Source organism: Scleropages formosus, chromosome 13, assembly GCF_900964775.1.
Source record: "Scleropages formosus chromosome 13, fSclFor1.1, whole genome shotgun sequence".
In the NCBI taxonomy this organism is placed as follows: Eukaryota; Metazoa; Chordata; class Actinopteri; order Osteoglossiformes; family Osteoglossidae; genus Scleropages; species Scleropages formosus.
Genome location: NC_041818.1, coordinates 5,387,316 through 5,459,404, shown reverse-complemented (window position 1 = coordinate 5,459,404; position 72,089 = coordinate 5,387,316). Strand labels below are relative to the sequence as shown.

The window sequence follows — 72,089 nt, the reverse complement described above, 5'->3', positions numbered from 1 at the left end:
GTGCAATCTAGAGTCAAGTTACTCATGTTTTCTTTCCTCCTCCTGTAGAGCTATATCCATGGCAGCAGTCAGGCCCAGTTTGTCGCAGAGACCCACATTGTCCTCTTGTTCAGTATCCTTTTCCTCGACGAAGGGCTATTGGGAATGTGGTACAACAGTCTGGGTTGATGGGAGATTAGAGACAGACAGTCCTCATGAATTAGCCCATTCTACCTGGTGATCCCTTAATGCTTCCTCTAAGATGCGGCTGTCACCCTGGGGATGGTGCTGCTGCACGAAGCAGCCACGTCTAGTATGGATGTAGGCAAGAGGAAGAGTAAGTGAGCCATTTGGGGAAACCCGTTTTCTTAGCAAGCTTGATCTTTGAATCCACACAACACCTACTTCAAGCTGCTTTTTTCGTCGCAGTTGCTGCCTGCTCTTTAATGTATGTCATTGAAAATGTCAGGAATGAGGTCTATAGAATATTCCCCAGGTGTTTCAACTTGTCAGCTGCATCAGGACAAAGTCACTCTCCGTGGTTGCCTAGAAAAAGCCATGTTCTGATTTAGGAATAAAATCTGAACTTGGTCTTTTATTTTAAAAACTTGTGCCAGATTTCATAAATAATATATGGAATCTGTGTAGAAGTGCTCAGTTATATTGGTGTTTTCATAGCAATGCTGGAGAAAAAATATTCATTATAGATGTATGTGAAGCTGTTTGACCATGTCAGCAATACCTTATGTAGGGAAAAAAATGGAAACTGACAATATTGGGCAGTGTATGAGATGTCATGGGTTAAAATAAATCATGTATTCTTTCAAAGTTTTTTTTTTTTTTTTTTTTTTTAGCCAAGGGTTTAAGGGTGTAGACTGTGTGCAGAGACTACCTTCAGTCAAGTGCTTTTCCACTCAGACTTCTAGACTTCTGTTTTTACATTACATGTATTAATTTAGCAGACGCTTTTCTCCGAAGCGACGTACATTTCATAGAAAATATGTGTTCATTACATTAGCAGAAAGACAGACTGAGATGCAGATGCGTGATTCTTAAGTCCAGTTAGTTTCTTTCCACCATATGAACCAGTTTTCATCACACGAGTAGTTGCATAAAGGTTTTTTTTTTTTTTTACAATACATGAGTTGCTGTGTGAAGGTTATCCATTTTTCAACAGTTATGATCTCAGAGTTATAGAGCATGAAAATTTACACATTGGTACATGAATTTAAGAGATCATGGGGGAAGTGTCACTTTAGACATTTTACTGTCACTGAGTAGCGGTGAACTCTCCAGAGCCATCATGGTGTTATAACAATTTCTGAATCACTGAATTTCTGCTGAGGGGGATGTAGTGGTGCAGTGGGTTTGGTCCAGGTCCTGCTCTCTGGTGGGTCTGGGGTTCGAGTCCTGCTTGAGGTGTCTTGTGATGGACTGGTGTCCCGCCCTCGGTGTGTCCCCTCTCCCCGCAGCCTTGCGCCCTCTGTTGCAGGGTTAGGCTCCGGCTCACTGCGACCCCACTTGGGACAAGCAGTTTCAGTCTGTGTGTGTGTGTGTGTGTGTGTGTGTGTGTGTGTGTGTGTGTGTGTGTGTGTGTGTGTGTGTGTGTGTGTGTGTGTGTGTGAGAATTTCTGCTTATCTGTGTTCTTTTAATGTTAGTTACTACAGTGATGTTGGTTCAGCATCAGTCCATCAACAGCTTTAAAGGTCCAGGTGTATAGTAACACACAGGAATGCTCGGGGAGGGTGGGCTGCCACCAATACCTGGACCACCCCAAACATTTACTTTTCTTGTGTTTTCTTGGCTCAGCAGTATTTTTTGTGTTCCCTTTCCTCAGTTCTCAGATGGTATATGTCAGTGTAATTCATTAGCAACCGTTGTCATTTGTTGTTTTCTTTTCCTCCCATCACATTCCTATAATGTTATGTTCCATGAAACTTTGTAAAAAGCACTATAAGAAGAATCTGTTGAATTGTTAAATGGTTATTTCTTTGCTAAATCAATTTTGTGCAACTCAAAACACAGTCTCCTCTTAAACTGTTGTCAGCTAATTATCTTGCAGTCATGTAATCACTTTTCTGCCTTGGGCAAAGACATCAGCTCAGTTAAGAAATAATAGCTTTGGTGGTGGATCCTAGAGCTCCGTCGGTAAAACAGGAAATTCTGAAGCTGGGTCAAAGTTGAGTAAAAGAGGAAAACAGGAAAGGCACTTCTGTATTGCTTTGAAAAGGGTTAAGACAGGGCTGTCAAACTGTCTTTGCTCAGGGTCGCAGTCATTACTATGAAGACATCAGAACATACAACATTAAAATCAGTCAGAAACTGTTGAAATTGTATTACTTTTGCTGTCAAGTGAGCCCCTGTGTATCTCCACCTGCCCCTGCAGTAATGTGTGTGGCTGGCATCGTATTGGTGGCGCTGTTCTTCAGCTGGTTGCTCTCCATCTTCAGAGCCAAGTATCACGGGTACCCTTATAGGTAAGAGCTCAGTGCTGCCTGTCACTCGCTCGCACATCCTTTGTTCTTTTTTATGGTCTCAGAGAGCATCTGCTTACTCTTCTTGGCCCTAGTTCTTATTTTCTGTATTCAGGGAAATTTTGGTTTTTTTTAATTAGAAAAAAAAAAAAAAATCTTAACATTGTAGTTTTATGCTGCAGGTGAGGAAATGCAGTGATATTTTTGCTGGCCGAGTTGAAGCAGACAGTTGTGACCTTGTTGTGTTTGCACCTGACCATGTGGGAAGAGGGATGTCATGAAAACTTTGAGCCCTTGTGCTGATAACATGGGCTTGTTTCTTCATTCAGCTTCCTGATGAGCTAAAAAGCCTGCTACTCAGAAGATAGAGGCTGATGGAATCTGCAGGAGGATGCACACTTTAAACCCAAAAGTGCCTGGAAGTTTGACGTTCAGATAACCAGATTACGTCTTTCCGTTCAACCTCAGTGTTATGAACGATGATACATTATCACTGAATGACTGACCGACTTTGCACTGAACTCTCCGGTTGAGTAATGGCCTTATTTGCTTAACCCTAATAGGTAGGGTGCTGTTTGCCCATGGTTTTAATAAAAAGATATCATATAAATAGAAATGTATAAACACACATATAGCCATACACGCTGTTTTAGAACCAGTGGGAGAAATTGTATACCTCCCACAGCCATGTCAACTTAATATCTGATTTTTTTTCGTCCTTCACTGTATCACAGGGTTGTTGTCTATTTCCTCATGTTTTGCAAGCAGTTCCTGACATCCTTTCCTTAGTCTGTACTTTGTGAATGTTATCTGAGTAGATTGAATGGATTTATTTGCCTTTTAATTTTGCATAAGTGACATGCACATTGCCCTCATGTTTGGTTAAATATGTCTACTGACTTTCTCATTAATTCATTCATTATCTTCAGTACATTAGGTGTAAATCCCTTATTGGTTTTAAAAAAATAAAAAATTTATCATTTCTGCCCTCAGGTATTCATACCTGGATGTCCAGGTATATGATTTTTATATTTGCATAAAGGAAGTAAAAGTCATTCTTGTTGTGTTTCTGGTGATGTAAACCTGACATTTTGTTAATGTGAAATATTTTCTCACCTGAAATTGCAGTAATGTTTCTGGGATACTTTGGGCTCTGCCGCTTAGCTATTAAAAGTGCCTTAATGACACTTATTCTTTATTATATGGTGTTCTGTTTAACTGCTGTGGATATTTTCCAGTCGCTGTAGCCTATGTTCTGTACTGTGGAGTGCGAGGCACTGAACTAAATACACCCGCCATTATTGTGTCTGCACTGCACATTCCTGTCTAGATGGGCCGTGATAGTAATAAACAGCCCCCAGTTACATGTGTATTCCTATTTTCTTTCACTTGCTTATGCAGTGTTGATGAGGACTCTGCAAATGCTCCAACGTTTTTGCTATAAAATACCTCATGACCTCATGCACAGTAAACCCCAAAAAGATAAACCAAAGGCCAAGTTGGGAAAGTCTAGACTGGAACTTAACCACAAACTTTCATGAACTAACAAAATGTAAACTGTTTCTGCAAGAAGAGCATGTTTAAGGATGATTAGCCTTGGGTATTGCAGTATTTTTGTAGTAATGTAGCTGTGCTCTGAGCTGAATTGGACATGTTCAGAGCTCCATTAAAATGAGTTACTTTCTGCTAATTCAGCATGTTGACAGCAGGTGGCAGCGCATCACTCACCAAAAATGCATATCAGCCAGAGAGCATTTGATACAGACATTTAGCTGAATACAGTATATAGTAAACCAGTTCGAGCTACAGCATTTTACGTTCATACCAAGAAAGGAATTGCGGTTTTGTACATTCAAGGATCTGGACCAAACCGACCACGTGTCAGTTTGTGACCCTTTATCCACTAAGTAAGATGTCTTATGAATTGTCCTGGCCTGGTTTCTTTTTAGGGTTGCCTCCTTGTCTTCTGAAGGTTCCCAGTCCAGTTTTCACCCCTGCAATACTATCTTTCATCATGACACATTCGCCTGCTGCATTAAAAGTATTGTGCTGTATGAACAAGTAAATCGCCTGAGATGCTTGTCTGACACTGTAAATCGTTCCGAACAAAGGCATCCACTAAATATAGATTAATAATTACAATAAGACCTTTAAGCCTTCCTAAAAAAGCCTATTAAGGTGAAAATATAAAGATGTCTTTAGATCAATTATGTACATGTCATTTTATATTTAATATGGGAGTTGGTTGCATTTGGTGATGAATCATTTCCACTGATCAGTCATCTAGACATACTTTTGACAGGTTTGGCATCATGGTGCAGCTATAAAGTGAAATTCTTACCATGTTCTGTGCATAACCACAGGAGGGTATAAGGGTAAAAAGACATGAGGCTGGATGCTTTGGTGTTACGGCAAAGGGCACTTCCTATCACTGTATTTGCATGTCCCGACAGGTGTTATTTGCCTCTGCAAATGTGCACGCCCCCCCCCGTGACTCCGCGACGGGCCAATCAGGGCACAGGATGCCTTGACTACCATATAAGGCAATGTAGGGAGAGCATCCCGGTGGGCTGTGCAGCACCGCCGGAGCTGAGTTGCTGTTTCCCGGCAGAATGAGTGCATTGTTATTCGCCGGGATGCGTGGCCCTCCGGACGCCATCTGCAAATACGAGCGGGCGGATCCTCGTTGCCAGTTATTGGCGGTCATAAGCTATTTTTGCTGTGCACTCCAGCTGGCATGACCTCGGTGCCAAGTGACCCCCCTCCCCCAGTCCAGGTGGACAATGTGGATGGAGCACTGGCGGCAGGTCTCATCTGCCATTCTGGGCTTTTAGCTTTGACTGGATGCACGCAGACGTGAAGGTGTAATTGATGTGATCTGTTACGTGCGTGCGAACAGTTGAACGTCAGATCAGCCGAACTCCTGCTGCTTCCACCTGTGTTCTTCACGTTGTCCACGTGATGCTGGCAGGTCCTTATGAATCCCGATAAATTGCAGAAGATCGAAACAGTCCTTCACATATCAAATAATTTAAATATCACAGAGAAGGAATTTTGTTTTCTCACAAAAAAGACAAAAAAAGGAAAATTATAGTATCATAGTACTATGTATCATAGTATGTAATAACTCATATATGTATGTACATTTGTGTATAATATAAAATGTATAGTATTTGCATTTAAAAGTATTCATTTAGCCAACACTTTTCTCCAGATCAACTTAGAATTTTTCATTTGTATTTTTGTAAACATGTTTAAAAAGTACTATATTATATAATAGTATATTATATATCATATATAGTAATTATATATTTTAAAAATACAGAAAAAAAGTATTTCTCTCAGTCAGTCATGAAATTATAAGAATGAACAATAGTTATCATGCTGTTAATGTTTATCTGGTGCTTTTATCCAGAGCAACTTCAGATGTTCAGAAATTTACAGTGATTTACCAGTTTATATAGGAAGGTAATTTTCACTCTGTCAGTGTAGGGTAAGTACCTCGATTAAGAGTATTGCAGCAGGAGGTGGGATCTGAACGTGCGACCTCTGAGTCCAGAGGCGGGAGCTCTTTCTAACCATTACGCCACCTGCTGGCCCATCTACAGATATGTACAACCTGGTTTAGAGTGGAGCTGTGAGCAGGAAGTGGATTTTAAATAGCTGGTGGCAGGAAAAAAAATCCGCAGACTAGAGCCAATGATGACAATCAGGCTCGTACCCATGTCAGTATTTTGGTCCATTTCAGTCAGCGGCCACACAACACAACAATGGGCTGTACTACAGGAAGAGAGCCGGAGCTCCCCCATCCACACACACCCACACACACACACACACACACACACACACACACATTATGACGGCGCTTGGCACGGCTCTCGTTTCCACTGAGCCCGGAGGAAGGTCAGTCCACCACATCGGAGCCTTTGATTTTGAACCTCTTGTGCACGGGACCAGGTTTGCTCCCTTGCTGAGATCTCGAGGCTGTGTGACGGAAAAGGCCGAAACACCCGATACTCCGATGTACCATGGTATAACCAAAACAGCATGTTCTCTTTGTTGATGGTGTCCGAACACATGCGGTGCCCAGAGGGAGATGAGCAGGGGGTTCAGGGTCTCATCCGAAAGGTGTGTGTGTGTGTGTGTGTGTGTGTGTGTGTGCATGAGTAGCAAATACATGTTGCGACTGCTACTGAGATCACTTGACAGCACAATTGACATTCTCTCCTTGACCACACGCTCCTCCTCACACACACACACACACACACACACACACACACACAGACGCACGCCTCCACACGACCCGACTCATAACAACCACTCGCAGGGTTTTCAAGGCAAGGGAGGAACGGCAGTGGTTCGCTGGTGCATTCTTGTGCGCAAACATAGGGAGAAATATGCAAACTCACGCACACCCTGAGCAGGACTCGAACCCCATGCCCACTGAGTAGCACAGGATCTGTACCTCTCTCTCTACACACACACACACGCGTATTGTATATACATATACACAGGTCATGGTCATAATCATCAGCCCAGGCAGTTGGTAGCGTAGTGCTGCCTTTGGGTCCCGAGGTCATAGGTTCGATCCCCACCTCCAGCTGTAGTACCCTTGAGCAAGGTTCTTACCCTAAATCGCTCCAGTGAAAATTACCCAGTTGTTTAAAGACGCAGTTTAATGCTATAAGTCACTTTGGGGAGTGTGAATTCTGCGATGTCGGCACCTGTGAATCCCACTCTCAGATGTATGTTAAGAACACAGATACATTGGTAGTTTACATGCTCTACTCTCAGAGGGGTTCTGGGGCTAATGAACTCGCGCAGCGGAGCTCTGATGACGAGATGTCCGACACGATATAAACCGCAAGGCCGTCGAGCAGGCAGCTGCCGCCGGGACGGTTGCGCTGACCGTGTGCTCTGCGAAATTGTCAGCGATCGCAAGACCGGGCACTTCCCTGCCGCTCGGTGTTTGGCCACGTGCACAGTAGCGTTACTGCCAAACGTGTTAATATATATATATATACACACACACACACACACACACACACACACACACACACACATTTTCAGAACCGCTTGTCCCATACGGGGTCGCGGGGAACCGGAGCCTAACCCGGCAACACAGGGCATAAGGCCGGAGGGGGAGGGGACACACCCAGGACGGGACGCCAGTCCGTCGCAAGGTACCCCAAGCGGGACTCGGACCCCCGACCCACCGGACAGCAGGACTGTGGTCCAACCCACTGCACCACTGCACCACCGCACCCCCAATCGTGTTAATATACTCTGTTAATAATCACTGTTTCATCTGACAGCTCTTATTATAGGATGCGAGGTGAAAAGAGCACCCCGGTTTTGTCCAAAAAAGCGCCAGGCCCGTAAAGCTGTCACTCAGGGCCACCTCGCTACGAGCGGAACGCCGTTGCTCTGTGCTCGTGTTCGCCTGCCCCGCTGCAGCGCCCCAGTGAGAGAGGGAGAATCCCCACGTCTCCCGGGCAATCTCGCCGCATGCCGAGCCCGAAATCCCAGGTTGCGCAACTGACACGTCTCTGCAGAGATCGCCGGGGGCCACGCCGGATCAGAAAGGGCGCGCCGTTGGTGCCGATGTATGTTTAGTGCTTGCTGTGGACGCGTGGGCGTGTCTCTCGAGGCACAGCACAGAGATTCGGTGCACGCTTTTCGAGGTAGATGTAGGAGCTTGCGTACCCCGTCGGTCAGGGTGCGAGGTCAGGGAACGAGTCAGAGCAGAGCTTACGGTTTAACCGGTGCATTCCAGCCGGCGGCTTTGGGAGGGCACAACAGCTCGTGGGAATGGACCGCGGGCACGAGGGGATCCGTCGAAAGCCTCGGTCCTGGATGCGAGTCCGCTCTCATCCGTGATTCATTCCCCGTGCGAGGGGTCACGCCCCAGGTCAAATGGAAGAAGAAACCAGTGAAGTCCTATGAGTGGGAGGTGGGGGGGGGCTATAGTCTGTTTCACTGTCTGGTTCTCGCTGAGCACTTGACCTTTTTTGGGATGAATTACACGTTGCGTCAACCCCCGTCAGGCTCATTTACCCCAAACGACTGTTTGTTTTAGCGTCCACTCGTACTTTTCTGTACAGCCATGTATTTAGGGGAGCTATTTAGGTAGGGCTGTACACTGCAGGTACACCACTTTTTACCTCTGCGTGGGTCCGAACCGCTAATCTTTCGGTCTGACAAATGATGGCTCTTCCTACGCAACATCCACTGCCGTTCGGTAAACGAGGAACCTGGGGGAGGTTATTATAGGACCCGAGATGCCCAGAGGGATCAGAGTTTACCGGCTGTGCCAAATACAACGACATGAGAACCACAGTCTGCCGCCCGAACACCTTTGTTCACGTGACCCTGGTCACACATGGGTAGCCTTGCTTCACTATAGTACACTTTGTTGCCCATACTGAACAGAAATACTTCTTATATTCTCGATTACACCCTCTCCCCTAAATACGACCTATGTGGCTTACAACCATGCATACACACACACACACACACACATTTTCCGAACCGCTTGTCCCATACGGGGTCGCGGGGAACCGGAGCCTACCCGGCAACACAGGGCGTAAGGCCGGAGGGAGAGGGGACACACCCAGGACGGGACGCCAGTCCGTCGCGAGGTACCCCAAGCGGGATTCGAACCCCAGACCCACCGGAGAGCAGGACCCGGTCCAACCCACTACGCCACTGCCCCCCCAGACCATGCATACATACGACTGAAAAAAAACTGTGTAAATTTTAAAAAATACAGAAAAAATATATGTAAATACAGGGGGTGCAGTGGTGCAGCAGGCTTGACTGGGTCCCGCTCTCTGGTGGGTCTGGGGTTTGAGTCCCACTTGTGGTGCCTTGTGATGGATTGGTGTCTCGTCCTGGGTGTGTCCTCTCCTTCTCCAACCTTATGCCCTGTGTTTAGCCGCATTAGGCTCTGGCTCGCCATCACCCTGCTTGGGTCAAGTGGTTTCAGTCAGTGTGTGTGTGTGTGTGTGTGTGTGTGTGTGCATAGTGTGTTTGGTGAAATCATAAAAAGACTAAGATAAGAAGATACAGTCAGACTGAAGAAATGACATGATGGAGATTAGACCCAAGTGCAGATGAGTTCAACTGAAGTTGAAGGGCAAAGCTGGAACTTGTAGTGGGGGATGGATAAAGGGTCGGGTGATCGGCGGCCAGAGCGTGAGCGAGGATCCAAACACGCAATTGGGCGATGAGGCGAGGAGCCAAGAAACGAGGAAGAGGATGTGAGGACAAAGGGGGGCTTGGACATAGATTGTGGTGAGTGCAGGCACAAAGGAGAGGGTTGTCTCTAGTGAGATTCCGCGGAGAAACAGTGGTGGACCGGCTCCCTTTATACCTGCTCTGGCCGATCTGGATCAGGTGCCCTGGGTCGTGCCACTGGGCGTGACAGGTAAAAAGCATAAACCAAAGAATATATATATATATATATTTATTTCAAATAAACCATAGAGTGATTAAGAAAAGTCAATTCATTGAACCAGTCAAACAAAAATGAGATGATCACAATAAAACCTAAAAAATGATGAAATACAAGCTAAATATTACAGAATCATATAAAATGTCAATTAATAAAGCTGGTTAAAAAAAAACGAGATAATCATGGATAGAAAATGAGGAGGATGAAAGAACGTTGTACAGGTATACGCCTTCAAACATGTCACGCTAACATACGTCCGACTTACATCCACGTCCAGATCCGAGCGGTCGGTCAGAACGGAACTTGGACGGATGTCGGGGAATGGCTGTATATGAATGCACTCACATTTATCTGATGCTTTTCTCCAAAGCAACGTGTGGTGTTAAGGTACTTACAATTGTTTACCCATCGATACAGCTGAGAAGTTCTGCTGGAGCAATTCAGGGTAAGTACTTTGCTCAAGGGTCCTACAGCCACAGGTGGGAATCAAACCTGCAACCTTTGGGTCCAAAGAGAATAACTCTAAAAACTACAACGCCAGCTGTCCCTGTATTGTAAATATTTGATAACCGATATGAATCAAACCCTTCAGGAACAATGGCAATAAATGGCAGAATGCATAATACTTTGATCACCTGGTGGCACAGTGGTTACAGCTGCTGCCCGAAGGTCACAGGTTCAAATCTCAGCTGTAGTACACTTGAGTGAGGTACTTACCCTACTTGCTTCAGTAAAAGAAGTCAGCGGTAAAAAAGGGTAAATAATTGTACGTAGCTTAACACTGTAAGTCGCTTTGGAGAAAAGCATTAGCGAAATGAATAAATGTACATCAGCATGAGTTTGGAAACATAACAAACATGATACAGTTTTGTCCCTCTACAGTAAAAGGTGTTATGGTCGTGAGAGAATTCGTAAATTGTTGTCTGTGTTTCTTTGCTGGAGGAAAGAAATTAAACTGTCTCATATGTGGTCTCAAATATTCGACACTTCCTGGGTATCAGGTGTGTAAGGTACTTTCATTTCTTCCTAAGACACTCATAAGATCTACTTCAAGTAGAAGTACGGTTCACATTTCTGAACGCATAAGTATTTGCTAATGGTCCCAAAATATTAAGTATGCATAGGGTGGCACGATGAGTAGTGCTGCAGTGTCACAGCACCTGGGTGGCGCAGGAGGATGTGGGTCCGATCCCCGCTCAGTCCGTGTGGAGTTTCCATGTTCTCCCCGTGTCTATGTGGGTTTCCCTCTGGGTGCTCTGGTTTCCTCCCACACTCCAAACATGTGCTGTTCAGGTTCACCCATAGTGTCCAACTGATGTATGGATGAATGACCCATTGTAAGTAGTGTATCTAGCAGTGTGGGGTGTGGGCTGATAACACTACATAGAGTTCATTGGAAGCTGCTTTGGAGAAAAGCGTCTGCTAAATAAATAAATGTAATAAAGATACATGCTGTGAATGTGACCCATAAGGAAAAAGGCCTATTGCAATGTACTGTGTGTGAGAATCCATCTATCCAATTTCAAGAACCGCTTGTCCTGAGCTGGGTCACGGTCAGCTGGACCCTCTTCTGAAAGCACTGGGCACAAGGGTGAAGGGTATACCTTTGAGAGGCCATTGCAGGTGAGCCACACACAGTCACCCATTCACACACTACATAGACATTTATTTTTTTAGCAGACGCTTTTCTCCAAAGAGACGCACATCTCCCAGGAAGATACCAAGATTTCACTGATTGCAATTAAGAGCTGCCAGTTCACTTGAACTGCATGTCTTTGAATTGTGGGAGGAAACCAGAGCACACAGCTCAAAGCCACACAGAAAAGGGGAGAATAAGGAAACTCCACAAAAACCTACACTCTCTTGCACCACCCAGGTGCTGTGCCTCTGTGCTGCCCTATAAATTGCTAATGGTCTCAAAAACATATTTTGAAAGCATACAATCATGATACACTCGTACAGATATATGCTGTGAATATGATCCAGAAGAAGTAAAGCATATTGAAACATACTGTATGCCAGATCCCACATGTATTTATATATATATATATATATATATACACACACACATATACACACACACACACCCCTTCACTTTTCTCATTTTTTATGTTACAGCCTTATGCCACAACAGTTCAAATTAATTTTTACCCTCATCGGTCTACACCGAATACCTCATAATGACAAAATGAAAACAGGATTTTAGAAATTTTTGCAAATATATTAGAACTGAATAGCTGAAACATCTACAGTAAATGTATGAACAATAACACTGCAGATATTTTCCGCCGCTGACTGAAGGGAAGGCGTTGCAACACAAGACGTGTCAGAACATGCATTCAAAGACGTAACAAACGCCGTGCAATTTCAGCAATTTTGTCCCACTGTTGCTTAACTTGTAAAGCAAAAAGGACATACCTGTGTGTGGTATATTTTAGGAAAAGAAATCAAATTACCTCTCAGATATGTCTGAAATTTTTCGCATAGTTCCAATGTCTGAAATATCAGTGTTTTGCAAAGACACTCCCATAAGATCTGCTTCAAGCTAATTTATTATAAACCAGTGAGAGTGAAAAGATTCTGGGATTTAGTGGGATGTTGCTCCTTGAACACGGGACAACACTATAGCAAATAAATTCAAATATTATAAATAGCGTATAAATAAATATTATAATATTAAAATGATAAATAACAATATTTTCATTGCTACAGAACATCAGCACATGAAATACACTTAAAAGAAATGTTGCATAACCTATAAACTACAAATTAATTTAGCTGAATTGAATTAATATTCTCTCTCTCTGTATATACATGAGTATTTATAATAATTTTGCATTTTTTGCTATGTTCATTAAGAACATCAGACATCTGTCAAACATTAAATGCTAAACTCCCAACTGTTGTAGTTTTTTTTATTTAGTTTTATTTTTTCAATTTTTTTAAGTGAATTTTATTTTTTCATTTAGGCACTCTAGTATTAATCACTAGGTTAAATCAGCTAATTTGCAGCTTCAGTTGATTTAGCCATGATGCTCTGACTTGAAACAATATTTTTCAATAGCAACAAAAAGTTGCGTTACTAATCTGTCGCGACGAGCAGTTTCGTTTTGAAAGCCCTGAACGACACTGCAATGAATTATTCGATAAAATGTATACATTTGGACTGTTTTTTCACACTTCCTTTTATATTTCCTTGCACCATTCAAGCTGCTTTTCCCCTTGAGACTTGCTTTACCCCAGATTCTTGAGTTCATTAGTTCTTTCACGTTTTCATTATTTATTGATATAACCCTTTCCATACATTTTAATGAAACAAAATCATATTTTTGCAAAAATGGTGAGACAATTTTTTTCTAGGCCCATAGCATCACACTGTCTCATGCGACCTGATGCTCAGGATACACAGGAATGTGTGAAATAAGCCTCGGAGACTGATATGTTTCTTAAGCCAATTGCATATTCTTCTAGTCACTAAAAAAGCAAGGGGTTTGAATTGTGTTCCGCGTGTGTGCGGGTGTGTGGGTGTGTGTGCGTACTCAGCAATGTGGACCTTGTTATCAAGGCTGATGTCATGCAGATGTTCTCCAGCCAGCAGTCCGCTTCAAACACGCTTTGGACCTCGCACCTATGGCTCTGTCCGCGGTGGACCAAAGCCACGTATCCGGAATGTCCAAGTGGACCTTCATCCAGTCTTCTAAGGAAGACAAACCTTCACAGGACAGCATGTCTCCAGCGCTCTGCCGATGGTGATCCAGATTCCTTCATGCATAAATTTTGTACAATTTTCCAGGACACTAGTGCGTCTCTGAGCAAAGAAGAGTGTGTAATTGCTCGTTAAGATGAACATGGTTCCTGAGTCCAAAACATTGGATGGAATTACACAGCCATGGTCAAGAACAGTATGTCCCAAGCAAGGTTGCAGAGAGCCAGAGCCTGGCTGGCAACAGAGGGCACAGGAAGAGGGGACACACATAGGATGGGACACCATTTCATCCCAAGGGACCCCAACCAGGGCTCGAACCCGAGCCCCACCACACAATGGGCACAGGCTGAACCCATCATACCACTACAGATCTGCTAAAAGAAATCACCGTTAATTGTAAAAGGACTGGAAGGTTGCCTTCGTCAACACAGCATTGTGTCCCGCAGCATTACTAGTGTTCTATGTGCTCTACCCTTAAAGATATTAATTTGAGTCACCCGGTTTGTTCATGTAATTGTGCAATAAAGCTCTGTTTATACAGGTCTAATCCACATTCCAACAATCTCCAAACAAACACAGATTTGCCCAGCGGCTCTTAAATCCGTCGGCGTTCGCTGGATGTTTCCAGTGAAAACAGAGCGGGAAGGGTGTCGCAGAGCAAAGCAGGCCGAGCGCCTTTCTGGAGGCTGCAAGGTGGAAACGGGGAGCGTGAGATATGCTGAGAAACTGGAGCTTTTCATAGGAACGGTGAGATGTTGGACACACGTGGCCTCAGGAAAGCTCCGCGTCTCGCGATAAACTGCCAAACATGTAGCGGCAAGGTGCGTCAAGGCGAAGGGCGAACCGTTCATCTCGGAGGTGTTCTCGTCGCTTCGTTTCGGATTCCGAGGCTTTTTTTTTCCAGTGGCAAAGGTGCAGCGTGTGTTACTCCTTTCCGCTGCCCAGCATCTACAGGATATTCGTTTGCAATGCACGCAAGCAGAAATGCGTTAAAATGTCATAGATCTCGGTGTGTACAGCAATACCCCAGTAAAATAATAATTTAAAAAATGCTTCCAAAGAATAATTAATGCATTACTTGCTTTAAAAAGTGCTCTGTTTTAAGCTAAAAAGAATATAGCTCTATATACATCCAATTTCAAAAATCACTTGTCCTGTGCAGAGTCATGGTGATCCAGAATCCATCCCAGAAGCATTGGGCATCAGGAGGCACACCCAGTCTGTTGTATGGGTATGTTATATACATATATATGGATGGATATATATTTCTATATCTATATCTATGTCTTATATACAGACACACACACATACTTTGAAAATTTTCAAGCGACCTCTCCAGACGCCTGGTCCCCAGAATCCCCAGACAGTACCACGGCTGCTGGCACCAGACTTGCCCTCCAATGGGTCCCGTGGTCTCAGTGCCACAGCGCCACCCGCATTCCGCTCCGCCTCCCCGGGGCGGTTAAAGGCCCGCCCGGGGCCTGCTTTCATTCTGCACGCACGGGGCCTGTTAAGCCCGAGGCAGGCCCATACCCACCCGGGGCGAGGTGCTTGAAAATTTTCAAAGTATATACAGTATATGTGTGTGTGTCTGTATATATAGACATAGATATAGATATAGAAATAGATATCCAACCATCCATCCATCCATTGTCAATAATCACTTGTCCTGTCAGGATTGTGGTGATGGCAGTGTCTGAATGATTTTCAACAATATGTAAAACTGGACAGAACACATTTATTTACTTAACTCAGTCTTTTCCCAAAGGCAACTCCAGCGGCTTACAGTGATCTACCCGTTTATACAGTTGGGTTATTTTTACTGGCGTAATCTAAGATGAGTATGTTGATAAAGGGTATGTTGGTAAAGGGTTCACATGTTCTTGCAGGAGGTGGGACTGAAACCTAGGTGCTTTGAGTGAAAAGTGGTCACTCTAACCACTACTCCCCCTGCTGGCCATATATTTACATTACATGCATTCATTTAGCAGACGCTTTTCTCCAAAGCGGTGTGCATCTCATAGAAAATACGTGTTCATTACATTAGCAGGAAGAGAGACTGAGATGCAGACGTGTTATTCTTAAGTACAGTTAGTTTGTTTCTTTCACCACATGAAGCAATGTTCATCACACGAGTAGCTGCATCAAACTCTATCCGAAAATATACGGCGAACATCATCTCCCTGTGTCCATGCTTGAGCTGAATGTGCGACTGCACCGTTCAACACACTCCTCTTCACACAATGCGTAGTTTTCAAGCTGTTCCGCTGGCCATGCTCTTCCCACGCGGACCCCTGCACGGCCTGCTGCGTGCAGACGCGTGCGCCCGTGTGCGTCCATGGTCGCCCCTCCCCCGAAGCGGTCCGCCCATCGGCTCTGTGAATCAACACGCAATAATGGGACGTGCAGAGAGCTGCTGGGCCTGAAGTCTGGCTCTCGTAATTCATTGCTCACACAGGCAGCCCTGCTCCTGTTTTCCAGAAGGTTCCTGAGATTCACTTCTGAAAGAAAAGGAGCTGCTTTTCCTTACTTTGTGATACACACAAATAAATATTTACTATTATAGGTTATTTACAGATTATACACACACACCATCTGAAACCTCTTGTCCCATACGGGGTTGCGGGGAGCCGGAGCCTAACCCGGCAACACAGGGCAGAAGGCTGGAGAGGGAGAGGACACACCCAGGATAGGATGCTAGCCTGTCGCAACACACCCCAAGAAGGGCTCGAACCCCAGACCCACCAGAGAGCAGGACCCGGTCCAGCCCACTGCACCACTACGTTCCTCCATTTATAGATTATTCATTGTTTATTTATTATGGGTATTATTTATTATAGGTTTTTTGCTTTTATTTAAGTTTTTCACATTTTTAATTATACTGTCACATACTTCTGCCATAAAGGAATCGTTGTGAAGAGCTGATGAAGAAGGTAAATCTGGAAGTCTGACCTACCACGCTATGGTTCACTGCTGTGTCACAACAAATATTACAAGTGCACAAGATGTCATTTCAGCAAACAGGACACTCTCTGAGGTTGTTTTCCTCGCCGATGGACAAATATTTCAATTTACCACATAATGGCAGGCTCTTTCTCGCTGAAGTAATCCGTTCGGCCCTTATCACAGAGACGTGAGCAGCTCAAGACAGATGTCACCAGGAACCTTATGAGAGCAATGAATCACCCACCATGAGCAAGTCACATTTCTTAGATTCCTGTTAAACAATGTGCTGAATTCTGCAATCCCATAATTTACTCACTCTTGATCAGTACATCAGAATATAACCATTATTATTATATCCTTATCAGTTAAATTCTGCTCGTCCTGGAGAACATCATGATGTATTATATCCTTAAAAATCTATTTATAGGGACCGGACTGCAATGTTGAAATGACAAGTGATGAAATCAACTTAAAATAGAATGTAGCTATTGATTTGTGCCGAGGTTAAAAACTGATCACTGAGCATATAGGCTATAGGCAACATAGATGAGATATATAATTCAATTGTATATTTTCATTTCTCTATTTTTCAGAGTGCCCTTCTTCGCAGAGTGATGCAGAAGGGCAAGCAATGGATACAGATGGTGCCGTGACACAACCAGTGATAATGTACTACAAAGTTAGTCAACTAAACCACCCGGCAGTTGAGGAGAGGAAAACAAAAGCACACCTCTGGGGGTCCAAGTGCTGGTAGTTGCCCACTCCTTCTGGGCATTGCATGTGAATACATGGGACTTATGTAGATATGCCTACAGCTTAAAGACCAGCACATAACATTGATAACTTCAAGACAGACCCTTCATACAGTTAATAATCCAACTTGAGATGCTAGCTTTCGTTAATATAATATCACATACAGAAAAGTATATATGCAGGGGCATTAAAATGAGAAGCATCACTCTGTAAGTCTATGACACCTGTTTGCACAACATAGGTCATTTAAAAATCTCTTTGGTCTCCAGGTCACCTTTGACCTTGAATAACTCATATCTAATTTTCTCAAAAGTGAATGACTGAAAAAAATTCCACAGGAAGAACTGGGAGCTTTACAGTAGTTGGGAATGGAGGTTGAGGAAGGATTTTTCCTGATATTTATGACCTAGAACAGCTGTCCTTCTCAGAAAAGATTGAGAGAAGGCAAAATGAGGTAAGGGTGTGACGCACGCAAATGACACTTGTTTTACTAATTTTGTGGTCCTTTAGGTATTCTCGTTTCTTTGACTAGGATGAAAAGGGAACATTTGGGATTCAAATTTCCAAATGCTGAGCTGATATATTGCAATTCATTCTCTTTTACCGAACACACATAATTCTGGTATACTTTGTGTTCATATTCAAGTTCTGTAACATCAATGTCAATTTAAGTCACAATGAAGCAGTCAGCTAAACAAGGAATAGTACTACATTTCTTCACCTGACACTTTTCTCCAAAGTGATTAACAGCTACTTGCAGTGATTTACCCATTTTCACTGCAGTGTATTTCTGCTGTATCAGTTCAGGGTAAGTACCTTGCTCAAGGGTACTACAGCAAGACATATTAATTGAACCCAGGTTTTTTGAGTGTGAAGACAGTAGCTCTAACCTCTACATTATATTTTACATTTATTTATTTAGCAGATGCTTTTCTCCAAAGCAAATTTCAATGGATACTATGTTGTGTTACCAGCCCACACACTTTATTCACTGCAGTGATTTACACTGCCAGATACACTACTTACACTGGGTCACTCATCCATACATCAGTGGAACACACACACTCTCTCTGTCACTCACACACTATGGGTGAACCTGAACAGCATGTCTTTGGAGTGTGGGAGGAAACCAGAGCACCCGGAGGAAACCCATGCAGACACGAGGAGAACAAGCAAACTCCACACAGACTGAGCAGGGATCAAACCCACATCCTCTCGCACCACCCAAGCGCTGTGAGACACCCCAGTAAAGGCTTCTCGTTACTACATTTAACTGATGCCTTTCTCCAAAGCAACTTACAGTGTTAAGGTTACAATTATTACAGTTATAAGCTACCTACAATTATTTACCCATTTATAGAGCTGGGTAATTTTACTGGAGCAATTTAGGGTAAGTACCCTGCTCAAGAGTACTACAGCCAGGGGTGGGGATCAAACTTGCAACCTAGGGGTCCAAAGGCAGTAGCTCTAACACTACTAGTACTACTACTACTAAAACAACAAATAGTAGCAATAACAATACAACAAAAACAATAATAATAAACAGAATAGTAACAGTACGAATAATAATAGTAATAATATAACCATCATCAGTTTCATCATCAACATCTTCATCATCATCAATGCAAGCTAGAAACATAACTGTCACTGCTGTATTCTGTAGTTGCTGTTGTGGAAGTAGATCAAGATAGACTTCCTTGATATCCAGTTTTTAGACTATATACAGGATTTTAAACTACACACGTCAGCGTTGGACTGATGAAATAGCATCTGTATCTCAAGATAAAAGTATTTTTCAAATAAAACGCACTTTTTTTCTTGCTTCCGGTAATTAAGATGAGGGCTCGACTTGACATTTACATTTGCTTTACATTTACATTATGTTTACTTTAGCTGAGAGACCTACAGTGTTAAGGTGCTTGGAATAATTTATCTATTTGTATAACTGGCTAAGTTTTTTTTTTAAATCTGACGTTTTAAAAATTTGTAGGCATAAACCAAAGTGACCCACCCATGGAATGTGAGAAATCCATTTAAGATGTAGCTTTCAAGGGTTGACTACATTGCTCAGGGTGGGTTTTGACCCTTTCCCAGCACAAAGAGTGGGGCAAAAACCACAAATGAAGAGCAAAACACGGCAGGATCAGAAGTCTTTCCGGTAGGTCTGGGGTTCAAGTCCCGCTTGGGGTGCCTTGCGATGGAGTGACGTCCTATCCTGGGTGTGTCCCCTCCCCCTCCAGTCTTATGCCTTGTGTTACCGGGTTAGGCTCCCGTGACCCCCTATGGGACAAGCGGTTCACACTGTGTGTGCGTCTGTGTGTATTCAAGCTATAAAAAGCTCTGTATATCCTTGCCCTTTTTGCAAGCCAGTTTTAGAAATATGGCTTTTCATGCATTTTGTTTGTGACTTGAAAACACACGGCAAGTGCGCTTTGACGGGTTCTTCGACACCTCACATCCATCAAATCGGTTTTAGGGGGCCAAATAATGTGGCCTCCCCTCCCCTCCCAAGGTCCAACAGCGGAGACGACGTGGCCCCTCGAACCCTTGACGAGACAGCACGCTTCCACGGTTCCGCACCCGCTGCGGAGCGAGTGACGAGGAAGGACGGAGTGCCGTCTAAACGTGTGTAGCGACAGGATGTGTGAGCTGTGTTAGGGACCTTTATTCCGAATGCCCCCCCCCAGCCACGGGACCCCCCACCCCCACACCTTGGTATTTCCTCCAGTTTTGCCAAAGGAAATGCAAGACGATTATAGCTGGTGTGCCTGTTGAGGGGGGCAGGCGAACAGCCCAGAAGGCTTTGCATCATCACACTGACCCATAAGAGCAAGGTACCTGCCCACACATGTGTAAAAGGCACGTAGAGAGAACATCAGTTCACCAGGAGACAACGGTGTTGGAATTTTCTCGTAGTATATCCAACATGTGACTTTTGGAATTTAATGTTCTTTGTAAGAACTTGTTTAATACGGTTTATAGAGGGCAGCTGGTAGAGTGGTGATGAGCACTATTCACTTTGGACCCATAGGTTGCAGGTTTAACCCTCATTGCCCAGTGAAGTACTTTTGAACAAGGTACTTACCCTGAATTGCTCCAGTAGAATTAGCCAGCTGTATAAACAGGTAAATACCTCCACATCATGTGCTGCTTTGGAGAAAAGCATCAGATAAATGCAAATATGATGGTGTTTGTGTTCCAAAGGAACCTATGGGAGCTTGCTGTTTCTTCTCAGAGACAAATAAGGCAAAAAAATTGCTGCTATGTACATGCATCTGTTCAGCTCACACTTTTTCCCTAAAGCATCTTGTAATGCTACGCTGGTACAATAATTTACCCATTTACACAGGTAAGTTTTAATGGAGCAATTAGGTTAAGTACCTTGCTAAAGGGTACTAGAGCAGGAGGTGGGATTCGAACCTGCGAGCTCTAATCACCACACAGTAAGATGCCCTTGAGTGTTCAATATGTCTCTGAATTTTCCGTTTTTCTCTACGAATGTGCTGTTATGACAGAGCAGTCAAGCTGAATGAGTGGAAGGAGTGATGGTGAGGGGACCGGCTTCCTGGGGTGGGGGGTATTGGGTTGAGGGTGATGAAAGGAGCAGAAACAGGTGGCCTTGGGAGAAATGGTGAGGACTGGCTGTCTCAAGGAAGGACTCTGTTTGTCGCCTTGTTATCGACGCTGTAGCTGCGGACTCCAGCGAGGACTGTCTCGGCCGGACAGTCGTGTCTCCGCCGCCGTTCGTTCCTGCTGATCTGCAGAGACGCTGACTCGGCACATCGGCCTAGAAACATCTTCAGTCCTGAAGGAAGGCTTCATGTGCTCCCCTGAGGTCAACCGTGTGTTCCTCTGAGGTCAGGCATCACGTCCCCATTGTTGCTCATTTTTCCTGGACCGGAACACACACACACACACACATTATCTGAACCGCTCGTCCCATTCGGGGTCGCGGCAACACAGGGCGTAAGGCCGGAGGGGGAGGGGACACACCTAGGACGGGGACACCAGTCCGTCGCAAGGCACCCCAAGCGGGACTCGAACCCCAGCCCCACCGGAGAGCAGGACCCGGTGGACTGGAACAACCGCCCTAAAATGCTCAAGAACAATATGCAAAAAGAAGAATGTTCAGGGTGTCACTGTTTGAAGCAAAGAGTAGAGTGAAAGCACACCTGTGGACAAAACATCGGTGAACTCTCCCAGCGACAACAGACATTCTGTACTGATGCAACAGCTAAGGGCAGCGTGTATCCTGCACCTGAGGAAGAGGACACTGCGACGAACTCATGCTCCAGTTCAATAGGACATTTCGGTGCCTTTTGATGGTTCTTACCACAGGTTTCCTGTTGCAGCCTGATTCACTTCTCCACAGCGCAAATTGAGCAGTGCGTAAAGGGCAGAAGAATGTTTAGTAAATATGTTCTGCACCGAGGAATGACATGAGCTCACTCACACACACACACACACACACACACACACACACACACACACACACACACACACAGGTTGAAGCCACCGCTCCCAAGCAGGAGCCTAACCCAGCAACACAGGGTGTAGGGGGGGAATGGGACACACCCAGGACTGGACACCAGTCTGTTATAAGGCACCCCAAGCAGGACTTGAACCCCAGACCCACCCAAGAGCAGGACCTGGCCAAACCCACTAAGCCACCAGACCCCCACTGACACCACCTGTATGAATGAAACAAAGTACTGAATTAAATGCACCCCCATAGGGTTGCGCAGTGATGTGAGTTTGGGCAGGTCTGGGGTTCGAGTCCCGTGCCCTGCGATGGACTTGCGCCCCGTCCTGGGTATTCCCCTTGCGTCCTGTATTACCTGCTAGGCTCCGGTTCGCCGCGATTCCTCTCCGACTCCATCACTACAAGCTGTGTGTCACTGCAGATCGTCACTCGTCACCCAAACTCCCAGCACAGCAGGATGTGTCAGTGACTCTTTTGTGTGACTTTCGGTGCGGACACCCCCGACTCCCCCCTCCCCCCCGGAGCGCCTGTGGGCGGCGGCTCCGCGCGTCTCCTCCTCCTTCTCCTCCTCCTCCCTCTCGAGCGGAGCTCCGAGCAGCCAGGCGGTCGAGAGACGATCTGCGAGTCGGAGGGCGGCGGAATCGGGCCGAACTTCACCGTAAGTTACCGTCGGCTCGAGGTTCCGATCCAAAGCAGAGTGAGAGAACTGTACCTTCATCTTGTTTCTCCGATTGAACGCGAAGGGCTCACACTGACTATACTCATACTGTCCGGATCCGTCCCTCTCTCCGATCTCGCACCCGAACAGCTCCGGCTCCGGCGCTCAGTGGGTGGAAACGGGCACATCCGTCGCACTTGTCGCTTAGAGCGCTGAGGGAGGGAGGGAGGAAGGGCTCGTTTTGGGGACAGTGGCGCGGGACCCGCAAACCTCACCTGTGCGTGTCTGGGAAGCACGCGCACACCCGGCCGGCGCAAGAGTCGCCTTTCTTTGTCTCTTCTTTCACCATCATGTAGCTGAAGGCGTGCTGATCATCATCATCATCATAATCATTATTATTAATAGTAGTAGTAGTAGTGGTAGTGGTAGTGGTGGTAGTACCCCTCTGTGCACTGATCCCGGGATAGGCTCCGTACCGCCGCAACCCTGACAAAGCGGGTAATGGAAATGAGTGAAAGTGAAATTAAAAGTGAATTATTATTATTATTATTATTATTATTATTATATAGCTGCATGCACTTGAAATTTCACGTCTAGTACAAGCGCGTGTGTGGACCTGCAGTGGCTGACGCTGGGTCTGAAACACTTCGGGCCGGTTTATGTGCTGTTTACGGCTGTAATTTTAGTGCTGGAAACCGGAGCAGTACAGGAGGAGTCTCGTGCGGCGGCTGCGCTCGCGGGATCAGTTCCGCGGGTAGCTCTTGTGCCAAAGAGTGGTATCGACCTCCTGACACTTTGCAGCGTTGCGATCGTTTGCTCTCGTTTCATGAATTTGGAAGTTCCGCGCCTGCGTTGTTGGGGGAGGCGAGCGCTGGCGCAGCGGGTTCGGGCGGGTCTGGGGTTCGAGTCCCGCTTGGGGTGCCCTGCGATGGACTTCCGCCCCGTCCTGGGTATCCCCCTTGCGTCCTGACCTGTGTTACCTGGTTAGGCTCCGGCTCGCCGCGGCTCCGCTCGGGAGCGGTTTCAACGCGTGTGTGTGTGTGTGTGTGTGTGTGGTCTTTGGTTGCTGTGACTCCGTGCTGCTGCTCTTCATCTGCATATTTATTTTTAAAAAAAGCTGCCGCGAAAGACCGCGTGTCCACGTGCACACACTCTTCACTGTGTCCTTAACCATTATTGTCCAAGGGTTAGCTGCTTACAGTGATTTATCCGTAAATACAGGCGGGTAACTTACTCTGTCAAACCAGAGTGAGACTGTATCTTGCTCAAGGGTTCTGTATCTGGAGGTGGGCTTTGAACCTGAGATCTTCCAGTGTAAGGTGATGGGTCAAAACACACACACACTTTCTGAACTGCTTGTCCCATACAGGGTCATAGGGAACCAGAGCCTAACACAGCACCTCAGGGCATAAGGCTGGAGGGGGAGGGGACACACCCAGGACAGGACACCAGTCCATCACAAGGCACCCCAAGCAGGACCCAGTCCAACCCATTACACCACTGCACCACCACACCCCCTTGGGTCAAAACACACACACACACACACACACACACACACACATTTTCAGAACCGCTTGTCCCTTACGGGGTCACGGGGAACCGGAGCCTACCCGGCAACACAGGGCGTAAGGCCAGAGGGGGAAAGGGACACACCCAGGATGGGACGCCAGTCCATCACAAGGCACCCCAAGCGGGACTCAAACCCCAGACCCACCGGAGAGTAGGACTGCAGTCCAACCCACTGCGCCACCGCACCCCCCTCTGGGTCAAAACACTCTACCAAAAATATGATCATTATAGTTACACTACATAGTAGGGGAAAAAAACTGATTTCCTTTTGGGGGGTGTAGTGGTGCAGTGGGTTTGGCCTGTGTCTGCTCTTGGGTGGGCTTGGGGTTCAAGCCTTGGTTGGGGTGCCTTGTGATGGGCTGGTGTTCCCCCTTGCGCCCCACATTGCAGGGTTAGGTTCCAGCTCCCTGGAACCCTGCATGGGGCAAGTTATTTCAGTCAACGTGTGTGGTGTGTATTTTCACGTTGGATGTAGTTTTCCATTTATCAGGACATATTGCGGAAAGCAAGTATGGAAACACATATTTGCTATTTGGAGACCGAGATCCTGACCGGAGGCCGGAGAGCTTTATCAGAGCCGCGCTGACTGCGGAGACAATAAAAGACATTAAAAGTCACTATGCAAACGTGCTGCTTTCAATTTCTAGCTGTTTTGCATCCTTCTCTGCGCTGATTTATTCTCTCCTGCTGTACGCGTACACTGTCCATCACCTTGAACCCGCACTCGCTGTCCTTCCACACTGTCCCTTCATCTCACTCGCACGCATGCACACCAGTGGGTTCTGGGGGGCGGGTCTTTGTTCCTTTGTTCCATCACTTGTAGAAACATGCTTCAAGGTGAAGAGCACCTTATCCTCGCACCACGGTAACAGGCTCGTGAAACCAGTCCTTCCAGGTAACCAGCTCATGGACTTGTGATCTTGCGGCTGTTTTTCGCCAATATTCCCCCCGTTGCCTTTGGCCGGTTGCGTGTGTGCTCTTACGCCTTCCCCAGCCGCCGAGTGTGGTAACTGGACCGTTCCCGGAGCTGCCATTCGTTCGGTGAGCTGATCCCTGCGGAATCCGACACTTGTTCTGACGGTGGGTTTCGACCAGGCGACCTTACGGTACAGTGAGGTGCGGGTACAACGAGGCCCTGGCCCAAACAAAGGGGCTTTTCATTTTGTTGCTGTGGCTTGGTAGGAATGTCTGAGCAGAGTGTTTCTCGGGCACTTTGTGGGATACCGCACTTAGAGGACGTCTCTTTGACCGTGGACGGCGTAAGGGGCACCCTCTGGGTTCGAGTTCCTCTTTCAACTCACAATATTATCATTTATTATGCTGTAGCTCCCGTACTGGTGACGCCACCCTGACCCACAGCGGTCGCCGTGGTTCCCTTTCCCCCCCTGCCGCACGAGCCTCAGATCCGGAAAAAAAAGCGCGTTGACATGCGTCCAAAAGGGTATTTGAGGAAATCGTCCTGCGCAACTGCGGTGCTCTCTATACCAGGACATGTAACACAGGACCGGAGGGGCGAGATCATGGCAGACCTCTAGCCCCTCATCACATGCTCGAAGCCCCCCCTTCTAGGGAGCAGTACAAGGCAATAGGACTCAGACAACATGGGACAAAGTAACTGTTTCCCTCTAGCAGGGTCCCTAACAACCCTGTGAAATGCACTTCATAATCCATCTCCACACTGAATGCACATCAGTATTCTCACACACACACACACACACACACCGTCTGAAGCCGCTTGTCCCAAACGGGGATCGCGGCAAACCGGAGCCTAACCCGGCAACGCAGGGCGCAAGGCTGGAGGGGGAGGAGACACACCGAGGACGGGACGCCAGTCTATTGCAAGGCACCCCAGAGGCGGGACTCAAACCCCAGACCCACAAGAAACCAGGACCCGGTCAAACCTGCTGCACCACCGCACCCCCATTAGTATTTGCTTAATTGCTGATTGCTATTAAACAGAATTCAGTAAAGACTGCACTGGTAACATAGTACAGTATGTGTGCATATACGGGGACAGCTGGTGGTGGAGTGGTTAATGCTGCTGTCTTTGGACCCGAAAGTCACAGGTTCAAATCCCCCCCCATTTGCTGTAGTTCTCTTGATGCTGGTACTTACCTGCAAATGCTCCAATAAAATAAAATACCCAGATGTACAAACTTTTCAATAATTCTAAGTAGATTAACATCGCAAATGTAAATATGTCCTAAAATGATTGTGGCACCTTAATACATTTAGCCTTGCTGCTGTTTCCACTGCTATTCTCCTACAACTTAGACGTGCTCACTATAAATAAAATACAGTATAATATAGTATGGATCACTGTATACAGCTGTATTGTACTGTATTGTATGTATAGAATAGTACTTTCTTCAAACTGTTTTACTCTTGAGGGCACGGTGGCGCAGCGGGTTTGGCCCAGGCCTCCTCTCTCACGGGTTTGGGATTTGAGCTGCTGGGGGTGCCTTGTGATAGAGTGGCGTCCTGTCCTGGGTGTGTCCCCTCCCCCTCCAGCCTTACACCCTGTGACCCTGGCTTGCTGTGACCCTGCTTGGGACAGGTGGCTTCAGACTGTGTGTGTGTGTGTGTGTGTGTGTGTGTGCGCGCGCGTTTTACTCTCTATTTACTCTGTCTTTAATAGTGTCTCCAATGCCCGTTGTCCTTAGATCTGTAAATGTGACTGCATGAGTATGGACTGTGTCGGATTCCTCCTCTTCCCTTTCGTAAAGGGTTTTGTCTCGACATTTCTTTACATTTTACGCCTCCTTTACCCTTCACACTTTTTCTCGCGTGCCTCTGGGCGTTATTTACTACCGCAGTATCGTTTGATTATGTTGAGACACGTTTTGGCTCTGAATAGTTTTATTATAGCGACCTCCAGGCACCGACAGCTTCTCTCAGCTGGCATCTCATGATGTTTTTTAGCGTGCTGCCGCAGAATTTGTTACATTGATTCCACAGCGCTCGTCCGTGTTTCGCCGTGACATTTTTAAGTCCGTAGACGGGACGTGATGGACCCCCTCCCCATCCAGGCGACACAAGATCTGGAAGACGAAGCTCAGGAAATGTGCTGAGCTTTGGGCCAATTAGTTCTAAACGCCTTTAGAGCCTCATGACAGCTTAACGGACGTATCTGCTGAATGTAGAACCCCTCGGGACACCGCGGCAACGTGGTTCCCAAGGAGCAGAGACACAGCCGAGTCAGCGGGGTTAGCAAGTCCTGCCTACGATCTGATGGTGATGATGGACAGGAGTTTACCTTCAGCGTGGAACTTGGGGCCAGTGTTTACCTAAGGTGCCCTGGGACAGATAATGCAGTTCGTCTGCATGTAGATTCATTCGTTTAACTGACACTTTTCTCCAGAGCAGCTTATAATATTAATAACTTACAGCTGCTTGCCCATTTATACAGCTGGGTAATTTTTATTAGAGCAGTTCAGGGTAAGTAAAGTACCTTGATCAGGGGTATTACAGTAGAAGTGGGATCCAATCCTACAAGGCTAGTTGTGGTTCTGAGAGTGTTCTGCCCCAGGCAGACGGATGTGTGGCATGCGGTGTTAATGAGTGTGGGACAACTTACCTGCGTCCCACAGTGAAACCTCACAGCCCGGCTCCATAAACCGCCCACACTGTCTGTGTGTGTGTGTGCGTGTGCTGCAGCGTCTGCTCTAAGAAGAACGGCATGGTGGCACGGTGATTAGTGTGCATGTGGGTTTGATCCCCGCTCAGTCTGTGTGGAGTTAGCATGTTCTCCCCATGTTTGTATTGGTTTCCCCTGGGTGCTCTGGTTTCCTCCCACACTCCAAACACATGCTGTTCAGGTTCACCCATAGTGTTCCACTGATGTATGGATGAGTGACCCATTGTAAGTAGTGCATCTAGCAGTGTAAGTCACCTTGGTGAATAAGGTGTGTGGGCTGATAACACTGCATAGAGTTTGTTAGAAGTTGCTTTGGAGAAAAGTGTCTGCTAAACAGATGTAAGAGCGGTTGATGGAGTGTGGTTCTGTGCAGTGATGATCTGCCCTGTTTTTGTGCAGGTGACTCAGTTTAATGCTTTTCGCTCACTTGTTTCTTTGTTGTTTCCGTGTGATTTCTTTAGTTATTCATAGGATTCCTTCATATACACTTTATCTGGAATGATCTAACCCTAACCCTAAACTTCATAGGGAATGGCCTGTGGCCGGACGAACTAGTCCTCATGTCAAAGCAACTGCAAACTGGCAGCTTCATTTAGTCACTCTGTTTCTTTATTTGTGTTTGGCCTCACATCTAAATGACAGTGTTTTAGGATATTATCTGTATAAATAATATAGGAATATATCTGTACATCACATAGCAAAGTGTTTTGTGAATACATCTTTATTTTAGTTAATAATACATCATTTGAGGGTATTTTTCTCAAAACAGCTTACTGTGATTTATCCATTTATACAGCAGTGTGGTTTCTACTGGAGCAATCGAGGGTAAGTACCTTGCTCAAGGATACTACAGCGGGAGTTGGGTTCGAATCCCGACCCCTCGAGTGAAACGTGGAAGCTCTGATCACTCTGCTCCCTTTATTAGCCCGAACATTCAAATACAAACATTATTATGCTCGGTAATAATACATCTGAAGAAGAGTGTGTCTTCAGGTCTCGTGTGAGGATATGTTGGCTGAAATTACCGCGCGCAAATTTTTTATCCATGTGGGAGCTACTGGCGTGCGCCTGGCGTGCAACCACATGAGCCTGGCCGCATTTTCTCTGTGCTCAACATTCCTCAGTAAGCGGCTCATTTCCCACACACTCTTCAGCAGTGGCTGGACGGCGCGAGGCCGAGCTGCGTGTCTTGATCTTGCCGTTGCTCTCGCAAGACCGCCGAACCACCGACGACCCGTCGATGTCGGGCCGGCTTCGGCCCAGTTCTCCGGCAGGCGATGAGTTCGAACGGCTCTGCACCACACCCTTCCGGCGTGGCGAGGATTACGCCCCTGGTGCCCCAGTTGCGTTGCTCACTGTCTCAACATACAGGACCACACTTGTGAAAAAAAGTTTGCGAGCCTTTGGGAATTTCCTGTATTTCTGCATGAACGGCTCCTAAAATGAGATCTGATCTTCATCTAAGTCACAGTAATAAATAGTGAGTCTTATTAATGGATAGTGTGTGTATATCTACATAGCAGGTGACATGGTGGCGCAGCAAGGAGCACTGATGTCTCACAGCGCCTGGGTGGTACGAAAGGACGTGAGTTTGATCCCTACTCAGTCTTTGTGGAGTTTGCATGTTCTCCCTGTGTCTGTGTGGGTTTCCTCAGAGTGCTCTGGTTTCCTCCCACAGTCCAAAGGCATACTGTTCATTGTAAGTAGTGTATCTAGCAGTATAAGTCACCTTGATGAATAAGGTGTGTGTGAGTGTGTATCCATTGGAAATTGCGTTGGAGAAAAGCGTCTGCTAAATGAACAAATGTAGATTAATAAAAAATGCACAATTTCACATTACTGTGTCTTTACTGAACATTGATGGTCGTCATTGGACAAAGTAGGTGAAACCTCACATTCATTAACTAGTGGAAACTCCTTTCTTTGCAGTAACTTCCGCCACATGTTTTCTGTGGCTTCCAAGGGGTTCGCAAACTAGTTTTCTCACAGCTGTAGCTGTAAATATATTCTTACCACCCGTCTGCGCTCACTTAAGATGAGGAGGTTTGTCACGGACGGTGATCTGCTCCTGTGGACACACCAGTAGACCTTGCTGGTCACCTGCTTGGTGTTGTCACGTGTGACCAGTGAGGTATGAGCAGGCCAGGCTGTGTGGTAACCGTCTCGGTCCTTCACTCTCTGAGACAAGTTGATGTTTTCAAAGGTATCGCCACAGGGGACAGAAGTTAATAAATTGTCAGTAGAAGAAGGTCCAGTTGCACAGTGGTTAAGAAAAAGTGGGAAAAGTCAGAAACAGACGTGACCGAGGGGTGCGGTGGTGCAGTGGGTTGGCCCGGGTCTTGCTCTCCGGTGGGTCTGGGGTTCGAGTCCCGCTTGGGGTGCCTTGCGATGGACTGGTGTCCCATCCTGGGTGTGTCCCCTCCCCCTCCAGCCTTATGCCTTGTGTTGCTGGGTTAGGCTCCAGCTCACCATGACCCTGTATAGGACAAGCGGTTCCAGATGATGTGACTTTAGCAGAGCATAGTGTGCCCAGCACTGGGTTATAAGCCTTAATTATGTGGGAAAGGGAAGTGGGTCACCTGATCTGGCGGGTGCTTCTGGGTACTCTCAGGTGGTGTGAGGTCAGCATCAATTCAGCCGTGTGCTTCTGCAGCTGCTTCCACGGTTTCTGTACGGTGCCCTAAATGTGTTGATGCCGGACGAATTCCCGCAGCTGCAGATCTCTCTTCCAGCGTTAAGCGTCCGCTGTAGGTCCACGCCAACCGCACACGTGCGCCAGCGGGTTCCCGTCAGACAGATTCGTGCACAGCTGGATCACATCTGCACCACGTTCAGGTGAAAGGAAGACGTGTCCTTTGAGAAAGAGGAGAAGGGAAGCTGGTCTCGCCTTTCCGGCACTGACCTGGTGGAGGTGATATAACGGGAACGGGAGACAGATGGTGGGAGCTCGCCGCTCCGCCAGGGGCTCGGACCAGGTCGCATGCTGGTAACTGATACAGTTGTGTGGGAGTACCAGAAGGGAGCATCATCTTCCCTTCCGGTGTCTATAAACTTTCGTTACATTATCTGTCAAAGACACCCTCCTATCCGTTCTGTACGCTGCTATTTGTATTGTAAGGTGCACTGGCAAAAATGGTGGTGTTGGGCTGGCGATGTGTACAGTGCTTTACGTGCGCCTGCATCTGCGAAATGCACTTTTGTTTATTCCGATTTGTAAGTTGCTTAGGAGAAAAACGTGAGCTAAATGACTAAATACAGGTGAAAATGCCAGTTATGTGCTGGAAACCTTTGGTGTTTTTATGAATCGAGGCTGAAATTTGGTGTTACTAAAATGAAAGATGCTCCTTGACTCACCATGGTTCGACTTACTATTTTTTTTTTTTTTATTTGCAAGAAACATCTTGTAAAATTCAGGTGTATACCCATCTGGACCAGGTGCCTTTGAGGATTGTAAACTACCTATAGCAAATTTAAGCTCGTCCAGAGTAATAGGTTCCTCCAATAACTTCCTATCTCCTTCACAAATGGAAGGGATATCTAAATTATTAAAGAAGTCGTCCAAGAGTTTGACATCTTTTCTTGACTCAGTTGAATACAGTTTAACATAAAACTGCTTAAATACTTGATTAATTTCTGATTGGTCTTTTGTTATACAACCAGAATCAGTGCGGATTTCCCTTATTAATTTTGATGTCTCAGAAATTCTTATCTGATGGGCCAAACATTTTCCTATTTTGTCCCCATATTCATAATATTTACGTCTGGAGCGATTTATTAGTTTAACAGTCTCAGCCGATGATAAAAGATGAAATTCCGTTTGCAATGTTATGCTTTTTGTCAGAAGTTCAGTAGTAGGGAACATTGCGTACTGGTGATCGATTTCTGAAATTCGTTCTATTAATTTTTGCCTTTCCTCTTTCTCTATCTTAGTCCGATAAGCAAGAAGAGAAATAATTTGACCGCGCAAGTAGGCTTTCAGAGCTTCCCACAACGTGCTCGACTTACTATTTTTCGACTTTACGATGGTGAGCTGGCGATAGGTATTCAGCAGAAACTGGACTTCGATTTTTGAATTTTTTCTCAGGCGAGCGAGATGCGGTGTGATACTCTCTCGAGATGCTGGTAAGCGGCAGCGATCCGCATCTCCCAGCAGGCCATGCGGTCGCTATACAGATACCTCCCTCTACGTTGTGTTTTGTGCATCCATAATGTCACAGAAACGCCCATCTGTGTCTCCTGCTACTGGTGGGAAGAAGGCGACAAACCCTGTAATGGCCATTGCACGTATGCTAGGCTATGATGTTCGGTAGGTCAGGTGTATTAAATGCATTTTCGACTTACGCTATTTTCAATTTACGATGGGTTTAGCGGAACGTAACCCCATCGTAAGTCGGGGACCACCTGTATATTGAAAAATTAAACTCAAAATACATATTTAAAAGCAGAGCAGGCTATAGCAGTAGGCTATACAGTTTGAACTGCTGCAGATGTTTTGCAAACTGGTGGCACTACAGTCTGCAGCTATACGCTGTAGAAGAGCAGCGCAGGCCTTTGAATGGGTGGTTAACAAAGCCTGCTGGGATTCCACTGAAAGGTTGCGACGCAGCTGTGACAGTAGGTCTTAATTTAGGGGCCTGTGGAAGCATCCGGAACAACAGTGCCGCATCTTCCTAGAAGTTGAGGTGCTGCGAAGCTGCTGAGAAAGCCGAAGCCTTACCCTAAGGCTAACCCCGATCCCTAGCCTTAACCCCTAACCCTGACGCTTTACCAGTATTTACCAGTACTTTGACCATCTGAAGTATGTTCAGAGCACACTCTCATCATGAATTATGCATGAGCTCAGTGCTGAGAGAGACAACAAAAGCAAGGAAGTTTGCAAAGGTCTGCAAGTGCTCACTGTCCGGAAGCGGTGCCTCTTACCATAGCTTTTTATTTCTTTGCATTTCTATATCTCATCAACGTTTTCCTTGTATACAGCGATTAGGCACATGCATGTCTTAACAACCCATTTTAAAAACTCTTAAGAATCCATTTATGTGCTGCAGACATTCTTGCTGTGGCTTGGCAGCTCTCCGACGTGACTTGTGATATTTTTATTGCCACTCTTCGGAATCCAGCAAGTAATTATAATCTGCATGTTTCTGACAGACAAAACGTCTAATAAATTGCCTATAGAAATCGGTTTGATTTATGTTGTAATGTCAAGCGTTCCGGTGGATCCGTTACATCGGAATGGCAGTGAAAATGTCGTGAAGACATTTTAAGTAAAAACAAACTATTATTCAACTTAGAGTTGTCTTACAATTTCTTTACGGTTATGTCGTCGACACAAAATACTATAAACTTACATAAACATACAATAAATTTATTATAAAACTTTACATTTCAAGGAAATTCAAATAACTTCCAGGGAAACAAGATAGGGATAAGTAGATGAGTTGTAGGAGCTGTATATAGGCCTGTGTGTGTGTGCGTGTGTGTGTGTGTGTAAGTGATTGAATGAGTCACTCAGTGGGTATCAAATGGCTGCACAGTCCCGTTGAAGTCCTACATCCATGGCACTGTACAAAATTCAGGCTGACATCAAAGAGCATTCCTGTCATTTTCCTTCCAAATACATTTGCAAGAACTATGAGTCACTTTGTCCTTGGAATCAAGATGTCTGAGATGGGACTGTGTGGGGAAAAAACAGTCTGTCATCCCTGAAAGTATGAATTTGTATTTTATGGACGGTTTACAGGAGCACGGTCCCTCCTGTGATCCGGGAAGCTGAGTATCGGTGGCCAGACTCATTGCGCTAATGGACCAGCCCTCTGCACACTAATCACATTTGCAGACCTCTTTAAAGATACCGTCTTATGCTTTTCACGCTGAACTTTGATTTTCTCCAACGCTTCCCACATTCACTCTTGAACATCCAGGCCTTTACTCCCAGCATGCCTCGATTTACAAACTCTCCTTATCTCAAATTTCGGCATGATAGTTCTTGGTTTTGATACCCAATTTTTGATGTATTGAAAAAATTATAACAATTTTATATTAATTGTTGTCAATAATAATTCATATGTTATATTAATATAGCAATATTATAACAAAATTTATCCAAAGTTTGTCCAAAAAATAATTTTTTTGAAGCATAATTGCAGGAATGTACTGTAGTTGCAGCATCTGCATCCAGATCTCTCCATCTATTGGTGATTAGGAATGTTAACGAAGTTATGAGAAGTAAAAGAAATTCCACGGGGTTGTCTGTCAGCTAGGGGGCACAGTGGTGCAGTGGGTTGGACCAGGTCCTTCTCTCCGGTAGGTCTGGGGTTCAAGTCCCGCTTGGGGTGCCTTGCGACGGAGTGGCGTCCCGGCCTGGGTGTGTTCCCTCCCCCTCCAGCCTTACGCCCTGAGTTGCCGGGTTAGGCTCTGGTTCCCCGTATGGGACAAGTGGTTCAGAAAGTGTGTGTGTCTGTCTGTTGGCCATATGGAGTGTGTTATTTAATTAAATGATTGTGGAAACTTCAGAGCAATTAGCAGGAAAAGTTTCATTGATGGCTTTGTTGGGTATGGTTGTGCATTTTAGCAGCATTGCACAGTTTTAGAAAGTTGTTCGCAATAAACCTGATGTTCTCCCAGCATCCCTGCTTGGTTTTTTGCTCATCCTGCAGATAATTGTTCAATTAAAAAGAAAAGTGGGAATTTCCCGAGAGCAGTAAGCGTGTGTAACTGAATCCAGCTCAGTTTGTGTGAAGTTTGGATGTTCTCCGTGTGTCTGTGTGGGCTTTCTCCAGGAGCTGTGGTTTCCTCCCTTAGTCCAAAATACTAGTAGTTCAGGTAAACTGGTGATGCTAAACTGCCTACGGTGTGTGTGTGACTGTATGTGTGTGTAGCTACCCTTCAATGGATGTGTCATGTCCAGGGGTCCCTGTCTGCCTGCCTTGCACCCAGTGATGCTGGGATAACTGCCAACTGCCAAATGCAAATTTACATATGTTATTGTAGATACTTTTTGACTTCCCCTAGTATAATAATTGTGATTCATTGATTAGCCGGGGGGGGCACAGTGGCATGGTGGGCTTGGCTGAGTCCCGCTCTCTCGCAGGTCTGGGGTTCGAGTCCTGTGTGGGATGCCTTGTGACAGACTGGCGTCCTGGCCTGGGTGTGAACCGTAAAACCACCTGGTAAACTTTTCATGCTCATTGTTCTGCTGTTTCCACAATCATTCAACAAAATGACATATCCGATATGGCTGACAGACACACCTGTGGAATTTCCTACACTTCCCATAATGCTCCACTTTCTTAAAGCAACTCTGCCACTTTCCTAACATCAGAAATGGAAAAATCTGGATGCAGATGCATCAGCTACAGTACATTACTGCCCATATGCTTCACTCACTTAAAAAAATGTTTTTTTGGACATGCTTTGGATGAATTTTTTTTAATATACTGATTTTTTGTTCAGTAATCAAAAGCCATGAGTTGTTATACCAAAATTTCAGAGAAAGAGAGTTCTTAAATCGAGGCGTGCCTGTATTTGTAGTGCCGGTGGAGTAATAGTTAGAGCTGTCACCTTGTAGTCGGGGTGTGCCTCGTTCTAATTTGCGTTCGAGGTACTTGCCGGGAATTGTTCCCATGAAATAGATAAATAATTTTAGTATCTTGGTGCATGTCATACATGCCCTTAGTCAAAAGCATCAGATTAATAAATAAATTAGGGGTCAGCGGCAGGTCTTGAATATACATTTAAATGAATTGATAAGAATGGTTGAAGAACTGTATTTGCAAGGCATGGAAGCCAATAGCCCCGCTGATCTCTTGTAAATCTCTTCCGTCCTTCGGATTCCTGCCTGTGGATTTGGATTTGGATTCCACATCTATTTGCTGTCAGGTTGAACTCATTCAAATGAGTGCCAGTGTCAACAAGATGGTGAGATTTAAGCAAATGGACAGGAATCAGGTTTCTTATCTGAAAATGATTTAATCACAACAGCACAGTTGGAAGAACGAGGCCAAACATTTAGCCTTGGGGCAGTATCACCCGCTTCCTGCAGGAGTGACGGAAATGTGTCACGGCTGAGGACACAGAAATCATTCCCTCGAACAGTTCATTACATTACATACATTTCCATATCAGCGATTACTTTGACGGGAACTCACACAGCATGACAGCATATTATCCACATGCTCAAAGGAAGTCTTCCCCAGCAGGTGGCGTAGTGGTTAGAGCTGCTACCTACCACTTCAGTCTCACCTCCTGCTTTAGTACCCTTGACCCAGGTACTTAGCCTATACTGGCAGAGTTATAATTACCCAACCATATGTAAATGAGTAACTCACTGTAGACAAGTGAATCAATTAATGTACATTAAAAAAATTAGGTAACAGTTTTAAAATATTACACTGCCTTTTTCTGGATATTTACTTTCATTCAGTTATCTTACATATCTGATTTGTTGCAAAGAATCACTGATAGACTACACTCCTATTTGAGTGGTACCCAAAGGAATGAAAACGCCCACCTGGACGACCCCCAAGGAGGTGGGCAGATGATCTCATCAGATGGGAAGGCTGTATGTGGAGGAGAAAAGCAAGGAGAAGGGACAAATGGACAGGGTATTGTGACTGGCACTGTCTGAACAACAGCTGAGGGACGGATCAATCCAGAGATTTAGGGATGCGGTGCATTACGAATTTGCCCAGTGGGTTTAAATTACACTGGTTTTGGACTTGGATGGTCAGAGAAGAGTGTTTGTGTCACTTTGAGAAACATGCTAGACCTTTGTTTCTTTAGTGCTTATTCAGCCTTTTAATTGCCAATAGAACTGGGTATGAGGTGTTCGGTTGTTCGCCGAGCCGGGGTGACATCCCTTGAGGCCTGGTACTCTTCAGTCAACTCCACAAACAAACATATTGATCTGGACCCCATCTACGAGCCAATATGATGCAAGGACCAACGAGGGCCTAACCGGTATCGAACCAGTTCCGGTCTGAAACCGGCAACCGACCGATCAGAAATCAAAACAACCGCTCATGCTCAAAGTCACATGAAACCAACCAATCATGTCCAAGCTTCAGGCAATCCCACCCATCAAACTACATATACAGGAGGAAGCATTCAGCACAAATCACACAACTTATGCACTGATGATGTCACCTTGACTGGTGATGAAATGTTTGCAACCTAAATGCCAATCTCGGCAAACAACCGAACACCTCAACCATCAACCCGAGCCACGAAGACCACCAATATTCTCGATGATCTTCAGAACTGGGTATACTAAGGCAATGCAAAATATACAGTAATGGTCATCTGGCCCTTTTATTTTTTTCAGTTCTATTAGTGCTTGATTAATTGATTAAGATGTATTAAGGTAAAGATTTTGCCCCAGAGCATATTTAGCTATATAGCTATACACAGATATGGTACTAACAACACACAGGCTGCGGTACAATGCAGTGATTTTTAATATTTATTTTGGCTTTTCCTACTTTGTTGGACTAGCTGGTTAGGGTGATACTCTAATTTTTAAATCAAACAAAGGTTCCTGAAGCTACGTTACCCTAGTCCCTGATCAGAGCTCAGGTTTAACGCTCTGGTTTGTTGGAGTGAAGGTGTGATCTTACATTTTTCTACTTGTATTCATATTCCCTGAGTGCTTCGTCACACAACGAGACAAGGACATATTTCCAGCCTGGTGCAACATTGCAGAGATCAATCCGCAGCAGAGTAAATAACCTTGGCACACTCCTTAGTTCTTAGCATTAACACTATTTGGCATTGTTTTATGCTGGCAGTTCAGAAAATTGTCCAGCACAAGCCTGGTTGTGTAGTGGACAGAGCTGTTCTGGGCTCAGAGGTTGCAGCTTCAAATCCTTCCTTCAGTTGTTGTACCCTTGAGCAAGGTACAGTACTTACCCTGAATTGCTCAGGTAAAATTACCCTGCTGTATAAATGGGTAAATAATTGTAAGTTGCTTTGGAGAAAGGCATCAGCTAAATGAATAATTGTAACAGTAAGAAGGGGCAGCTGGTAGTGTAGTGGTTAGAACAACTGCCTTTAGACCCAAAGGTTGCAGGTTTGAGCCTTACCTCTAGCTGTAATACCCTTGAGCAACATACTTACTCTAGTAAAATTACCCAGCTGTATAAAGGGGTAAATAATTGTAACCTTAACATTGTAAGTCCCTTTGGAGAAAAGTATCAGCTAACTGTAGCTTATGGTCATGAAAAAAATGGATTTGTTATGATCAGTTCATTAATTTCTGCTTAGAAAGAACTGAAATGTGAAAATTAAAGCATGATGAACTACCAAGTTTGAAGAAAGCCAAAAATGTTAATAGCTTGGATGAAGAGGATTAATTTACTTTATGATAGTCTGCTACCATTTTCTCGAGGTTTGCCATACAGTTTTTATATGAGTATGACTCATTGTGTGCCCTTCTCCTCCAGCCCTGCACCCTGTGTTGCTGGGTTAGGGTCTGGTTCACTGCGACCCTGCTTGGGATAAGCTGTTTCAGACTCTGTGTGTGTGTATATTTTCTTTCTTTAACGACATACAAAACCCTTACTGTAATACTGTAACTTTTTGCAAAAGGAATGCTTGGAAATCTAAAATATGCTCTTTCACATTGACACTAATGCAGACCACATTAAATAATGGTCTAAAACAAATATTTTTGTGAAACATCTAAGTGCCTAAGACTTTTGCACAGTACTGTATTAATTTTTTTTTTAGTACAGACCAAAACTTACTCCTCTACTTGCACCCAAAAGAAGAACATCCAAGGTCTTTCAGCCTCCTGTCCTTGCTAGTTGAATTTTTGCGACGTTACTGAGATGCTTTCTTTCCAGAACTTTCTCCAGTATGCAGTGCCACAGTAATATTAGATAGAATATTTGTTTGAAAGAACATAATGCAAAAGATAAATTAGGACAATGCAACAAAAGACATAATAAATAATATAATGAAGAATACAAAATAGGTGAATAATAGTAAATACTAAAGGTTAAATAGCTGGTCGCGTACTGTTAGTATACTGGTTCGAATCCCACCTACAGCTGTAGTACCCGTGAGCAAAGTCCTTACCCTAAATTGCTCCAGTAAAATTACCCAGATGTATAAATGGGTAAATAATTGGAAGTCGCTTTGGAGAAAAGCGTCTACTAAATGAATAAATGTAAATAATTAAAAGAATTAAAAAAGGGTGCTCAATCAGGTCCCCCAGAGGAGATTTTTTTCCCCTCTCTATTGCTTGAGATATGACAGCAGAGAGTCTCCCTCGGGGCCTTTGGTGTTGTTGCCCTGGAGAAGTGTGAAGGACGAGAAACCCCATAGGAACCTTGCTCTGCATGGTGGGCTGCCATATTTCTCCGATGGTAATATGCTAGGTTTCACTGTTCATGTCTGAATTTTTTCCACATATTTGATATTTGCTGGGCACTTTCCACATGTACTTTGTTTTCACAGTGAATGGTTATTTTTCCGTAATGTTTATTTTATAGTTCATTTCAGGGCTTTTGAGGTTCCCCGTGTCGGTAAAGGCCCAGTAGAGCGTGGGATACCCAAGAGCATACCAAGGAGCGGCAGTGCTCCACAGCGGTGCTGTGTCTGCAAATGGGGAAAGGAGCTGAGAGACGACAGAGTGGCTCAGATAAGTCCACGGTGTGACCTCGGGCAGCTCGCACATTCCCGACGACCTTTGACTTCACTGAAAGCCTAACGAAGCTTGCTCGAAGAAGGCACGTCCAAAGTTGCGTGTCAGAAGGTTCATCCTCAAAAATGAATCTTGCTGTTTTGCGGAGCACAGGGCTGCTGCTTTGAATCAGGAAACAGCAGTGGACAAAAGTGGATAGAGGTGGACAGGAGTAACCTTTTCTTTAGAGTTGCTGAAATGGAAAAGTTGTTGTTAGGTGCCGTCTAGTCGATGTCGACTCATGGTGACTTCATGGATAGTTGTCCTGAAAAGTGTGCGGTCTTCCACCAACCAGCTAAGAATTGAAAGTGGGGCATCTGTGGCTGTGGTGATTGTGTCGATGCCCCACTTTCAAGTCGTCTGCATTGGATGCCCCAATTTCAAGCCTTCTCCTCTTCCACGTTGATCTTCCACTTTGCCCAGCATGATGTCATGTTCTTTTCCATTGACTGCTCTCTCCGCATGATGTGTCCGAAGTAAGAGAGTCGAAGCCGTGTTGTCTGAGCTTCCAATGACATCTTTGGTTTGATCTGCTGCAATACCCATGCATTTGTTTTCTGGGTCGTCCACGGTAAATGCAGGATTCTTCACCAGCACCATAGTTCAAAGGGATCTATTTTCCTCCTGTCCATCTTCTTCACTACCCAACTCTCGTATGACGTGACTGAGAAGTCCATGGCTTGAACTAGTCGGACTTGCTGTACAGAGTCACATCCCTCAACTTGAGAATTTTATCCAAGCTCTTCATGACAGTTTTGCCCTGAGCAATTCGTCATTGGATTTCCTAGCTGCTTGGCACTTCTTCATGATTATTGATCCAAGTAGATTGAAGTTATCTACTATCTCTGTTTCTTCTCCATCAAGTGTGAAGTTTTCCAGTTTGCTACTTGTGAACAGCTTCGTTTTCTTGACGTTGAGATGCAAGCCCATTTTCAAGCTACGTTCTTTAATGGAAAAGTACTCAGCACCACTAATAAAGTAGGCATTGGTCCTACCAGCCCCCACCCTAACTTTCCAAATTTTTAAAATGGTTTTATGAGCAGCAGTGAGTTGCGGCAACATAGAGACAGAGACAGGACACTGAGAAACAGAAAATATGTCCACATACAGAGAGCAAGGACCAATTGTGAAAGGTTACAACATCGTATTTCAAAGCAGCGCTGTCTAATACATGTGGACACATTCCAGAATTCCTCTGAATTCTCATGTAAATCAAATGTCTGTTTTTCAACCAGAAGAAAACGAAACGCTTTAGTCGTCCACGTATTGACAGATTATTTATAGATTATTTACAGACTACAGAACTTCAGATGTAGATTGACATTAAAATAGGTAAAGCACGGAGGTTCTCGGTTCTGGCTCCGTTGTGGTGGAATGACCTCCCCTCTCACTCAGAACTGCTGAATATCTGTCCACCTTTAAAAAGGGTCTGAAAACTCACCTTTTCCAGACCTACTTCACCCATAATCTAAATTCATGTCAGGTATAAATGTTCATGCATCATAACTTTAAGATCTTGCCCAGATAAACCTTTACACAGCTACTCATGTAATGTAACATGAATATTTATATATATATCTTTAAAAAAATTACTAGGAAGGTGATTTGAAATCATGGATACTAAGTTGGATAAAGTTTTATGCAGGTTCACATGGTGAAAGAAACAAACTAAGTGCAAGTAAGAATCAGATGTCTGCATCTAACGTTCTCTTCCTGCTAATGTAATGAACACATTGTATTTTCTCTGAAATGTACATCACTTTGGAAAACAGCGCCTGTTAAATGAATACATGTAAATGTAAAATACATTTTTATGCCAAGTATGTAAAACTGATGAGTACACTTTCCATAACCTCATCAGAAAAACTACTTGGTTTGTGAACCTCCAACTTGAAGCACGGTGTAAGCGACGCCAGCTCTGTCCAGCTGTGTAAACAGCAGGGACATGGAAGGGTGAAACGACAGATTGTCATTACGAAAGGGGGTGTCCTTTCTGTGAACACTTTACCTGCGAGTTGCTTTTATGTTCCTGACTTTTACCGTCATAACATCTTTCAATGATTTTGACTTCTGTTCCTTGAAGTTGAGTACAATAAATGTAACTGGGGTAGCAGTTTAGAGCTTCCACCTTAAAGACTCAGGTTAGAGCACCCCCCCGTACCCATTATATTTATCCATTTACCCTGCATTTTTCTCCAAAGTGATTTATGCTGTTGGAGTTCTTGCAATTATTTACCCATTTATACAGCTGGGTACATTGCTCAAGGGTACTACAGCTGGAGGTGGGATTTGAACCTGCAACCTTTGGGTAGGCAGCAGCTCTAACCACTGCATTACCAGCTATCCCCTTGAGCAAGGTACTAACCCTAAATAGAAGCAATAAAAATAATGAGTAAAAAGAGATGAGACAGTACTCTCAAATCAAGTGAGGTAATAAACAATTTACAGTTATTTATTTAGCAGACACTTTTGTCCAATGCAACTTCCAATGAATTTTATGTAGTCTCATCAGCCCACACACTTTATTCACCATTGTGACTTACACTGCTAAATACACTACTTACAATGAGTCACTCATCCATACATCAGTGAAACACACACACACTCTCTCTCTCTGTCACTCACACACTATGGGTTAACCTGAGTAGCTTGTCTTTGGACTGTGGGAGGAAACCAGAGCACCTGGAGGAAACCCACGCAGACACGGGGAAAACATGCAGACTCCAGACAGACTAAGTGGGGGTTAAACCCATGTCCTCCTGCACTACCCAGGCACGGTGAGACAGCGGTGTTTCTCACTGTTCCACCGCCCATTTAATTTGCACAAGCTAGGTGCCTTCAACAGCGTGAGCGTACATTATGTAAAGGGAGGCACACTGTATGTACTGTGGGTTGGGCATGTGACCAGTTATGATGTCATACTTAGGTTAATTCAAGGTAAGGACCTTGATCAAGGGTACAGCAGTAGGATGTGGGATTTGAACTTACCTCTAAGTCCCAAACTGCAGTGCTTCTAAAAGCCCCCACAGACAGGCACGGCGGGGTGACTGCAGCCGAAGGCTCGGTGGAGTGGGTGTTTCCGTGGGCTCGGGTGTGGAGCACATTTCATCCACCCCCCCACATGTTTTGGTGGAGAGTGGAATGTGTGCGTGCTTCTGCAGATGAGCTTTCCAGACGTGACTGCATTCCTAGCCCCATCTGGGAATGATGGCAGGGGGGAAAAACAACAACCCACCCCCTTTCTCCTTCACACACACATACACACACATGCAAGCACACACCAGTCTCTCTCCTTGGAAGGAAGTGTTATGACTTGCTGCCTGTAGACAGGAATGCTGCTGCTCCAGATGAGTGGTGAATGGTGTGCGGTGATTGTGGCCCCCGTTGCCATCAGATGAGCCCCCCGCTGCAGGTCAGTCCTCTTTCACCTGTGAAAGCAGGCCCTGGGGCCGGGCTCATCTGCTGGAGCGCTTCACCTCCTTCGCTCTTCACTGGGAGCTCCTGGACATGCTCCAGTAGGATGTGTCCCACACCTGATACCCAGTCCTCTGTGTCCTCGTGTCCTCTGATGAGCACTCCCCAGGACTCTGTTCACCACAAAGTCCCCAGTGCATGCTGAGTAGGGTGGGGACCTCTTTGGGGCGGTGGTGCAGCATGCTTGGCCGGGTTCCACTCTCTGGTGGGTCTGGGGTTTAACTCCTGCTTTGGGTGCCTTGCGATGGACTGGCATCCTGTCCTGGGTGTGCCTCCTCCCCCTCCAGCCTTGCACCCTGTGTTGCCGGGTTAGGCTCCGGTTCGCCGCAACCCCACTTGGGATGAGGCCTTGGGACTGCACCACCATGCCCCCAACAATAGAACAATACTTTGAAAATTATTTCTGCATGGGTTGCGCTCCTTTGCTAGGCTCCTCTTTCTTTGCCTCCTCTTATTCCCTTTTAATCTCTTTTAACTGGGCTACAGGTGGCATAGCGGTTAAAGCTGCTGCCTTTGAACTTGGAGGTTGCAAGTTTAAATCCCACCTCCTGCTGCAGTACCCTTGATCAAGGTACTTACTGTGAACTGATGCAGTAAAAATGACCCAGTTATATAGTGTACTGTGAAAAAGGAGTAAATGCCATTGCAAGTGGTCGTGGGGAAAAGAATGAGCCGAACAAATAAGTGTATAGAATGTAGTTCGTGTACAAAAAGATGGCAGCTTTATATACCCCTCTGTGTACCGGTGGTTGATGCTGGGCTGACCTTGTGTGTGCTGTGGTTGTGGTAAGGGAACGCCTTGGTGGTGCTGTGTGTGATGGAGCCACAGGGCTGCTCAGCACAAACCTGAGTGTGAGGGGTGGGGTCAGGTTTGTCACACTCCAGCAAACAGTGCCCCGGGGACCTGTGTAACGCTGCCGCTGCTGCCCCGCCCTGGGTGTGACCCGATCTTTGTCTTCGGGGCTGTTGGCAAACACGTGCAGCTTCTCCGTGTGCTGAGCAACACGCCTGAATAGTCAGCGGCGTGTTTAGTGCAGAGGTCCATCTGTTCTTTTCATTTCCCTGGTCAAGGTTGTGTTTAACTGCGCAGACTTTGGAAATGTGGACACGGTTATGTTTCTGAAATGATGTGAAACACATCATGGCTGCACCAAGCGTCATCCGCAAGACCTTCATAATTCCACCCTGATGTGGTGGAGTGCCTGCCCCTGTGTGTGTGTGTGTGTGAGGGGGGACCAATGGCATGGGTTTCCTTCCACAGCCATAGACATGTTTCAGGTGAAATGGTTAGTCTACCTGTTCTGCTCTAAAAATATATAAAGGACTGTCAGCATTTTACTGTAGTGTGTCTGGGACGGCTGGTACCCTAGCAGTTAGAATTCCTGTCTTTGGACCCAAAGATCGCAAGTTTGATCCCCACCCCTGGCTGTAGTACTCTTGAGCAGGGTACTTACCCTAAATTGCTCCAGTAAAAAAAGTTACCCAGCTGTATAAATGGGTAAATAATTGTAACCTGAACACTGTAAGTTGCTTTGGAGAAAAGCATCAGCTAAGTGATTAAATGTAACAGTGTAAGTGACCTTGGATAAAGGGGTCACTAGTTAATAATTATTAGAGGAAAAGTGTGAGCTTTATGAATAAATTTAATGCATGTTTCTTGGCAGGAGGCTCGGAGGGACTTTCATTGCTCGGGACAGGTGCGCTGTGTGTAACCTGTGAGGACGTTTTTAGTGGCACTAGAAGGAGTGTTTCCCGATGGCCTTGATCCATCAAGTGGGAGCAGACCAGACAGTCAAGGGTCAAACATGGGCAACATGCTGGCTGACAGCTCACATCAGGCCTTACGCGGCGACGTGTAATGTGGCATGTGTGCGTGCGTGCGTGTGTGTGTGGAGCCAGACAATGACATTTACTCAGTCAACATTTTACCGTGAACACTCGTGTTTACACTGCTCTGTGTGCCTCAGAAACAGCGTTCCCGCAGAGTCATTGTGTTCCGCTTGAATGCTCTGACCGAGGTAAAAAGCGCAGGTAATAAACACATTAACTTCTTTATTGTGAGGCTAGTCTGCATTTGGTCATGATAGACTCCTTCAATAATTGCCTAGTTCTCGATGTCTGAAGGTCAAATGAATTGAAAAGCAAGCTCAGTCATTGAGAATTACACTTGGCAGGCAAGTGCTTTACCTTTCACAGTGATTAGTTACAGTACGGCTGTAACTGATCACTGTGAAAGGTAAAGCCCTCGTACACACACACACACACACACACACACTGATGTATGGATGAGTGACTCATTGTAAGTAGTGTATCTAGCGGTGTAAGTTACCTTGGTGAACAAGGTGTTTAGGCTGTTAACACTACATAGAGTTCATTGGAAGTCGCTTTGGAGAAAAGTGTTTGTTAAATGAATAAATGTAAATGTAAGTCTGGAACAGAGACAACATGTATAATGATGATGATTATTATATTTATTCATTTAGGCAATAGTTTCCCCCAGAGTGACTTAGAATGTTAAGCTGCATACGCTGATTTACTCATTTACACAGCTGGATAGTATTTACCGGACCAATTTGGGGTAAATACCTTGATGAAGGGTACTACAGCTGGAGGAAGGATTCAAACCTGGGTCCTGTTACTCCAAAAAAACTCTAACCACTACACCACCTGCTTCATATTATACTGCCTAATAATTGCTAAGAGTTCAACATTTTTGAGGAAGGTCCCTGCTGTAGTACTCCAAACTGTAGGGTAGGTAAGGTGATTTGGGATCAAGGGTCTAAACAAATACAGTAAATCAGGGTAGGTCATGGGAAGAGACCTGTACTATTGATTGTGTAGTGTCATTTTAAAGTGTGATATAACCGAATACTTCTACAAGAATCCCTCTTGGAGTTGTGATTCTCAATATGTCCTTTAGCAGGTAGACCTATGTGTCTTTGGATGTGACCATTGGCCTGGAGATCTTTTGCCTTTGGTTTTAGGTCCTCAGCAGTGCTGTGGGAAAGCTGTTCAGCTGTTGCCGTGTGCCAGAGAACAACATTCTCAGGCAACTTAGAGTGAAACATGGCCATGACCCAAGGCTGAATACACAAATCCAGGGTTATCTGCATTCTGAGATTTGGGATTGAGGTCAGAGATTGAAAGGATGCCATTGCCTTGTTATCTGCATTCCAGTGTAAATACCACAACTTTGCACGCTGAAACTTGTAAACCACAGAGGGTATGAAAACCTGATATTTTTTTTTTGGCAATTTTTCTGAATTTAATATGCCCACTTCTCTAGGGGCAGTAGACTTTGAGCTGAGGGGACCAACTGTACGTGAGAAAAGGTCATTTTTCAGCACCAAATGGGCTGCATCGCAGTATCTGTTGAACATTTTCATGTTTGCAATTAAGGTAGGAATATTTGCTTGACATGCAAATGCATTTAACTGTGTCATAGGCCTCTGTGCTATAGAGTTCAAGGTTAGGTGTATCATGTTATGCACTGAGCAATACAGTGCAACCAAGTCCTCAGGTTAACCCTATGACATTCTGTGACTGGAAGTCTGTTCCTCGCTCATTTTGTTGGTAAATCCATCCACAAAGTCAAGAAAGCTTAATAATGCAGGATTTTATTTGTTTCATTGCACAGAACAATCAGTTGATGACAGGGTCACTACACAGAACAAGGGACCCTACCTGGAAACACAGGGTGTGAGGCAGGGTTGACCATGGCCAGGATGGGAGTCCGTTGCTGGACTTTTATTTTATTACCTTATATGAACTTATTAATATGTGCCGGGGGGCACGGTGGTGCAGCAGGTTTGGCCAAGTCCTGCTCTTTGGGGGGGTCTGGGGTTCGAGTCCTGCTTGGGGTGCCTTGTGAGGGGCTGGCACCACATCTGGGATGTGTCCCCTCCCCCTCCAGTCTTGCACCCTGTGTTGCCGGGTGAGACTCCGGCACTCGGGACAAGTGGTTTCAGATGGTGTGTGTAATATGTTCAGTATTTATCACCATCTGGCCACTTTCAGTTAGTTCCCTTTATTATATGTGTATATGCAACCAATAAAAGTGTAGTAATACAGACATAGCTGGGTATTTTCTGTAAAAATCTTGCTATAACTCACACACACACTGCTTGTCCCAAGTGGGGTTGCGGAGAACGGGAGCCTAACCCGCCAACACAGAGCGCAAGGCTGGAGGGGGAGGGGACACACGCAGGACGGGGCGCCAGTGCATCACGAGACACCTCAAGCAGGACTTGAACCCCAGACCCGCCAGAGAGCAGGAAACGGTCAAACCCGCAGTGCCGCGGCACCACCGCGCCCCCTCTTCTTGGTATAACTATAAAAACTAAAAAATATGTTGTATAACTTCTATTTTTAACTTCTAGCTACAGTAAAAGTACAATGATTTAAAATAGCAGTACATGCAATGTCTCACAAATTCACATTTAATCCAGATTTTTGATTGATTTGGTTCATGACACATCTGTCATCTTATTATTCAAAAACAGTGAACACTATGGAAAAGAGCTGAATGAAGGTGCTCCTGCCTTCTGATTTGGGGAGTCTTTACTGTCAACTAGTGAGGGGATGCAGAAATGCAGGAGAGGTTCTCACTCCCTCACACACACACTGTCTGAAACCTCTTGTCTCAAGTGGGGTCGCGGTAAACCGGAGCCTAACCCGGCAACACAGGACAAAAGGCTGGGGGGGGGTGGGGACACACCCTGGACGGGACGCCAGTCCATCGCAAGGCATCCCACACACGACTCCAACCCCAGGCCCACCACAGAGCAGACCCCATTCAAACCTGCTGCACCACCGTGCCCCCCCCAGGAGAGGTTCACTCCACCACATATTTTTGAAAATAGACAAGTGCGGAAAACAGAATATAAAACAAACAAAATACAGAAATAAATGAGGAAATATCCCTAACTCGAACCTTTGCAATCCGAGGACCCGGCGGGCGTATTGTTTAATAATCCGTGCTCCCCTTAGAGTGTGTCACATGAATATGCTCTCCCCTTGCTCTTCAGGACCAGAGACCCTCTTCGACTAGCAGCTGCAGGTTGTCTCCGCATAGATGGCGGGAAAAATCTCGAAAGACGAGCTGGAGGAGCTGCGGGAAGCCTTCAGGAAAGTAGGTGAGTGACCAGGTGGGCTGCGTCCAGCTCTCAGCCACTCCCCTCACACACTACAGACATGGGAAGGACGAAACACCCCTCCCGCTACCTGTCCTCCCTGATTGCTCTTTAACTACTTAGTTATTCCGGGCTCGTGCGAAACCGATCGTCCGCTTTGAAAGGAGCCCTTCCTGCCCCACGTGGTCCTGTAAGCTCTCAACCATCCTGCTGTTGCACAGCTGCACGTGTTTTCTGCAGTCTCTTGTCGCGCTGGCCTGGCCTCCATCGCCCGAGCAGCACGCCTCCCTGCCCCCTTTTGCATTTACTCATTTACCTGACACTGTTCCTTAAAGCGATTTACAATGTTAAGCTACCTACAATTATTAACCCACCTATACAGCTGGGTAAATGTACTGGAGCAATTCAGGGTAAGTACCCTGTTTAGCAATATTTCAGATTTGAATCGCCAAGCTGTTCAGCTGCTGCCCGTTATGTGGTGGGTCTGGGGTTCGAGTGCTGCTTGGGGTGCCTTGCGATACACTGGCATCCTGTCCTGGGTGTGTCCCCTCCCATTTCGGCCTTGCACCCGTGTTGCTGGGTTAGGCTCCAGTTTGCCGCGTAGACAATGGACAGATGGACAGATCACCGACCTTTGGATTGAAAAGCAGCGGCTCTAAGCGCTACCTTATCAGCTGCCCCTTTTTGTTTTCTTTATTATTTCCTAAATTGGTGTCTAAAGACAGATTTACACAATGTGAGTATGAAACAAACCAACTTTGGGTTAATTGTGACGTTACCCCACCCATCTAGTCATAACGAGATCAAAATGAAAAAAAAAACATGAACTATGTGTGACGCTACTACTACGACTACTACTCCTATTAATAATACTACTACTACTAATAATAATAATAATAATATTAAATTGGCTTCCTCTTTAACCCACACGACAGGTGTTCTCCATGCAGAAAGTTTTCCTTCACTGGTTCTGTACTGCCAAGAGATGGGTCACAGTGTGATTTTTGATCAGAGAAGTCTGGTCATTCATGCTGAGGGTTAATTTTGCTCTCTGTTTGATAACTCCCTACAATATTTATATTTGCTTCAAGAGATAAGACTCTACAAGAGCTCATTGCATAGCACACACATAGCCACCTTTTTTGTCGGTGCCACCCATGCATGTGTCCCAGACCGGAGGCCCATTCTTCTGGCCGTGTTTCCGGAAGCCCCGCATGTGGGAGTGTGCATGATGCTCCTGACCACACTCGTTGTTGAGCTCTTCCTCACTGCCTGATTTGATGAAGCCGCATTTGAACGTGAACACATAACAGCCCTCATGTGAAAGACCGCAGTAAACGTGACATTGCAATCTCATGTTTTAGCAGTGAGATTTTCCATGCTATTTATTTTGTATATCAGCACTCCTCATGTAGCTCCCAGCTGTGATTGCACAGCGATGCAACAGAACCTGTAGTTTGCCCCTAAGGGTCGGCTTGTTCTCCATAATCCCTCGGTGGTGACCACACTACCACCGTGTTAAACTCGATCTCGCGTTTGTGCTCCGCAGATGTGAGCGGCGATGGCTTCATCTCCGATCATGAGCTCCACGACCTGTTCAAAGAGGCCAACCTGCCATTGCCTGGCTACAAAGTCCGGGAGATCATCGAGAAGCTCATGGTGCAGGGTGACCGCAACAAGGACAACAAGATCAGCTTTGATGAGTTTGTGTCTGTGAGTTGCCTCTTCGTGCCGGCATGAGCGTGAGTTGCGTGTGTGCGTGCGCTCTCACATACACACAAACACACCCACGGCAAACCACACATTCTTTCTGCAAACCGGTCACTTCCTGAGGAGTCAGAGAAGCTACACGAATCCCATTCTCCACTTTGTGGTTCGTCTGAGAACGGCCGTTTCAGGGAAGGCAGCACTGTAGTAGGATCTTGTGGACATATTCCGCTTTCACATTACAAAAAAGAAAAAAAGTCACCTTCAGGAGATCATGAGGGTATCCAGGACAGCCCCACCTTGTAGGAATCTGGCATTTGCTGCCCTTATATAATCATTAGTCATGATGTATGAATGGGAGGAAAGATGAGCGTGCCGCATCAAATCCCACTGCTGAGCTGACCGGCTTGTGAATGGCTGTGGTGTAAGCAAGCCTACGATGACCTCAGTCCAGCTGGCACTAGCCAAGGTTCACTGGGTTCACGGATTGGGCATTGACAGCGCCCTCCACCAGTTTTAGGTGTTCCCACACTGACTGGTCTGTGTAGGGAAGCCCACTGACTCCAGGCCAGGAGTCTATCTGAGCCGCCTGTCCCATGCGGGGTCACGGGAAGCCAGAGCCTAACCTGGCAACACAGGGCGTAAGGCCGGAGGGGGAGGGGACGCACCCAGGACAGGACGCCAGTCCGCCGCAAGGCACCCCAAGTGGGACTCAAACCCCAGACCCACTGGAGAGCAGGACTCGGTTCAACCCACTGTGCCACTGCGCACCCCCAGGCCAGGAGTACCACTGTGAAATTCAATCAATCAATCAATCACTTTGACGTTTTGGTTTTCCTCTCTACTGTTGTTGGCTGGCCACTTTGTCATAACTTCTTTATCATAAATTACATTGTTGAAGACTCTGTTTCTAATATTCACGCTCTCGGTCAATAGCGTTAAGCTCATGGCCAAGTCAGGGTCGCAGTGGTCTGGTGCCTGTCCCATAAGCAGATGAGTACAAGGCTAAGTAGGGTCCATCCTCGATGGGATGCCAGTCCATTGCAGTGCTTGTATTTATTTTTCTTTATAGTACAAACGATCCCTGACTTACAATGGTGCTACTTTCCAATGAACCCATCGTAAGTCGAAAATATCGTAAATCGAAAATGCATTTAATACACCTAACCTACCGAACATCACAGCACAGCATATGTGATGGCCGTTACAGGCCATTACGGGCTTTCCGCCTACACTAGTTTCTCCTCAAGAGTAAATGCCCTTCTCTTCTTTTTTCCCACCAGTAGCAGGAGGCACAGATGGGTATTTCTGGGACATCACGGATACGCAAAAAACAATGTAGATACAGGGAGGATATTCACAAAAAACACTGTAGAGTATTGGTTGCATACACTAGCGACCACATGACAGACTGGGATTGCTGCTGCTGCCCAGCTGCCAGCATCACAAAAAAAATCAAAATTCTGAATTCAAAGTATGGTTTCTACTGAATCCGTATCGGTATCGCACCATCGTAAAGTCGAAAAATCGTAAGTCCGACCATCGTAACTCTGGGACCGTATGTATTTATGTAACTTTTGGTTTTTGTCCTTTTTGCCGTAGTTATTCTTGCGTTAATATGTAACGTGTCTTGCAAATATTTGTTTCGTGTGAGTTTGCCATTTGTTTTAATCTGTAGTCTGTGAAAGCACTCTGAGGCTGTCTTCAGGATGGGGCGCTATATGACAATTAAACGTATTTAATTCTACTATAGGCGATTAATCAGGCCTAGGGATTGCGTAATGTCTTAATTCATTGAGACTGTGCAATACCTTTCAGTAAGCAATATTTCATTTTACCAAGGCATTTCTTTCAAAGATCGGCTGCGTATGTTTTGATGATCCGTGCTATAAAATTCCTTCAGTTCTTTCAAATATGACTTATTGTTTACCTGTCAACTGATGATTTTATCCGAAATGCAGTAGTGCACAGTTATTTCTTATTATTTTACCGTTGCAACTGGTGTATTTCTGAATGTATTTCTGCTGGTCTGTGTATGTGTGCGAACTGACACTGTAAATCAAGTGTTTTCTCTCTCAAAGGCAATGGTAAATTTTGATGTAAATGCTGTGTGTGGTTGGCGGTCAGCTTGGGGCAGCTCTGGAGTCCGAATGCAGGGTGTGACCATACGGTCTGAGACAGGACAGCTAACTGCTTGCTTTATGTGCCGTTTGCGTTTCTGGTTTATCCATTCTCATCTTATAAAAGTTTTATCGCTGGGACATAGAATGCTTGCGGTCAGCCAATAAACCTAACATGCATATGGAAAAAAACCATGTCTGTGTCCTGACATGAACTGCCATCCCAACATGGCACAAGAACATAAGGCAGCACATTTATTGATATACATTTATTAATAAATACAAAAGCACAGTGACACACCTGCTGTGCAGCAGTTAGAATATACAGTCATTACCTGGTTAATGTCATTGTTAAGGATCAACAACCCCAGCGGTATCTGGGGGACACGCCCCATACGATGAGCTCCTATGATTGGTACCATTTCAATTAAACAGTTTGGAAATGGAAATATGTAGTTACTGCAGAGTACACACACATTTTCAGAACCGCTTGTCCCATACGGGGTCACGGGGAACCGGAGCCTAACCCGGCAACTCAGGGCATAAGGCTGGAGGGGACACACCCAGGACGGGACGCCAGTCCGTCACAAGGCACCCCAAGCGGGACTCGAACCCCAGACCCACCGGAGAGCAGGACTGTGGTCCAACCCACTGCGCCAACGCACCCCCACACACATTTTTCAGAACCGCTTGTCCCTTACGGGGTCACGGGGAACCAGAGCCTACCCGGCAACACAGGGCATAAGGCCAGAGGGGGAAGGGGACACACCCAGGACGGGACGCCAGTCCGCCGCAAGGCACCCCAAGTGGGACTCGAACCCCAGACCCACCGGACAGCAGGACTGCGGTCCAACCCACTGCGCCACCGCACCCCCTACTGCAGAGTAAATCTATTGAAATAGTGTCCTTTTAATATGGTTTTAAAGATATTTGAGCTTTGGGGTATGATTTTTCTTTTGCTTTAAGGTGCTGTCATGTCATGGCTTGGAGAGGTTATAAGTTCTAATGGACAACTTTGTGATACCAGACACATCTCTTCTCTTGGCATGTCCATTCTGATCCGTGAAAAAATGTTGACGTAACACGTTTTACATTACAAATAAGCACCAGATCTGCAAAATGAGCTCAAAAAGATGAACCGTTTTAAAATTACGCGCAATAGCTTCGTTCGTCCGTGATGACATACAATGCAGAGCAAACAATAAGGAACGTTATTAATGTTTAGTGTGTTTTAGGTCTTTGTTTAAAAAGAAGGAATGAATATTGGGGATGTGGTGGTGCAGTGGGTTTGAGTGGGTCCTGCTCTTCAGTGGGTCTGGGGTTCGAGTCCTGCTTGGGGTGCCTTGCGACAGCCTGGTGATGCAAGCTAGGAGATGATTACATCACAAGACTTCTACACAACCACAAAATGACAGTCAGAAGGCCACAGGACATGTGTGTTGGAGGCCCACTTCCAAATGGACTGCTCTGTATCTTTACCCAACCTCTCCTAAGCATCTGTGCTGCCAACAAGCTTGTGATTCAGTCAGGGAGGTGAAGTTTGGGAATGAAGGGCGTGGGTTGGAAGAATGAGTTTAGCAGCTGAGCTGTTGACCTCCAGATGAAAAGGACTGTTTTTCCCAAGAATAGACCAGCACATGGCCAGATAGGAACCAGGGAGTCCTATGGGAACGTTGGCGTGACCAAGATCACAGAAGGCCTTTCAGTTCTCCGTGCTCAGCCCAAGCACCTTCTCCTTCTTGTGTGTCCCCACTGCAGATCTTCCAAGAGCTGAAGAGCAGTGACATCGCCAAGAGTTTCCGGAAGGCCATCAACAGGAAGGAGGGCATCCTGGCCATTGGGGGCACGTCGGAGCTCTCCAGCGAGGGCACGCAGCATTCCTACTCAGGTCAGGGGTCCACAGCGAGGGAGCGACCAGGCAGGCCACATATGCTCATTTAACTGTTCATCGACCCTGTTGAGGAAAACCCGGCTGAAGAGTTTCAGGTTTTCTTGCGTCTGGTCCACCATTAGTGGTGTACAGTGTTATAAAGAGCTTCTTCTGATTAATGTAACAACTGCCATTGCTTGTTGTTTCTCTGCAGAGGAGGAAAGGTACGCCTTTGTGAACTGGATCAACAAAGCTCTGGAGAATGACCTGGACTGCAAGCACGTGCTGCCCATGAATCCCAACAACAATTCGCTCTTCAAGGCTGTGGCCGACGGCATCGTGCTCTGGTGAGGAACCAGCCCACCTGCTTTCCCGGCACCATGGTTACTGAGGTGTCTTCATAGGACTTTTGTGATCCAACATTTTGTGTTTTCCCTCCAGCAAAATGATAAACCTGTCGGTACAGGACACGATTGACGAGAGGACAATAAACAAGAAGAAGCTAACGCCGTTCACGACTCAGGTCGGTTCCTTCGGGGAGGCTTCGGCCACATCTGGAGCTGCGCCGATGGTTCCTTTCTGTATTGTTATTAGTCACGCACAGCAGACCTGACGGGCTCTTGCCCTCTGCAGGAGAACCTGAACTTAGCCCTGAACTCGGCCTCTGCCATCGGCTGCCACGTGGTCAACATCGGAGCCCAGGACCTGCGCGAGGGCAAACCGCACCTTGTTCTCGGCCTGCTCTGGCAAATCATCAAGATCGGCCTGTTTGCTGACATTGAGCTGAGCAAGAACGAAGGTGAGCATCCATGCCGCACAGCACCTGAGGCACCCGAGAGGACCTCTGTGTGACACTTCTGCTCCTATGTTATTTATCCATTTATCTGACTCCTTTCTCCAAAGGGACTTACAGTTTGAGGTTTGCACCCTAAGCCTCTTACACTGATTTACCCTGTTATACAGCAGGGTGATTTTAACTGTGTGAGTTCAGGGTAAGTACCTTGGTCGAGGGTCCTACAGCAGAAGAGGTGGGTCTTTTGATTGCAAGGGTGCAAATCAAACCACTCCACCTCCTGATGTCCCTTTCGGGAAAGGCCGCTTTACTAATGGTTTATTGGAGCACGTCCCACCAGACGGTCTGCTTCCTTCCTCTGAGATTTCCTGTAAATCTTCTGGTCACATCCTCCTGCTGCAGCTTGGTTCTGCTCCCTGGTCCGAGTACACACCATAAGACCTCTTTTGGGGAATTAATGTGTGGACAGATTATTTACACATTTTTCTAGTAACATTTTGAGATGCGCTTTTTTCCTTGATGCCTGCAATGGTTGTTTGTTCATCCTTCAGCATGATCCAACCTCACAGAGAATGCAAACAGGCACATGTCCTCCCACTGCCGTACTGTGCAGTCACAGAGCAGCGGGAATGGATTTTAACGCTGCTGCTTGAAATCAAACAATCAAAACACTCGGGTTCAAATCCCAATTCCTGCTGTAATACCACTGATTGAGGTACTTACCCTGAATTAATACAGTAAAAATTACCTTGCTGTATAAATGGGCAAATCGGTTTGAGTTGCTTTGGAGGAAATCTGCAACAAATAAATACGAATGTAAGGGATTTAAAGGACACTTTTACTCGATTATTTATTTCCTGATGCTGGCTGAGTGAGGGATTGACCTGATGAATTGTGGCACTGTGATGTACTGAGGCTGAATCGTTTAACAACGGGACAGGACACATGATGAATGAGAGCTGCGATAGCTGTTTCGTAAAGGATAGAGGATGAATAAATGGTAGGATAGATAACTGGTGAGTGAGAAGGACAAGTGAAGGACGGATTACATCGTGGATGAGTAAAAATGAAATGTATGATGAATGCGGGACATGTGATGAGTGAATATAGGACAAATAATAGATGAAGGGCAGGAAGTGAGGTCTTAGGCTGGAGTTAAATGCAGGAGTGCCTGTGTGGGATGGAAAGGGATGTGGATAAACCATCTGAGTGTGAGGGCAGACAGGTGAGGGATCACTCACAGATCCAGGAGACAGGTGAGTGGCTGATGATGCGTCCCCCCCCCCCCCAGCACTGGCGGCATTGCTACGGGAAGGCGAGACCCTCGAGGACTTGATGAAGCTCTCCCCAGAGGAGCTCCTCCTGCGCTGGGTCAACTTCCACCTGGAGAACGCTGGCTGGAGCAAGATCAACAACTTCAGTTCGGACATCAAGGTAGGCGTGGGGTTTCCTGTCCGCACCAAGAATGGGACCGTTCCCCGGCAGCCCCATGAACCCCTCAACATGAGCAACGTGGAGACACGGAGGAGGAGTACAGACCCCCCGCAGGCTTGTTTTTGTGATCTGGCTCCATGTTTTTCTTGTTATTCCGTCTAGCCAGGAAGGCCTTATCGCACAGTTTTCGGTGGCATTCCCAGAACGCCATTCATCATGTGTAACGAGTACATGGCTGAACCGCCCTATGATAAAACAGGGGAGATGCAGTATTTGTCATTTCAGGTTATATAAATCTATGAGAAAAAGTATATAGTTGCGAGAAAAGTTTGAGAACCGCTGCATTGCTGCATGAAATGAGACCCCGTCTTCATCCAAGTTATGTAATAAAGACAGTTTTATTTCACAGACACACATATTTTACATGTCCTTACCTTTTTTCGAACAAATGGTTTAAACAAACAAGGTAACTGACGGAAAAACTTTCTGATCCTCTCTCTCTCTCTCTCTCTATCTCTCACTCTATATATATATATATATATATATATATATACACACACACACATATACAGTATATGTATGTATGCATATATGTATATACACACAGTACATATATTTTATTTTACATTTTATACGTATATATAGATATATGAAAAATGTAAAATTAATTTAATATATATCTTAAAGTCATTAACAGAACAACAATGGGTCACAGGTGTGATCATATACCACTGCTTAAGAGCATCCAAAGAGGTATCCAGAGATTCCGAAAATTGATCATGCAGCTCAGTATGTACTAGCAGGTGACAGACACAGTGTATATATTTCAATAATTTTAATACACTTTTTGTTCTTGGAACTGGCTCCTCCGTGCAGTTTTTATCCTCTAGGATGGTATAGATTTATTTCTCCTCCCAGACCTTTTATTCTAGAGCTCTTCCTACACTGCAGGCTAATGGACCTGCTATGCCCGGAGCTATTTATAACGCCATACATTGCTGTCAGGGCTGACTGATGCTATGGGAGCAGCGTAATGGGAATAGCTGGCATGGAGCACGGGGTTAATCTAATGAATATAGATCTCATGGTAGGAAGAAATACTCCCTCTGGCACAGAGAAGCACAGCAGCCGGGATCTCCCTGCCTCCTTAAAGAATTTCGGAGAACTTTCCATTTGGTAGAACATTGATAGAACAAGTTAAGGGCTGCCTTCTGCCATTGTTTTTTTTTTCTTAAGGGATCTGCTGATGAATAAAACATCCAGTATTAAAATATGAGTTATTATTCATTATCAAATGTTCCATTAAAGAGAGTGTCCTTTTAACGCCATTCCATCAGTTCATCAATGCTCTGTGATGTGTGGATTCGTACCCTGTGCCCTCATTCCCTCTTCCAGCCCGTTGAAAACCTTTAAAAACACCCGACTCTGGCTTTTTATCGGAGTTCTGCCTTCCTTTTTTCGCTCGATATTAAATGTTTGTATGTGGCGACACGCTACCTTCTGCAGAGGCAACACATTCTGTGTGATTTGTATAGAGGGGGACCATCTTTCTTACCTTAAACATAATTTCCCTTATTAAAAATTACCGTGTGGTAATACTGCAGGCTCCACAGACCATCTGATGCCAGTTTAGCTACTATAAACCGTGACTGATGTGCTTGAACACATTACTGTGGGCTAAGAGTGGGCCCCGTACTTCCCGTACCCCTCTTTACACTGTTCTTACCCTCTGAGTCCGCTCCGGATTGTGCCTTTTGCTGCCTCTCGCTGCCCCGTCTCACTGCTCTGTCTGTGTTCCTCTGTGCCGCAGCTGTCAGACTTCTCAAACGCAGTGAAGGTATTTCTCGCACCATAAAGAACGCTGCTTCTGTTCAGATATGACCATTATGTGTGATTTTAAAATTTCTTTTTTTTTGTTGCATTTCCTTTACCCCAGTGTGCTTTCCCACGTCTTGTCAAGTCCTTTCCCTGGGCCACATACGTCTATTTGTCCTGTGTGACTGTCATCCAGTGCCGCGACATCTCCTGTGTCTCCTGTCATATGATCTGTTTCGCCTGCTTCGCAGTCCCACATGGATCAAGCGTGAATAAAAGACCTCTTTGTCTCCCCCACCGACCCCAGGACTCGAGGGCCTACTTCCACCTCCTCGACCAGATAGCGCCCAAGGGCACCAAAGAAAACGAGCCTTGCCTGTTCATCAACATGTCCGGCTTCAGTGTAAGTTGTGCTGCGAGTTCATGGCGAATGACGGGCCTGGTATGTCAATGTAAGGTACTTACCCTGCAGTGATACAGTAAAAATGACCCTATCGAATAAATGGTTAAGTAGCTTAGTGTACCAACCTAACATTAATCACTGCAGAGAAAGAGGACTGTCTTGTGTTCCTCTTCCACTGTCCACCTTACATTTTCTTATTTAGCTGACACTTTTCTCCAAAGTGACTTACAGTGTTAAGGTTACTAATATTTACCCATCTATAGAGCTGGGTAGTTTTACTGGAGTAATTTAGGGTAAGTATATTGCTTAAGGGATCCAGGGGGATGCAGTGGTACAGTGGGTTGGACCAGGTCCTGCTCTCTGGTGGGTCTGGGGTTCGAGTCCCACTTGGGGTGCCTTGTGATGGACTGGCATCCCATCCTGGGTGTGTCCCCTCCCCCTCCAGCCTTATGCCATGTGTTGCCAGGTTAGGCTCTGGTTCCCCACAACCCTGAATGGGACAAGTGGTTCAGAAAATGTGTGTCTGTTGCTCAAGGGTACTACAGTCACAGGTAGGGATTGACTCAATGACCTTTGGATCCAAAGGCAGTAGCTCTAACCACTATGTTGCCAGTTGTGCCTGTAAGTCAACTTACAGTTTTAAGCTACTTTACAATTATTGACCCCTTTATACATCTGAATCATTTTTACTGGAGCAATTCAGGGTAAGTACACTGTTCAAGGGTATTACAGCCAGAGGGTGGGATTGAATCTACAACTTTCAGGTCCAAAGGCAGCAGCTCTAACCACTACACTACCAGCTGCCCCCATGCTTTGCGTGTAACAGCTCCATATGATGTCCGGGGAGGGTCGTTCATTTTTTACACGCACGTTTATTCATTTTGCAGATGCTTTTTTGGCAAAGCGATGTACATGTCAGAGAAAAATACAAGAAGTTCATGACATCAACAGAAGGTAGATCTGGATGCAGATCTGTCATTGTTGAGTACATTCAGTTTGTCACATTGCACAGTATAAACCAACATCCGAGTAGCGGAATATAGGGTTTTTAATAGCTATTAAACAGATAAGGTAGAGCACATTTTTCAATGTTTATTTATATTTTGTACACATTAAGCTCATCGTGAGGATGCGCATATTTCCACGTCAGTGAATGAACTGATGAAAGATGTAGCACAAGAAAAATTTCATGATACTTGTACCTATGAGAATAAACTTGAAACTTCTAAGAGCACACCATTTATGTGTTCCTATTTGCATTTATTTAATAGGCACTTTTCTCCCAAGCAACTTATAGTTATTGATCCATTTATACAGCTGGGTAATTTTAATGGAGTAATTTACAGTAAGTATTTTACTCAAGGGTACTGCAGCTTCAGGTGAGATTCAAACCTGTAACCTTTGCATGCAAAGACAGCAGCTCTAACCACTATGCTACCGCTTCTTTATTGGGCTCTTATATTGCATTCCCTTTCCACAGCAAAAATATTGACATTATGCTTCCAGGTAAGATATAAACATATGGTCATGGTGGTCATGAATAAAATTGAAAGGAAAAAATATCAGCGTTTAAAAAAGTGAAAATAAACTCTGGCACATTGTATTTATTCATTTAGCTGATGCTTTTCTCCAAATCGATTTTCAGTGTTAAGCTGCTTGCACTGATCATTTTTACCGAAGCAATTCACCCATTTACACAGCCGAGTAATTTTCACAAGAGCACTCTTTACCATAAGTACCTTGCTAATGGGTAGTAGAGCAGAACCGGGATTTCAAACTTTTCAGACCAGCCTTCAGATCGGCTCTATGCGCTACGCCACCTGCTGCCCCAGGTAATGTGGAAGTTATACCCGTTATGGGAAGTGGTTGCAGATCTGGTTCGTGAAGTCTAATTGTTTCCATGACGAGGAGCAACAAGTGGTCTTTTAAGGTGCCGCCCACAAAACAACATGTCAACGGGGTCTGCTTCTTATTCGCCGACCTGTGCGCGTACATTTCTACACTGTTACCCTTAGACTTGCTATTTGGTTGTGGGGCTGCCATCAGCACTGGAACTGTAGTGCCTGGGTGTTTTTCATGGATGATGGACGAGGAAAAGGGAGGGATCGCGTGCTGGGGGTTAGTTGACATCCTGTGTGTGTGCGCCCCCATCACGGTTCACTCCATCATGCAGAATGTTTATTTAACCACACATGTTCTCGTAAACACGTGGCAGTTCGTGAACTCCCAGAGTTAACGGCTCTGTCTCAAAGTCAGCTGTTACTCTAGTATATTTACTGGCAATCAGCTTATATACTTTTCTTGAAAACTAATGGCCACAAATGAGTTAACTAAGTTTTCTAGAATTGCAATCATCTTTGTCATAAAGAAAGGAATAATATATACAGACACCCCTTGACTAACGCAAATAGGCCGTTCTTCAACCGCTTACGTAAGTCAAAAGTCACGTATGTCAGATTCCCCCCCCATCATTCAACATAACATTATTAATTTTTCCATCTCATTTTTTGCACCTTGACGTGTCTTCGTTATTATTGTTGTTTTCATGCTAGCTGTTCCTTTCACGTGCTCCTTCATACGTGCAGGATCTTCACTGTTGCGTTTGTAGTCGATACGGCTAAACCTGGTTCCCGTGCTATAGACCGTAATCTCTGTCCATCTTCATAGTTCCTATTATTTTCAATTTAATCTCCAAATCGATTGCTGCACCCTTGCGAGACGGTTCTCGTTTTCTTTCAAGTGCACGTTTACCACCAGGCATTGTGAATAATGAAAAGGGTAAAAATATGCAGTAAAAGCACTACACCGATGAAAGGAGATGCATTCAGGGCTCAAAACACGTGGGAACTGGGAAGATGCAGCTTCCTGCCTAGTCCGGTTACGCCGACTTGTGCTTAACGTATTTCAGATTCCGTGAATAATGTGCATGCCGAGAATTTATTTACGTAAGTCAAATTTACGTAAGTAGAGGGGTGTCTCTACAGTCTTTGCCCAGTTAACATTAGAGACACTGCTGGTAACCGCACTTGTCTGCTAACCGTCCTGCCATGCCCCACTCTCTGAGCTCCTGTAATTGGTACCGTTTTAGTTAAACATTTGTTAATTGACAATATATTACTACTGTAGTACAAATTTGATCAAGCAACACATTCCACATTCAAAATTAGCACCAGAGTTGCAAAATAAATTAAGTGAAAACCTAAAATACTTGTGGTATGCAGGAACGTCGCTCCGGATTATCGGGCACGTCTGTTAAAGAGATGAGGACCAGGTGCAGCCATGGTATTCAATGGACTGACAAAGAACAGGAGTTGGTGTCTTGTGGAGCTCAGGCTGTTGATGCGGTTGCTGTCGAAAGCTCCTGTTTTATATTTTCTTGTGTTTAAGGCACTATTTGTACATTACTCCTTGGACGGAACGCCTGTCCACCACAGGGTAGCCATATACACACACAGTCACTCACCCATTCACCTACTAAGGGCAATTTAGCACCACCAGTTCACCTAAACTGCATGTCTTTGGACTGTGGCAGGAGACTGGAGCACCCAGAGAAAACCCACACGCAACATTTTTCAACAATGCAAAAACCTAAATCGGGAAACACTAACCTTTGTTGGAAGTTTAATATTCATTATAAGGTATGTTTTAAGTCTTAATTTGGAAGTAATTAATGAATAATGATATTTATTCAGGGGTTGCAGTGGTGCAGCGGGCTTGGCTGGGTCCTGCTCTCTGGTGGGCCTGGGGTTCGAGTCCCGCTTGGGGTGCCTTGCGATGGAGTGGCGTCCCGTCCTGGGTGTGTCCCCTCCCCCTCCAGCCTTACGCCCTGTGTTGTTGGGTTAGGCTCCGGCTCGCCACGACCCCTTTTGGGACAAGCAGCTTCAGCAAGTGTGTGTGTGTGTGTTCACACTATGCTTGTAAGCAATGCATATTCATGACTCAGCTCCTGGGCAGAGGCCAATATTATTGATAAGTCACAAAAGTTCAGTACTAGACATGACCATTAACTACTAAGTACTTATGACCAGGGTCCCGAAGGCGAACGTTAGTGAACATGGTCCAAAAACAGTATGGTTGATCAAATGCACTATTGTGAACCGCAGATTGTTATCCGGACAATGACTGTATATACGGTGACGATAGTGGCACTTTAGTGAGGACGGGCATACAGTATATTACAGTGTACAAGCTCTTACTGTTTAATAGTTGTCTGGCCTTGACTTGTACTTTCAGTATCGCCAGTGGTTCGATTCATACTAGACCTCAAGAACACGAGATTCTGAATTTCTGACAGCTGTCTATTCAGAAGACGGAGACCACGCAGGGAGCTTGTAGGGTTCCCTTGGTCAGGGTAGAGCGGCTCCCGGAGGATACCCCAGGAACAGTGGAGTGATTGATGGAGGAGAGTGGCGTGATGTGATGGAAGACAACGGCGTTTGGATGTGTCCCCAACCCCCTCCCCACTCCAAGGCCGCAGTTTGCACTGTTCCCTGGCACCCGAGTGCCAGTTTTGAAAACTATTGAAAGGGTGCTTCAGAACGTGTTGGCTGGAGGGCGCTGAAGACATGGATGCCCAGCATCGTGCCTGCTCCGTTTTAACTGTCATTCAGCAGTCCACGTGTGCTGAAGGGCTGATCTACCAAGCCTCATACTGTATATAAACACATAAACTACCAATCTGTGTGAATTATTACTAGTCTTTTCCCAAGTATGGTAAAAGCTCATTGCGTTCTGAGTTTATTTGCCATGTTACTTTATTAAACTGCTACTGGACCGTATACAAATTTACAGTTATTCATTGAGCAGAGTCTTTTTCCCAAAGTGACGTACAGCTCAAAGTAAACGAAAGTGCATTTCACCAGCAGATTAAGAGCTATAGATACAGACACATGTAAGGGTCTCGTAAGGGTGAAATCTGATACAGCTTTGCTGTCTGAATGTTATATTCAAGCAGATGTGATGGAGTTGATGTAACTGGACTGACTCGTGACAGGACTGACATTGCTCTTTTCTTCTTGGTCCATCAGGAGAAGGATGATCTGAAGCGAGCAGAATACATGCTCGAGCAGGCGGACCACCTTGGCTGCCGGCAGTTCGTCACCCCGGCCGACGTTGTCAGCGGCAACCCGAAGCTCAACCTGGCCTTTGTGGCCAACCTTTTTAACAAGTACCCCTCGCTGACCAAGCCGGAGAACCAGGACATCGACTGGGGGCTTCTGGAAGGTGGGTCTGGGAGAGCAAGTCAAAGTTCCAGCCTCGATTCCTTGCACTCACATGAAGGCACCGGGGTGGTCAAGACTATTCCCTCATCGTTCTCTTTAGAGACCCGAAAGGAGTTTTTTTCTGCAAGACTCCTCATGGAGCCTGGTTCCACTGGAGGTCCTCACTTTGCCTTTTCTCCCTGAGCACCATCTCCATGTACCCTTCAAGAAAGGGGACTCGCAGAATATTTTTGGAAATATGTTGCTGTTTTGTGGAGAAAAACAACACACGTTGCACTTTATCGTATAGCACGGATAAAGAGGAAACAGTCGGGACCAGTGGCTGCTCCAGATTTTCCTTTCATACTGGAATAGAATTGTTTGATGCTCTTCAAATGGTTCTTCTGCAGTTGAAAATCCCCCGAAACCCTTACATTTAGATTAAATTTATTTATCTAGCTGATGTTTTTCTCTAAAGCGACTTACAGTGTTTATCTACCTACAGTTATTTATCCATTTATACACCCTTGGAGTTCGTTATTTGATTCCTCTTGAGATTTAGGTTGCTGAGATGATGTTTTTTAAGCCTCTCAGAAATTTTCACCAAGAATTTAGAGTTGCAAGATTTATTGAAGAAACTTTTGGAACGGCAGGGAGGACGTGGGGGCACGGTGGCGCAGGGGGCTTGGCCAGGTCCCGCTCTCTAGTGGGTCTGGGGTTCGAATCCTGCTTGGGGTGCCTTGTGACAGACTGTGACCCCGCTCAGGACAGGTGACTTCAGCCAATGTGTGTTTGTGGAACTCCTTGCTACTTGGCCACAGGGTAGTTCAGTGCCAGTGACACAGTGGCTGATATAAACAAAAGTTACAGGCTTCCCCCTATAACAAAAGCTCCTTGCATGAGAATACTGAGTTACAAGCAAATGTAATTTGTACTTGGATATTGAACCATGGCTTTCCTGAGCTTTTTTACAGTCCAACGATGTGTTTCAGGGAACCTGTGACTAAATTGTTCATAGCATGTACATGTCAGTGAATGTGTGTGTGATGCCCCTGCGATGGAGTGGTGTCCCATCCAAAGTGAACCCTGATGAGCCTAGTGCCAGGTACTCCTGGGATAGGACAAGTAGCTACAAATAGTGAGTGAGTGAGTGAATTATTATGAATGAATTTGTGGAGGCACGGTGGTGCAGTGGGTTGGACTGGGTCCTGCTCTCTGGTAGGTCTGGGGTTTGAGTCCCACTTGGGGTGCCTTGCAATGGACTGGCATCCCATCCTGGGTGTGTCCCCTCCCCCTCCAGCCCTTCGCCCTGTGCTGCCGGGTTAGGACAAGAGGGTTTCAGACTGTGTGTGTGTGTGTGTGTGTGTGTGTGTGTGTGTGTGTGTGTATTATAAATGAATAATACAAAAGAATGACTAAGAAAATCAAGGATAGCTAAAGTAATGTGTAAAGACAGCTAAGCATGTCTGCCAAATGATAATGAGAAAGTGCACTGGAAATATTTTAAGTGCAAATGACATGAACAAGTCACATTTATTTTGTAATAAATATTTTTGCTACTTTTCAAAGAGCTAAACAGGGCAAATGAAAATAGATGTTCAGAAACAACCAAGCACGTCTGTTTTAATACAGTAATCGTGCATGACTGAGATGTAATATAAATGATTGCTTTTAAAAGGTCGTAAATTGAGTGAATAAATTAAAAAAAAAAAAAACAACTCTAAATCGGCCGAACATTGTCTTCACAGTTTATAAATTGGAGGGGAATTGCTTGCTTAGGTGAGTTTACGCCAAGAACATCAGAATATACGTCTTGTGTTGATGATCACTTTGGAGCTGCGATGACCCCTGCTGTGCTTAACATCCTTTCAGAAGGAGGGCTGGACCCTCAGATGGACTCTTTCACTAATTCGAAGTGTTTGTGAGCTATAGATACAGTGATGTAACCAGTTGATTATTTTATTTCATTCATTCAGCTGTTGGTTTGGTGTTTATTCCAAACTGCGGACAGTAGACGCTGGTTATGAAGCTGGAGTACAAGGGATGCATTGAAATGAGTCATTTCACTAAACCAAATCATTTGAGATATTTGAATTCTTTTTGCATTTTACCCATAATTTTCACAGTTTTGTCGTAGTTTGCTTCCAAATAGGAATGTCGCCCCTCCAAAGAATGACAGTCACGCAACCACAGGCATGTACGTCTTTCCGAAGTGCGTAGTGTGTGACTTCCCCTCCGACTGCAGGTGTTCTCATGCCAAAAATGTAAACAATGGCCAGATGATTAATTTCAAACTTACATTTACATTCATTTATTTAACAGACACTTTTTTCCAAAGCGACTCCCAGTGAACTCTATGTAGTGTCATCAGCCCACACACCTTATTCACCAAGGTGACTTACACTGCTAAATACACTACTTCCACTGGGTCACTCATCCAAAATGATAAAATATATAATTATAGAGTTGTTATATAATAATTGTAATTATTCACTAAATAATTGTGGTTGTTAATGAAAAGCTGTAATGTCAAGGAAGCTATAATGAATGAATATATGTTTAACTATGATTACATCACTCCTACTTCACACTCTGCCACCAGGTGTAATAGTGCCATAGCTGATGGCAGAGGAAAGTTTTTTGGGAGATGAGAACTATTACTGATAAATTTGGAGAACCTCTTCGGCTGTTCATTTCCCATTGCAATGTGTCACACTGGCAATTGTCTGCATCTGGTTTTAATTCCAGCACATTTAACAAATAATAATAATTTTATCATTCGGAAGTGCAGAGATTTATTTAGAAATAGAGGTGTGCGCGTTACGAAGTTGAGACTGAAGTAATCCGAAAATTTATTTGTATCTCTAATCACTATTTTATTTGCCCTTTAGAGCATGAAATATTACATAGTAATTATGAAAATAATTATTTAGACAATTATTATTTCCTAATTATCGAAGAATGTCTTGCTTTTGCCAGCATTCTTAACCACTCCTTTTGATTAATTTTTAGCAACAAAAACTTCACTAATCACACAGTTAATGAAAACCACAGTTTAATGAACAACAGAAGAGACAGAAGCCCAGAAGCTAGAATTATTTCTTTCCCCCTCATAAAAACAAAAGTAGAGCTTTGATAAATATATAGTTAAATAAATACAAGTTTTTGGCAGAGGGACCTTTCAGTTGTATGAGTATCAGTCAGAAGTTCTGGCAATCCTGGATGGAAGCGATGCCATTGTGTGTGGTTTTCATTAAGTGGGAAAATGTGCCTGAGACGTATGATTTATTCTAAGCATATTTGTGCGCTTATGAAGAAATATCACGCAGCATGAAAACATTACACACCCTTTTGATGGAGAACAGCAGCCGAAAGCAGTAGTGTAAGAAAATGCTGAGGTGGCTCACAGTCATCTGCTCATCGTATAACACCTTAACTCCGCTGCAGTCTGACCTCACCGCCCACCATGACCTGCTGTTGTTTTCTGCTGCTCTGTTGAGCTCCTTTGGAAAATATTAATGTAATGATATTAATACATCAGCTGAGATGTTCACAATTTCAGCTGCTGCCCTTAATCTGTTGCCCTTAGGATGGCTCTCCAGTTACAGTATCTTTGCATTCACATTTCTTATTTATTTAGCTGATGCTTTTCTCCAAAGCATGGATTGTACAGTGTTAGCCTACTTAACCCTGATTTATCCATTGATACAGTAGGATCATTTTTACTGGAGCAATTCATGGCCAGTACCTTGCTCAAGGGCATTAGAACAATTTGGGTATTCAAACCTGCAACCTTTGAGAGCAAAGGTGGAAACCCTTAACAAGTACGCCACCTGCTGCCACAGTGGCTGGTTAGTGACTCCCTGATGTTTTTTGTGCCCCCCCCCCCAGGTGAGACGAGAGAGGAGAGAACCTTCCGCAACTGGATGAACTCGCTGGGTGTACAACCACATGTGAACCACCTATACGGGTATCGCTGTCTCACACCTTTCTAATACAGGCCATATTGTGGATAAGGATGCAAACTAACCTGGAAGGTGGTGGTCTGAGTCTTGGGAGGAGCCCCAGCTGTTCTGCTCCTGGCCTCCTGCCAAAACTAAATCAAACCAGAACAATAATACTGATTAAGCAGTTATATTTTAGGCTGGTGAAGCAGCGGGTTTGACCAGGTCCTGCTCTCTGGCAGGTCTGGGGTTCAAGTCCTGCTTGGGGTGCCTTGTGATGGACTGGCGTCCCATCCTGGGTGTGTCCCCTCCCCCTCCAGCCTTATGCCCTGTGTTGCTGACTTAGGCTCCAGTCTGCCATGACCCTGCTGGGGACAAGCAGTTTCAGACAATGTGTGTATTTTAGTCTGCAGTTTTGGCCTCTGTTTTAAAGCAACTAGTTACTTTGCAACTAATAGATGCACCATTTATTTTTATTTTTATTAACTACTATAATTAAGATCCCCATGTAGTATTTCTGGCTCTAAAAGTATTATGCAAAAATAATGTTTATGGAAATTACTGATTTTAACATGTAATTTTTACCCCAGATTGACAACAGGTATCGACTTTGTCTGAATAAATCTGTTTTTTGTTAAATGTGCTGGGTGAATTATGGCATGAAAAATTGTAATAGTAAAGAAATTGCCTAGGTTGCACATTTAACAGTTAAAGAGGTTTTCTGAATTTGCAAATACCAGCACTCACCCCCTTAAAACATCCTGCTTTTACTCTATTAATTGCCTCAGGTTTGCATTTATACTTTGTTTTGTTTTGTTTTGTTTTGACCCCAGTGACCTGCAAGATGCGCTGGTCATCTTGCAGCTGTACGAGAAGATCAAGGTGCCGGTGGACTGGAACAAAGTCAATAAGCCACCCTACCCCAAAATTGGTGCCAATATGAAAAAGGTGAAGTCATGATGTGTGTATTCAAACAGTTCTGCAGATTAAACATGCGTGTTATTTTCTATTATTTGTATTATAACACATTGAGATGTCAGGTTTGCAACTTGGAGTGAAAATATTAGTTGGTATTGCGATCGAACCCTTGACCGAAGGGAACAGTGAGAGCCCCTGTGGATTTGTGACCTCACCCCCCCTGCTGTCGGTGGCCTTGTCTCACACCCTCTCTTGCCCCCTGCCGACACAGCTGGAGAACTGCAACTATGCTGTGGAGTTGGGGAAGAAGCAGGCCAAGTTCTCCCTGGTGGGCATCGGCGGGCAGGACCTCAACGATGGCAATGCCACTCTCACCCTGGCTCTCGTGTGGCAGCTCATGAGTAGGTGGGACACAGCCTCGTGTTGAACGCATTTACAGTATAAAGAACTGCATGTAAAGAGAATATGTTAAATTATAATAAAATAAATTATAATTGGGTCCTGCTCTCTGTCGGGTCTGGGGTTTGAGTCCCGCTTGGGGTGCCCTCCGATGGACTGGCATCCCATCCTGGGTGTGTCCCGTCCCCCTCCAGCCTTGCACCCTATGTTGCCGGGTTAGGCTCCGGTTTGCTGCGGCCCCGCTTGGGACAGGTGGTTTCTGGGTGTGTGTGTGCGTGCTATTCAAGCATCAGAGTGAGAGATGAGTGTGGGGAACTAGAATCAAGGACTTCATTTCAGCTTTCATAGATTTGCCATTGTACAAATGATGTGTTCAGCTCTTATTACTTTAACTGTTCCTAAATAGCACCAATGCATCAATATACTGTACAAGAGTTTGAATAGAGGTTTACGGATAAGTTCTATTAACAATAAAAATCAGCCTTCTGAAAATTAACCGGTACTTATTTGTGAATAATTCGGAAGAGAATGGATATGCCATTTGACGTGGGCTTGGTACATCCACAGGTACACACTGAACGTACTCGAAGACCTGGGAGAGGGAGGAAAAGCAAATGATGAAATCATTGTCAACTGGGTCAATAAGACTTTAGCTGGAGCAGGCAAGAAAACCAAAATAGCAAACTTTAAGGTTAGTTGTGACGGGTTTGTGTTTCTCGCTTTGAATGTATTATTTGCATTGAATTTTTGCATTAAATTTCCAGTGTTATACACAGACATCCCTCGACTTAACGCAAATAGACCGTTCTTCAACCCCTTACGCAAGTCAATAGTTACATATGTCGGATTCCCCCTCCTCCCCCACCATTCAACGTCATCACGTGCTCCTTTATACGGATAGAATCCTCCACTATCGTATTTATAGTCGACACGGCTAAACCTGGATACCGTCTACAGACGATAATCTTTGTCCACCTTCATACTTCTAAGTTTTCAATTTAATCTCCAAATTGATGCTGTATGCTTGCAAGACGGTTCTTGTTTTCTTTCAAGTGCACGTTTACCACCACGCATTGTGAATAATGAAATGGGTAAAAAAAAGTGCAAAAAAAGCATTACACATAGGAGAGGAGATACGTTCACGGCTCAGAACGTGGGAAATGGGAAGATGCAGCATCCTGCCTTGTCTGGCTACACCGACTTGCCCTTAACGTATTTCAGACGTTCTGTGTAAAATAAAAGCTCTATCCATAAATAATGTCCATGGTGGGAATTTTTAACGTAAATCTGGATTTACGTAAATCGAATTTACATAAGTAGAGGGGTGCCTGTATAAACAGCATGTGATCATACCAGTATGCAATTTCCATGCTCTGCACTTTACAAGAAAAGCATAGGGCTGTATGCTAATTAGCATGATAATATGAATAAAGCATATAGAACAGGGTGCTATGAGGCCTGCCACCAAAATATGGAAATACATTAACTGACTGACTGACTGAAACACAGATCTTCTTTGAGGGATGATGTTTGACATGTATTTTTCAGATATATGGGTCAATCTCATGAACAAATGACAAATTACATCTATGGTGACTTCAGCTTCTTGTCTTTGAACAAGCTAATAGTCAAAAGAATTTTGAAAACAAAGTATTCATCTTATGACCCTTCATATTTTTAGACATAAACATCAGTGTTACTGTTATAAGTGTCTGTCATAGTTACAGACAAGGTTTAAAGAGAGTTTGATTCTTCCATGATGCTTCATCAAGACGTTAAGGTTAAACATGAGGACAAGATGAGGTGATCTTTTGTTTTGAATACCTTAGAAATGCCACTGTTTTCGCTGTAGCTCCATGAGTACTGTAATGGGATCTTGTTGGAAATCTTAAGGAACTTAAAATAAAATGATCAGTCATTTAGACGCCACTGTGAGCAAAAATGTAAAGGATTCTTGTTACTATAACAGCTAGTTTTCTCGCCTGGTTTGGTTTAAAGTTCATGAGACTGACCCATTTAGCTTTCAGATTTGCAGCGTTGGAAGGTTAATTTATCAGATTTGCTTCGGGGCCCACAGGACAAAGAGATCAGTACCAGTCTGCCAGTTGTTGACCTGATTGACGCCATTCAGCCTGGCAGTGTCAACTACGAACTGGTGAAGACAGGCACCCTTTCCGACGACGACAAACTCAATAACGCCAAGTGAGTCCCTCCTTGTTGCATCATTTCCTCCCAGGGTCACTGCAGCCTGCAGGGACCAATGAGCATCCCATCGCAAACCGATGGTACCCAGCTGACCCGTGTTCCTTCCCTGCATCTTGGTACAGGTATGCTGTCTCCATGGCGAGGAAGATTGGCGCTCGCGTCTACGCCCTCCCTGAGGATCTCGTAGAGGTCAAGCCCAAGATGGTGATGACAGTCTTTGCGTGTCTGATGGGCCGGGGAATGAAGAAAGTGTAAACGTGGGAGGGGATCCTCCAATGGCGCACTCAGAACCAACATCTTGCCCAAAAGCCAATTGCTGGATAAAAGGCTTCTGGTTAAAGGAATCAATAAGAAGCATCATTAAGAAGCATCTCAATTTGCTCGGCTGGAATCACGGAGGAGGGTGGGAGCGGTGGGGTCGGGGGGGGGGGGGTGATAGGGAGTAAACACAATAGTTAAGGTCTGTACTCGAGTTCTGATGGTTTAGACGTAGAAGGTACACATTGAAATGCATAACTTGCGCAACACGACAACTCTGCATATAGGTTCATATTTGCCTGAGACACCTGTGTATTTTTATCTGCATATTTGATTCTTCAGGGTATATCGAGAAAGAGATATCATTTGTTGTGTGAAACTGAGGATTGGGGTTATTTTTATCCGAGACCATTTAGCAGATGTCAAGGGAAGAGCTTTGCGAAGTGCGAGCGTCGCTCACCAATCGCAGTATTGCTCCACCGCAGTGCTCTTCTGCCTTTGCCACCATTCCAGAGGATGCTTACAGTCTTATTTTTGATATGCAACCACAGTTAACCAAAACTTACAAAGTGCCTCCTCCCCTGGCAGAAGCTTTCGTACATTTCCTAGCTAAGAACGCATTTTAGTATGTGCCTCGCATACATGTATTCTCAAAACGTGCTTTTTACAGAAAGTAAATAAAAATGATGAAAAGAAAAACGCTGTGCTCGATGATCTCTTTCTCTTTTTGTCTTTATACCCCCTATTTTTTTAATTTTGTCATAAAACACTCTGTCTCTGAGAAAGTTGTTTGCAAAGGTTCCTTGGGGGTATGAATATTTCAATATTTTCAGAGGCATACATATCTTCAGGAGTACGTCACTGTGAAATCTTAAATAAAACACGCAGTGCCCTTAACTAAATTTTCATTTATTTGTTTGACTGATGATTCTGTCCCTAAATTAACGACAGCTGATAATCAAAAGACGCCTCAATATGAAACTGCATACAAACCATCTTTGCTCAATGAGTGACAGGTGCTTCTGTACACTGTTGCATCCCTACATCTGGACCATATTGTCTCAAGTTCAG

General features: G+C 45.1%; 2 protein-coding genes across 2 annotated transcripts in view; both read left to right on the top strand.

The window, feature by feature from the left end:
• LOC108925330 (magnesium transporter protein 1-like) overlaps window positions 1-3,941 on the top strand; it is an 8,235-nt gene extending 4,294 nt beyond the window's left edge. The window contains exons 7-10 of the mRNA XM_018737167.1: window positions 49-112; window positions 242-316; window positions 2,367-2,457; window positions 2,784-3,941. Of these exons, the coding sequence (XP_018592683.1) occupies window positions 49-112; window positions 242-316; window positions 2,367-2,457; window positions 2,784-2,799 (246 nt within the window). The 3' untranslated portion in view covers window positions 2,800-3,941. The remainder of the gene's footprint in view (window positions 1-48; window positions 113-241; window positions 317-2,366; window positions 2,458-2,783) is intronic.
• Window positions 3,942-22,392: 18,451 nt separating this feature from the next.
• LOC108925457 (plastin-3-like) lies at window positions 22,393-71,717 on the top strand. The gene is made up of 16 exons (XM_029257406.1): window positions 22,393-22,456; window positions 47,847-47,954; window positions 49,501-49,664; window positions 53,537-53,666; window positions 53,863-53,995; window positions 54,090-54,171; window positions 54,282-54,447; window positions 55,733-55,875; window positions 57,998-58,093; window positions 63,121-63,316; window positions 67,186-67,264; window positions 68,072-68,186; window positions 68,428-68,561; window positions 69,123-69,246; window positions 70,633-70,757; window positions 70,883-71,717. The coding sequence occupies exons 2-16, from the start codon at window positions 47,894-47,896 to the stop codon at window positions 71,013-71,015; spliced, it is 1,881 nt and encodes a 626-aa protein (XP_029113239.1). The 5' UTR covers window positions 22,393-22,456; window positions 47,847-47,893; the 3' UTR covers window positions 71,016-71,717.
• The last annotated feature ends 372 nt before the right edge of the window (window positions 71,718-72,089 follow it).

Bases quoted from the DNA above. Each gene is read 5' to 3' on its own strand.
- LOC108925457 (XM_029257406.1), top strand. From the start codon at position 47,894: ATGGCGGGAAAAATCTCGAAAGACGAGCTGGAGGAGCTGCGGGAAGCC. The intron at 47,955-49,500 runs GTGAGTGACCAG...TGTGCTCCGCAG, and splicing joins GGAAGCCTTCAGGAAAGTAG to ATGTGAGCGGCGATGGCTTC. The intron at 63,317-67,185 runs GTGGGTCTGGGA...CCCCCCCCCCAG, and splicing joins CGACTGGGGGCTTCTGGAAG to GTGAGACGAGAGAGGAGAGA.